This window comes from Apium graveolens, chromosome 2 (genome assembly GCF_009905375.1).
Source record: "Apium graveolens cultivar Ventura chromosome 2, ASM990537v1, whole genome shotgun sequence".
NCBI lineage: Eukaryota > Viridiplantae > Streptophyta > Magnoliopsida > Apiales > Apiaceae > Apium > Apium graveolens.
This window is the reverse complement of record NC_133648.1, coordinates 233,715,141-233,787,229: the sequence shown is the minus strand read 5'-3', so window position 1 is coordinate 233,787,229 and position 72,089 is coordinate 233,715,141. Positions and strand designations below refer to the sequence as shown.

Below are 72,089 nucleotides of genomic sequence, written 5' to 3'. Positions count from 1 at the left end.
GTCTTGTGCTTTTAATTTGATGTATGCTTATTTTAATGGTAAGCATGTTTCTAATGATAAGACTACTCCTCGTCAGCATGTGAATAATAGGAAGCATGATAGGTCTAAGACTGCTAGTCCTCCTAAAGCTAGAAAGGAGACATTTGTGCCTAATTCTAAATAGAAATTTGTCAAGGCTGTTCACAAGGTCAAATGTCCAGTCATTGAGAAAGTTGAGAATAATAAAGTTAAGAATGTTGTTTTGCCTGATAAAGGCCAATTTTACAAGTATGCCGGACCCAACCTAGCTTGGGTTCCGAAGAAGGTCTAATCCATTTGTATTGCAGGGCATTAAATAGGTAAAACCGGTAGTGTGGATTCTTGACAGCGGATCGTCAAGACATATGACCGGAGATAGAGCCCTGCTATCAAATGTGGTTGAGAAAGCTGGCCCAGTGGTTACCTTTGGAGATAACAGCAAAGGTTTAACTGAGGGATATGGCTGCTTGCTAGCTGGAAATGTTATCATTGAAAATATGTATGTTGTGCAAGGACTTGAACACAATCTGCTTAACATTAGTCAGTTCTGTGACAACAGCTACAATGTTTTATTCAACAAGCTGAAGTGTCAGATTCCGCACAAGAAAAATGAAAAACCCTCCTTGATGGGAATCCGGAAAGGAAATCTGTTCGTAGCTGACATGAACTCTGGAAGCAATCCTGAAGTCAATTATTTTTATGCAAAGGCATCGTCAGATGAGAGTTGGCTATGGCACAAGAGACTTTCTCATCTCAATTTCAAAACAATGAATTCTCTTGTCAAAAGAGAATTGGTCAGAGGTCTGCCTCAGCTGGAATTCTCCCCAGAAGGTCTGTGTGAGGCTTGCCAAAAAGGAAAGTCAAAGAAAGCAAGTCACAGAGGCACTGACACATCCTCCATAACTGGTGTTCTGCAATTATTGCACATGGATTTATTTGGACCAGTTAATGTTCTTTCGATGTCAAAGAAGTGTTATTGTCTTGTGATAGTTGATGATTATTCCAAATATACGTGGGTTTTATTCCTTCACTCTAAGGATGAAACACCACAAGTTATGATTGATCATATCAAGTTGATCGAGTTAGATTCTAATATCCCTGTTAGAGCAATAAGGTCAGATAATGGAACAGAATTCAAGAATTCACTTCTCAATGGATTCTGTACAGACAAAGGGATTACCACTCCCTAGCCCTCGACCCGGGAGCCGAGAGAGAAACATTCCAGGAGCAGCCACTATACACTCCTGTAGTGGAGAGAATTGTAAACACCAGGGATGCCAGGACCCTCATAGAGCTCAATCAGTACAAGTACACCAATGTCCCGGTAGCCGAAGAACACATGGCAAACCTTACGAGCGATGAACTAGTAGAACCTTACGAGATACCACTGCTACTGACGGAGAATCTTCAAGTCAACATGGCAACAACTCAGGGGGAGATGCTGAAGGATCAACTAGTAGGACACAACATCCCAATGAATTTCAAGGCGAATCATCAAGATCAAATCTTCCAAGACAGACTGTCTGGAATAAAGCTCATCCTTTTGAGTTGATTATTGGTGATCCAGATGTTGGAGTCAGAACTAGACGTCTACTCAAAATGAGTGTCTGTTCTCAGGATTTCTTTCTTAGATGGAACCTAAGAAGATTGAGGAAGCACTGACTGATCCAGATTGGGTGATTTCTATGCAAGATGAACTCAATCAGTTTGAACATCAACAAGTCTGGAAACTGGTACCTAGACCTACACACAAGAAAGTTGTTGGTACTCGGTGGGTATTCAGGAATAAACTAGATGAAGATGGTGTGTTTACAAGAAACAAAGCAAGACTGGTAGCTAAAGGGTATTCTCAAGCTGAAGGCATTGATTATGATGAAACCTATGCTCCAGTGGCTAGACTAGAGGCCATCAGGATATTTCTAGCATTTGCAGCATTCTCTAACTTTAAAGTTTATCAAATGGATGTCAAGAGTGCCTTTCTGAATGGAAAGCTGGATGAAGAGGTATATGTAGAGCAATCTCCTGGTTTTGAAGATCCAGATCATTTGAATTTTTTCTACTTTCTTTTCAAGGCTATCTATGGACTCAAACAGTCTCCGAGAAAATGGTATGACACTCTTTCTGAATTTCTTATTGAAAATAGCTTTATTAGAGGTGTCATAGACAAAACTCTCTTTTCTAAAAAGCATAAGAATGATACTATATTAGTCCAAGTCTATGTGGATGATATAATATTTGGGTCTACTAATGATAATCTCTGTAAGAGATTTGCTAAGTTAATGCACAACAAATTTGAAATGAGCATGATGGGAGAGCTGAAGTTCTTTATTGGATTACAAGTAAATCAAAGGTTAGATGGAACTTTTATTTGTCAATCCAAGTATCTCAAGGAACTCCTCAAAAAGTACAATATAGAGGATTCTGCATCAGCAAGGACTCCGTCAACTACAGCTGTCAAGCTTGGACCATGTGAAAACTCCATTAAGGTAGATGTCACAAGCTACAGAGGTATGATTGGCTCGTTACTCCATCTTACTGCAAGTAGACCAGATATTATATATGCTACATGCTTATGTGCAAGGTTCCAAGCGGATCCTAGAGATATTCATCTCGTTGCTCTTAAACGAATCTTGAGATATCTTAAGGGAACACCAAATCTAGGTATTTGGTACCCTAAAGAATCTGGTTTTAACCTTGTTGGATATACAGATTCAGATTATGCAGGAAGTGTTGTTGATAGGAAAAGCACCTCAGGGAGTTGTCAATTCCTAGGTAGCAGACTAGTCTCATGGTACAACAAGAAACAGCAAGTAGTTTCCAATTCAACGGCTGAGGCTGAATATATTGTTGTTGGAAGCTGCTGTGCTCAGATCTTGTGGATTAGGAATCAGCTACGGGACTATGGCTCTGTATTGAACAAAATACCTATTCTGTGTGACAATACAAGTGCAATAGCCATCACCAACAACCCTGTGCAGCATACAAGGACCAAGCACATTGACATCAGGTATCATTTTATTAGAGAGCACGTCATGAATGATACTGTTGAACTATTTTTTGTTCCAACAGAAGAACAAATAGCAGATATTTTCACTAAACCTCTTGATGAATCCACATTTACCAGATTAGTTGGTAAATTGGATATGTTGAATAGCTTTAGTGATTAAACTTTTGAATATCTGAAATCTGTTCTTGAATGAATTTACAAATGAATTTTTCATAAATGAAAAATTCATTTGCAAATTTATTTTATCATATTTTCCATAATTTCTTATTTATTTCTATGTAAGTTTTATTATCTTATCTTATTTATTTATTCAACTTGTTAATTTTAATATCTCAGAATATTTTATTTTCTCTAAAAATATTTTTCTATGAATTTTATTTGCTAAAATTCAAAATAAATCTATTTTTGGACTGAAAATATAATTATCTCTGAAATATTTTAATTGTGTAAATATTTTCTGCCATATCTATATTAGTATTTATTGTAGTTTTCTGTAATTTTTAATATGTTCTGTATTTGTTAAAAACTGTTTATATTTGTTTTATATGATATATATATATATTTCTTTTTATTTTATACTAGAATGACAATCGGCAAGACAATTGAAATTGTCTTGCTGAAAGTCATTTCAGTATATATATATATTGATAGGGTTAAATAAATCCTGGTTTTATAATTAATGGGCTGCTAGGCCCAATAAGAAGATGTATGATATTCAGACCAGAAAGGTTAAGCCTGATGGACCAAATCAGGCCTGGTGGAATAAAAAAGGCCCAAAAGCCCTGATTATTAATTAATTTCGTAATTAATTAATAAGGGAAAAATCAGTTATTGAGAAGAGTCCCGATGAGGATATAAATCCTTATAGATTAGCCTCAAGGGGACCTAAAAGGATAAGGAATCAGTTTCCTACTATCTAGGACTCCAAAGTCCATTCTAATTATGAGACTTACCCACCAAGTCTCCTATACCAAGTCCAATTCAAGGACTCCCAACATCTATATAAGGGGCCTCACCCCACAAATCAGAACTACGTTTTTTGACTTGATCCTTGGCAATCAGCAAGGTACGTAGGCATCTTGTTAAGGCAGATTGAGTCACGAAACACTAGAGCAGTCAAATCGAGCCTTGAAGCTCACGTTCCTTAGTACTAAATACAACAATTATATATATTAGTTTTTTATCCATAATATTTGGCGCCGTCTGTGGGAAAGCACAACAACAACCATGGCGAGAACACGGAGAACAATTGGAGCTCTAGAGGAAGGAACACCATCAGAGACAACCCAGGTGATTTCATCAACCGTGGAGGTTCCTCCCCATTCAACTTATGCATCTACTCAGGGGGAAGCCCAGCCAGGGGCAACTCAACCTCAGCTACAAGGGACAACTCCCTCGATTATTCAAGGTACGAATCCTCAAGTTCAACAAGTACATATACCTGTGAATTCTCGACCCGTCGGGTATGAATATTCAATTGTTGTTACTACTAACCCCCCTTATGGGATGCCCCTTCGCCCTGAGGTTGGAGGAAGCGGATATGCTGGGCGAGGCGAAGTACGAGGGCAGTCACCCCCCTATATACGAGGTTTGGGTCCTATTCCTGAGGATCGGGAATTTTCTGGTCCTTACACTGAGAGAGACTCCGAATCTTCAGATGATGAAGTGGCCCCGAGAAGGAGGCATCCTGGAAAAGAGCCAATGGCCGATGGAAGGCAACGCCCGCAAAGCACCCCAGGGGCGAATCCCCGAGAAGTGCAGGAAAGGATCAGGGCTCATGAGGCTGAAATCCAAAGGCTGAGGCGTGATTTGGAGGCTCACCAGGCCACCGGACCCCAGATACCTCCTAGGGGGAGAAATCCTCCTCCTGTCATAGACCTGGATGGTCCGGTAAGAAGAAGGGCTGCTGTCCCAAGAACTGATCCAAGCAATCTCCTTCCTCTTGGAGATCCTGATGATCCAACTCCACCCTTCACAGAAGAGATAATGAATGCCCATATCTCAAAGAAATTCAAGATGCCCACTATCAAAGCCTATGATGGCACGGGAGACCCCGCTAATCATGTTAGGACATTCTCTAATGCACTGCTGCTGCAACCCGTGAATGATGCTATAAAGTGTCAGGCCTTCCCTCAAACCCTGTCGGGTATGGCTCAAAGATGGTACAGTCGCCTGCCCCCAAATTCTATTGGATCATTCAGAGAATTAAGTCAGGCTTTTATTAAGCAATTCATCAGTGGAAGAGTCCATGAGAAAAGTTCAGCATCTCTTATGAGTCTTGTGCAGGGAGCTAAGGAATCCTTGAGAGATTACCTGAATCGTTTTACAAAGGAGGCTTTAAAAGTCCCAGACCTTGATGATAAGGTAGCCATGATAGCACTGCAACAAGGAACTAGGGATGAGTTTTTCAAGATGTCTTTGGCCAAATGACCCCCTGAGAGCATGTTGCAGCTCCAAGAGAGGGCAGGGAAGTATATCAAGGTTGAAGAAAGTATGAGGAAGACCGTAGTAAGTAATGAGCCCACTGGAGGCAAGAAGCGGAAAGCTGATTTAGAATATATTGCAAAGGAAAAATATCCTAGAACCGAACAAAACCCTGATTCAACCCCCAAGAAGGGAGGAGCTGGGCAAAAGTTCACTGAATACGCTAAGCTGAATGCTCCCAGAAGTCAGATTTTGATGGAGATTGAGAAAGACAGAGATATTCGCTGGCCTAAGCCCTTGAAGGCTGATCCCGCCAAGCTAGATAAGGGCAAGTATTGCAGGTTTCACAAAGATGTTGGCCATGACACCGATGAGTGTAGGCAATTGAAAGATGAAATTGAGTTTTTGATTCGAAAAGGAAGATTGAACAAGTATACTGGAGATAGAGGGGACAGAAATAATAATGGAAGAAAGAACTTTGAAGATCGTAGGAGGGACCAAGACGATCAGGGGCGGAATCCCCAACCTAGAGGGCCGGTTATAAATGCAATTTTTGGAGGACCGCGATGCCCTCGAGGGCCAGTGATAAACACGATCTTTGGAGGTCCAACTGCTGCTGGATTGTCCAAAAATTCCAGAAAGGCATATACTAGGGAGGTTATGCATATTGTTGGAGAAGCCCCGAAGAGGGCCAGGACAGAAGTAACATTGGCTTTTGATGATTCCGACCTAGAGGGTGTGAAGTTTCCCCATGACGACCCGCTGGTCATAACACCGATAATAGGAAATAGCCCGGTTAAGAGGGTCCTTGTGGATAATGGTGCTTCTGTGGATATCTTGCTCCATGACACCTTTCTAAGAATGGGGTATAACGACTCCCAGTTGACACCAACCGACATGCTGATATATGGATTTGCTGGAGTAGAATGTCCTGTGGAAGGGATAATCAAATTGCCAACCACCATAGGTACGGAACCAAGGCAAGCAACGCAGATGCTGGATTTCGTGGTGGTAAAGGCTAGTTCAACTTATAATGCTATCATGGGGAGAACAGGGATACATGCCTTCAAGGCAGTCCCCTCTTCCTACCATTCAGTCATAAAGTTTCCCACCCGAAACGGGATTGGAGAAGAGAGAGGAGATCAAAAAATGGCTAGAAGCTGTTATGTGGCCTCTTTGAGGGCAGATGGAGTCGGGGGGCAGGTTCTTCCTATTGAAGATATGGATGTTCGAGAAAATGATGAGAATAGAGGAAGGCCAGCAGAAGAATTGGTTTCGGTTCCTTTAGACCCCGAGAATCCTGAGAGGATGACTTTCATTGGAGCCACATTAGAGGAGCCCCTTAGAGGGAAGTTAGTGAAATTTTTGCAAGAGAATGGTGATGTGTTTGCATGGTCAGCAGCTGATATGCCAGGCATAGACCCGGAGTTAATTACTCACAAGCTAAACGTGGATCCAAGCTGGAAGACAGTGAAACAAAAGAAAAGAAATTTTGCCCCGGAAAGACAAGAGGCTATAAAACAGGAAGTAGAAAAGCTCTTAGAGGCTGGTTTTATTAAGGAGATTCAATTTCCGGAGTGGTTAGCAAACCCTGTAATGGTGAAGAAGGCTAATGGAAAGTGGAGGATGTGTATAGACTTCACCGATCTGAATGATGCATGCCCCAAAGACTGTTTTCCGCTGCCTAGAATTGATACTTTGATTGATGCCACTGCTGGACATGAGATGCTGACTTTCATGGATGGATTTAGCGGATACAACCAGATCAAAATGCATAAGGATGACATTCCAAAGGTATCATTTATCACTGACTTTGGTGTTTATTGTTATCTTGTTATGGCGTTTGGTCTCAAGAATGCAGGAGCCACCTATCAAAGGTTGGTGAATAGAATTTTTAAGGATCTTATTGGTAAGACTATGGAAGTCTATGTTGATGACATGTTAGTCAAGAGTCTAGTAAAGAGTGATCATATAACCCATTTAAGGGAAGCTTTTGAGGTCCTGAGGTACCACAAGATGATGTTGAATCCTACGAAGTGTGCTTTCGGAGTAGGATCTGGAAAATTCTTGGGACTGATGGTCTCAAAGAGGGGAATTGAGGCTAACCCGGATAAAATAAAGGCGATCCTGGACATGGAACCACCAAAAACTGTTAAGGATGTTCAGAAGCTTACAGGAAGGGTTGCTGCGCTAGGACGATTCATCTCCAAGTCGGGGGACAAGTGTTTGTCATTCTTCAAATCGCTAAAGAGCATCAAAGACTTTGTATGGAGTGAGGAAAACCAGAAGGCATTTGAAGAGTTAAAGAAGTATATGGCCCAGGCCCCGTTGTTGGCCAAGCCAGTTCTGAGTGAAATTTTATTCTTGTACTTGGCTGTTTCAGAGAGCGCCTTGAGCGCGGTGTTGGTTAAGGAGGAATTGAAAGTCCAGAAACCCGTATACTATGTCAGCAAAATTTTGCATGGTGCCGAGTTGAATTATTCAGCTATTGAGAAATTCGCTTTAGCCTTGGTAATGGCTTCAAGAAAGCTGCGTCCTTATTTTCAAGCTCACCAGATTGAAGTACTAACAAATCAGCCACTGAGAAACATCATTCACAGTCCCAAGGCAAGTGGAAGACTGATTAAGTGGGCAATAGAGTTGGGAGAGTTCGATCTCAAGTATAAGCCGCGCACGGCTATAAAAGCCCAGGCACTAGCTGACTTCGTGGTGGAATGTACCATACCCAACCAAGAAGTCAGGGGGCAGGAAGATATCATACCTCAAGACAAGGGAGTCGACAATGGGGACAAAGAGAAGGATGATAAAGAATATTGGGTTCTCTATTTTGATGGGGCATCAAAAACAAACTCCAGTGGAGCAGGATTGGTTTTGCAAAGCCCTGATGGATTCTTAATTGAGTATGCTATGAAGCTAGACTTCCCAACCACAAACAATGAGGCAGAGTATGAAGCCCTGATTGCTGGCCTTGGTCTAGCTGGGACACTTAGAGTCAAAAACTTAAAGGTCTGTGGAGACTCGAAGCTGATCATATCCCAGGTAAAGGGAGAATTTGAGGCAAGGGATGATACGATGGCTAAATATGTTCGCCTAGTAAGGGCTGTGATGACCCAATTTAATGAATGCCATGTTGAACACATTCCAAGGGAAGAAAATGCTAAAGCAGATGCGCTATCAAAGTTTGCTTCATTTGAGATTGAAGAAAGTTCAGGAAGTGTGTACTTCTGTGTTTTGAAGACACGAAGCATAGATGTTAAGCTTGTGGCTCCCATAGGCCTGGGGACGTCATGGATTGATCCCATCAAGGCTCACATTCAGACTGGTTGGTTGCCAAGTGATGCAACTGAAGCACGGAAGTTAACTATTCGAGCACTAAGGTACTCTTTGATAGATGGGATTCTGTATAAAAGATCTTTCGTGGTTCCTTACTTAAGGTGTCTCAGGCCCGATGAGGCACGCTTGGCTCTTGAGGAAGTGCATGAAGGTATTTGTGGGCAACACCTGGGGGGCAGGGCCTTGGCTCATAAGATAACCCGTTTAGGCTTCTATTGGCCAGAAATGATGGCTAATGCCAAAGAATATGTGAAGAAATGTGTTCGCTGTCAGAAGCATGCACTAGTTGTTAGACAACCCCCCGAGATGCTGACCTCTATCAACTCCCCAATTCCCTTTGCTATGTGGGGGATGGATATTCTAGGGCCTTTCCCTATGGCCACGGCGCAAAGGAAGTTTCTGATTGTAGCCATTGATTATTTCACCAAGTGGATCGAAGCCAAACCTTTGGCCAAAATCACAACTAAGCAGGTTGCACAATTCCTGTGGGAAAACATTATGTGCCGATATGGAATTCCCCGTATCCTCGTCACTGACAATGGAACACAATTCAACAACGAGGAATTCAAGAAGTATTGTGAAGAAAATGAAATTGAGTTACGGTTCACCTCTGTGGCTCACCCACAAGCTAATGGGCAAGCAGAAGTTGCAAATCGAATAATCCTGGATGGATTAAAGAAGAGGATCGAGAAGTCAAGAAATAATTGGGTGGACGAGATACTTCCCATATTATGGGCCTATAGGACTACCTGTAGAGTCACGACAGGAGCAACTCCCTTCATGTTGGCATATGGGGCAGAAGCAGTAGTTCCAGTAGAGATATCACATTCCTCTCCAAGGATTCAGGCTTTCAATACAGAAGAAAATGAAGAAGGGCAGAGGTTAGCCCTGGATCTAATCGATGAAGTGCGAGATAGGGCACATGCAAAGATAGTAGAATATCAGAAAAAGGCTTCATTCTACTATAACCTAAGGGTCAAAGAAAGGTTTTTTAAAACAAGGCGATCTAGTCTTGAGGAAGATAGAAGCATCTGGTGTAGGACAAAAAGGGAAGCTTGCCCCGAATTAGGAAGGACCGTACAGAGTCAAGAGTGTTCAAGGTAGAGGAACCTACAAGCTAGAGACTATGGATGGTTTTGAAGTCCCGAGAACTTAGCATGCACAAAACCTGAAGGTTTACCATGTATAGGGCAGCCGGATATGATTCTCACTCGTCAGGATGGCGAGTAGGTTGAAAAGCACCTTGAAGCTTTGCTTGCTTAGGATTTATATGTTTTAGTTTTATTACGAAGTTTATTAAGACTTGTGTAAGGGACGAATCCCAGATAATTTTATGAAATTCACGAATTCTTCAAAGTATGTTTGTGGCCTAACGAATAAAAACAAAATGCATGGATGCAAGCATAAAAGGTGATAAAATAAGATCAGATAAATATTACAAGAAATTTGATAAATAAAGTCTCGAAAACAAGACAAAGCCACGCAGGGCTGAAAAAACTCTAAGGAGCTGAGGTGCCCTCGGCATCCATATCATCGTCCTCTCCACTCTCGCTGGATGTCTCTGTCGTCTCGGAGGAGGAGGAAGAGCTGTCGTCCTCAGCAGGTCTGGAAGAAGACTCGGGAGGAGGAAGGACTGGATCCTGAGGAACATGGTCCGAGACAACTACTCAGGTACGAAACCTCTGTAGCAAAGCCTCGTCATCAGGGCAGATGTAGTCCGCCGGGTTAATATCAGGACAAGCCTCGTTCACGGTCCCAAGGGCCGTGTCCCAACCAGTCCTAAAAAACCCGGGAAAGACTGAATCATCCCTAATCCTCATGGATTGAGCAAACTCCTCCGAGTCCAGATAGTTGTCTATAGCTTTATCCTTCTCCGCCCGAAGTACCACCAGCTCGGCGTTAGACTCTCCGAGTTCTTCCTCCTTGCGCTTGAGCTTCTTCTCCAGGGTAGCATACTTCTTCTGTTGCCTCCTGAGGGCATTATCGGCCTTATCAGAAGCCCGCTTCCATGATTCGGCTTGCCTCACAGTGCCTTGAAAGTAGGCGTTAGACTGAAATAAAGCAATTAACAAAGTATAAGGCAAGAAAATGCTACAAGAACGAAAGATAAGTTCAAAAAAGAGAAGGCATACCGAAGCCAGAGACTGAGCTCCCATAAGCTTAATCCTCTCAAGATCAGGGGTGGCCACCACATCAGTAAAGTCCTTGGGAGTCACGCTATGGTAGGACCAATCCCAAGCATATTTCGTGGAACCAACTACGGTGTCCCCTCGGCGGAATCCCCAGAGAGGCTGAAAGGCGCCTGTGGCAGCAGCAGTAGGGGCAGTAGCAGTGATAGGAGCACCATGGCCCCCAGCTCCTTCAGTTGAAGCCTCCCCTATAGGCTCTTTGTGCTTCTTCAAAAAGATAGGCTCCGTGGCCTTTCCCCGGGTGTCTAGGCCTGCGAGCCGAGCTTTCTTCATCCTAGCTGTCTCCTCAACCAGAGGAACATTGTCCTCGTTAATCTCCTTGGCAGCTGAAACAAAGCAAAAGACAAAATAAGTGATGTTAATAATGCATGAAATGAAATAAAGTTGAGAAGGGAAGAAAAATACCCTGTTGAGAAACAGAGGATAGTCCCACATGAATCAGGGAAAACTCCTCTAAGAGAGTCCAGCTGGTGGTAGTGCCATCATCCTGAGTAAGCCCATTATAAATAATAGTTTCTTCAGGAGTTAAGTGAATGGATTTGAGGCTACCATCACTGACCTTCCCGAAGGAAGATCGAAAAAGTGTGCCCCAGTCACCATTCTCCCAATGTAACCCAACGAAACTATTCCTCCAATTTTGATTATTATCAGGAATAGAGGCGTTGTTAAAGATATGTTTGCTTTTGGGCCTCTGCTTGACATAGACCCAGCCACAGATACTGGAAGAACTATTATAACACTGAAAGATCTTCCTAAAAATAGCTACAGAAAGAGGAAAGCCCTCCCTAAGACAGCAGACCATAAAATATAGAATGTTCCTCCAGGCGTTTGGAGGAAGCTGACACGGGTTGATTTGTAAATCAGCCAAAAGATGAGGAATAAAAGGATGGAAAGGAAACCTAAGCCCAGCATTAAGGGCATCTGTGTAAATGAAGAGAGTGTCGGGTCTCCAGTGGCAAGTACGGTCACCACCAGAGACTGGAACTAATCTAAGAGGAGGAAGGACGTTATAACGAGCATTTAGTTTATTGAAATCAATGTTGTGCCAAGTGTTACAATGATTAAAAGAATCGAGATGTGCAGTAGAGGGATATTCATCCCCCCTAGTGTTAATTATATCGATTAAAGACATGTACGAAGAACGGATCTCGATATCCTTACCTCATTTTGAAGCCGAGGCAATCTTCGCCGCTCTCTCGGAATTCTTGTCAGCCATTAGTAAAGCCTAGAAAACCTGAAAGTCTTGAAGGGAGGAGTGGCCAAAAAAAAAACTAAAGGAAGAGAAGAGGGAGAAATTTGTAGGATGAGTGGAAAAGTGAAATGAGAGGTGTGAGGAATCACACTCTCATCCCACCTTTTTATAGCCAAGAAGAAGGGGATTTGGGCCTCAAAAAAGCCCATATGGGCCCAAAAATGGAAGGATCTGGAATGTTCCAGATTATTTTAGAAAAATCTTAGAAAAATATGGAAAAATCTGGAATGATATAGAAATTCCAGAATATTCTGGAAGTCAGGCTTAAGAGTTAAAGCCCAATCCAAGTTTGAATGGGCTTTGGATATTAAAGCATGATAAAGGCCCAGTCCAAGAAAGCCCAGAAAGAGGGCCCAATTAGTTGACAGACAAAAGCCCAGATTTAAGAAATGGGCCCTGGATGAAGACCCATTAAGAGGGTGGCCCAAGAAATCCAGGCCCAAATCAAGGACCCAAGAGAGTCCACCCCAGATGTATGGCCCAACTTCAAGTTAAAGGATATGAAAATAATTATTCCTGACCCATTCGACCAGAAAACGTGAGGAAATCTTGGTCGAATAACCTGAGGTCAAAGTTCTGTTGATCAAGGCTGAAAACTAAGCATAAATCGACCAGAATTTAAACTCATTCGACTAGAAATCAAATGAAAATCCTGGTCGAAACAATCCTGCTCGAAATTGCTTCGACCAAGGCAAAAAAGATGGCTAATTCGGTCAAAAAGCATGAAATCCTGACCGAAATGAAATCCTGGTCGAAACATTCTACTCGAAAAATACAAAAAAAAAAAAGAGGGAAAAAATCCTGGCCGAAATTCGACCAAGATTCCTGATCGAAACCATCCTACCCGAAATCCTGTCGACCAGGGCAATATGGAGGTTAATTCGACCAGGATCCTGGTCGAATGGTTTCCTGGTCGAAATCTGCATAAAAAAAAAGAGAAAAGGAAGAAAAAAGAAGAAAAAGGGAGGGAAAAATTCCTGGAAAATTACAGAAAAATAAGGAAATTCCTTAAATAATTTCTGAAAAATACTAATATTTTCAGGAATAAGGAATAAATCCAGAAAATTAGGGAAAAATCCAGAAATTAAGGATAAATCCCAGGAAATTAGGGAAAAATCCAGGAAATAAAGGATAAATCCCAGGAAATTAGGGAAAAATCCAGAAATTAAGGATAAATCCTAGGAAATTAGGAAAAAATCCAGGAAATAAAGGATAAATCCCAAAAAATTAGGAAAAAATCCAGGAAATAAAGGATAAATCCCAGAAAATTAGGGAAAAATCCAGAAATTAAGGATAAATCCCAGGAAATTAGGGAAAAATCCAGAAATTAAGGATAAATCCTAGGAAATTAGGGAAAAATCCAGGAAATAAAGGATAAATCCCAGAAAATTAGGGAAAAATCCGGAAATTAAGGATAAATCCCAGGAAATTAGGGAAAAATCCAGGAAATAAAGGATAAATCCCAAAAAATTAGGGAAAAATCCAGAAATTAAGGGAAATCCCAGAAAATCAGGAAAAATATTCCTGGAAATTAAGAAAGATTCATTGTAAATGTGTAGGTCGCTCCACACTTTACGCAAAAACGAAACCCTGTAAGGGAACGAATAGATTTAACTTCTGCGAAACCTAATCAATGTTTTCCAAAAGTTGGGGGGCAAATGATAGGGTTAAATAAATCCTGGTTTTATAATTAATGGGCTGCTAGGCCCAATAAGAAGATGTATGATATTCAGATCAGAAAGGTTAAGCCTGATGGACCAGATCAGGCCTGGTGGAATAAAAAAGGCCCAAAAGCCCTGATTATTAATTAATTTCGTAATTAATTAATAAGGGAAAAATCAGTTATTGAGAAGAGTCCCGATGAGGATATAAATCCTTATAGATTAGCCTCAAGGGGACCTAAAAGGATAAGGAATCAGTTTCCTACTATCTAGGACTCCAAAGTCCATTCTAATTATGAGACTTACCCACCAAGTCTCCTATACCAAGTCCAATTCAAGGACTCCCAACATCTATATAAGGGGCCTCACCCCACAAATCAGAACTACGTTTTTTGACTTGATCATTTTCTATCAGCAAGGTACGTAGGCATCTTGTTAAGGCAGATTGAGTCACGAAACACAAGAGCAGTAAAATCGAGCCTTGAAGCTCACATTCCTTAGTACTAAATACAGCAATTATATATATTAGTTTTTTATCCATAACATATATATATATATATATTTGTTTTAATTTTATACTTGAATGACAATCGGCAAGACAATTGAAATTGTCTTGCTAAAAGTCATTTCAGTATATATTTGTTATTGTTTTAATTTTATACTAGAATGACAATCGATATGACTATCGATTGTCTTTCTAGTTTATTCTGATATATTCATGTATTTAATATTGGTATGACAATCGGTATGACTATCAGATTGTCATACCAGTTTTATTTTTATTTGTTTTTGTTATTTCTATTAGCCTGGTATGACAATCGGGAAGACAATCGGTATGACTTTCCTCGATTGTCATACCATTTGTCTACTTTAGTTTTTTTTTCTGTCTTTTATTTTGTAAGCAGTTCAATTTTTTCCCCTTTCAAATTCCAGCAGTTTTTTTTTCTCTCTCTCTCTCTATTCGATCAAACACTAATCGCCATTGTTACTAATTGTCTTCTTGCTCGAGTTTTTACTCAGCTTCACAAAACTTCACTCCTGTTATATACATACACGTATATACATACAGAAGTGCTGCCAATTTTATTTTTTTTCCTTTCAAAATCATTTTGTGTTTGTTTGTTTTTGGGTGTGTTATTTAGTTAATTTTGTTTTGTGTCTTGTGCATTTTTCAGATCTTGTGTTGTGAGTTAAGAACTTTAACGAGATACATTACTTTCCAATTTTTTTGGATATAATTGATTTAATTCGAATTATTAAATTAATTTAATTAATTCGAATTTTCTTAATATTACTCTTAAAATTCTGAAAGTGTGTATTTTATTATATTTTTTAATGGCTCTCAATTTCCAAATTGTCTCGCATAATCTTGTTGGTTATTTTAATCCAGATAAATGTGATGTGGAAAAATTTAAGTCGTGGATTAGATTTTTAAATGACCATTCGATTGTTAGCTCTACTATTAAATCAAATGTGATTTTAAATGTCGATCTGCTCAGACTGATTTGCACAACCTCTACTGCGCCCGATGATTTTAAATCTTTTTTCATTCACCGTGGAAAACACACAGTATGTAGTTGATGAAACAGTCGTCAATCAAGCGTTAAATTTTCCATTGGACAATTACTGTAATTTGCCCTCTGAAAATGATATTTCAAACTTTTTCCATGCTATTCACTATCAGGGGGTGATTAACTTAACCAAGTTGTCTAAATCCAATTCGGTTTCTGAATGGGAAATTTTCTTCGATACACTTTCTAAAGTATTTGCCAACTGCACTAAATCCAACTTTCACAACATCACTTCCACTCTGCAGTATATTGGTCTTGCGGTTGTTTTCAATCAAAGGATCAATTTTGGCAAACTACTTTTACCCATTCTTCTGAGACGTCTCACTACTGGTTTACGTGATCATTCTACAAATCGTAGGGTTTCGTGCTACTACGCTCGTTTTCTCATGCTCATAGCAGAACATCTTCTCTCACCTGAGCATAAAGCTCTTTTTGCTAACTCTTCAGTAACCGAACCCCCTCCAGTAAGCAAAAAGATTTACACACGCCAAGACACAACCTTCAAATTCATGCAAGTTCCAGTACTTGTATCTGCTTTCATGGCCACTTATATTCCTTTACATATCTTCAATCTTCTTGGTCATGATCAGCAAACTCAACCTCCAGTGGTTCAAACCACCCAGGCTCAAACATCAGATGCTCTTCCTCTGTAGGTAATAATTCCTCAAACTCAAACTATTCCTACTTCAGTTGAAAGACCCCCAGTGGTTGATAGGACTGACAATGAAGTTGTAGAACCACAGCTTCAATCCCAGGTCATAGAGCCAAACACAGAGTCATAACCTATCTCAACCTCTCCCCCACTGTCTAAAATATTGCCTAGAAGGTTAATAGAAAGTAGTATGTTGGTGGATGTGAATGAACCCTCAGCTCTGCCTCCTCCCAAGAAAAGAAGAACATTTACTGAGGCATCTGAAAGCCCATCCTTGTCCTTCCAACAGGACATGGACTTTGATATGGCCAGTGAACAGTTACTAGAGACATTCTATCAACAGGATGAATCTATTGAAATTCGCCATAGGGCCATGGCATCCTGTACTGAGTCAAGCACAATTCCATTACTCACAATGGAAGCATACAGACCAATAGATGATACTCAGGACACGGAGCGAGGAGTGCACTTTGAGTCGGTTACAGTGCCTGACATAGTTACGGCAGAAGAGCAGTCACATGCTTCTGAGGGAAAATCTAACTCTCAGCCACCTTTAATAGAGTCATTTTCTCCCCTCCCAGATCCAACACCTCTGGCTCCCTTACGGGATTCTCCACTCGCAGATTTATCTGGAGAAAGTGGAGGGCAACTCAGTCAATCTATCCCTGAAGCAATTCAAACATCTATTTCACATGAAAAGATAGGTTTCACTGAGGATCGGGACTCGCGAATTCCCATTGCACCACCACTGACCTCTCTTGAAGAGGCTAGGGTGATTTTAAATGCAGGTACAGAAGATCAGCATCAGGAAGACTCCTCACGAGCAATAATATTGAGAGATACACAAGCATGTGAGTTGAGTGAATCAAACAGGAGAGATATTCAGGTGAGCGTACACACACACACAAACACTGAAAATCTGTTAGCTCAAATTGCTGAACTGAAAGAACAACTTACAAAAAGTCAGGCTGAGGCTCAATCATTCAAAGCACAAGTGGTTGAACGGTCTTCTTCTTCCACCTCTGTCAATAATCAACTGGCTCTCATCAGGACTGAATATCAGATTTGAAGACCTCTGTTGTACCAAAGCTTAACTCAATCCAGGCATCTCCAACGTTATCAGCTGAAGACATTTCAAACTTTTGCTCTCTCCATACAAGAATGACTTCTCTTGAAGACTTGGTTGAAATGAATCATTCACTGGATTCCTCCAGATTTCTGAAGATAAAGACGGGCATAGAACATCTCAATGAAGGGATGAAGCACTTGTACTTCATGATCAAAAATTCTCACTGCCCTAATGAAGAACAAAGGACTTTCTTTGAAGGGCCGTCTGGTGGAGGCTCAGGCTCTGGAGGTGATGGAGGTCATGGAGGATCTAAGAGAAAGTCTGTAGAGGATTTCTCAACTAAGGGGGAGAAGAAAGGGAGAAGTGGAAAGGGAAAAGAAAAAGATTCTTCTGCTGGAGGCACATGCAAGGCTGATGATATCTACTATAGTGGAGAACATGATGACTTTGATATTTTTGACATTCCCACTGAACCAGTCTTGGATGATAAAGATGGAGTCTTTGAAGCTGAGGAGGAAAGTGATTTTGGAGAATGGGAAGAGGAAGCTCCAGTGGATCCTGTTTTTTGAGAAAGAGTTTCAGCAGCAGCAGTCAGAGTTGAAAAGAAAAGAAGTTGAACTCAAAAAGGTATCCCAGATCATTGATATGAGGAAAAATATTGAACGAACAGAAACTCTTGAAAAGCAACGTCTTCATGACATTAAAGCTAAAGAAAGGAGAAGAGATGTCAGACTGAAGATTGGTGAAAAATGGGATGAAGCTAGGAGAGTACTTGATATGCCTCAGCTGAGCACAAACAATGATAGGCAGTTTCTACATCTTTTGGACAAGCTGGAGATCTCTAATCCAAACAATGACGTGTACATGAATGCTATAAAGACTGAAGTCTCAAGGATCACAGCTGCCTTTAACAGATCTCTAAATGAAATGAGCATATTTGTATATTGTCAGAGCGAAGGATCTTTCAAGGTATCACTTCATCTGTTTGACAATCGTTCTTTATCAGAGATTTGGGTTCTTCTCAACAAAGTCAAAAGAAGCTCAGAAGTGAATGAAGTTCTTCGAGAAAGGCTCAAAGAGTTTGCCAGCAGGGCTAGTCCTCAAGTGGTCAACAATCCTCATTAGGTAAGATTCTTTAAGTCTGACTCTCTTCAAATCTGCCAGCTCGATTCACAATCTCTTAAAGACTACACAGCTAAGCATCTTGTCTGGATGGAATATCACTTAAGAACTACTGGATATTCATCCATGTTGAAAACTCAAGCAGCTTATCTGATTCAAGCTTATTGTGAAAAGAATATTAAAAGGTACAATCAGTTCAAGAATAAGCTAAAGTCAGTTGGAGTTCAACCAGTCAGACCAGCCAGCTTCACTGCTGAAAAGGATCGTGTCTTTGACAAGGAATTGCTTCAAGATTTGGAAGAAGGTGAATTCGGAAGAGAAGACAACTGAATTCAATTAGCTCAAAACTTAATGTAATATGATTAGGGCTTTATGAATCAAGATAGACTAATGTAGTTATATGTTCAGTCTAGAGGAACATCTATCTTGTATTCACTTGTAAATTTCTTTTGGAATCTGGAAAATGTTAAATATAATCCAGAACTTTTCTGCTATTTACTTTGCATTACTGTTTATATCTTTTTCTTATTTGTTAGTTGAGTTATCCTCTAGGTATTTGTTGTTATTGTCTAACAAATAAATAGGGGGAGATTGAAAGGCATATGTCATAGCCTATTTGTTTATTCGAGGATTTAACTCAACTCAAATAAGGATGTAACAAGTAAATAGTGGTTCTATCGTTAGAAAGATCTCTCAAAGTAACATATGTCAAAGGATTAAGTAACATTGTTCGTCTACAGTCTTGAGGACTTAATTCACTGGAAGAAGCTCAAGAAATTGATCAAGCCTCAGTGATATAAATCAAGATTGTGGATTTAATCAAGTGACAGAGATCTCGTCAGGGTATCAATTAATTACAAGGATTTAGTCTGAAGAAAATCAAGAGTATCAAGGTCAAGGCATGAAGAAACATCACGGAAGTTAGTCACTCATGAACCAGACAGTACATCGAGTGTCAACATTGAAGTGGTGGAATTGATTCATAATTGACAGTGATTTTCAGAAGATTTTCTGAAGAATGGTTGCTGCTCAAGATTAATATTAATTCTCTATTAATTAATTAAGTCATATAATTTAATTAAGAGAATAAATTAATTCTTCAAAGATTAATTTATTGATTAATTGAATTAATTGATTAATTAATTCAGAATTATTATTTGATTAAAATCTGTTTTAATCCAGCAAGACTATCTTTTGTATTAGCAAGACAATTAGTATGATAATCAATAGTCATACCGAAAGTCATGCTAGTTCATTTAGATTGTCTTGCCAAAAGTTCTATCAGTTCTATGGATAGTCCTACCGAAAGTCCTACCAGTTAAAAGGATTGTCATGCTAAGCAGAAAGGATTTTCTTGCCAGTTAAATCAAGGATTGATTTAATATACAAGAATTGAAGCTGATTTTTAACAGAGCAGTGCATTGAATATCAAACAGAAGAACACAGAACAAAAGAAAACTGTAGAGAACTTATTGCAAATTCTGAGATCATTTATTTCTAGTATTTATTGTTAAATCTAATCCACTAGAAATCCTTTTCTTGTTCTTGTCTAATTATCTAGCGGATCAAAATCCCTAGAACTTAATCTCAAATTGTATTTAGCATTTGATCCTTTTTATTATAAAAATAGAAAAAGTTCATGTCGAATTTATTCTAGATTTGGAATAATTTATTTGAGATTAATCCATTGTAAACGATACCGTTGTTGTAACACCTTTCAAGTTTAATAATAATTTTATTTAACTTGAATTTTGTTTCACTTTTTTATTCCGCATTTTATTCGATTAAACGGTATTGTTTGTATTCAACCCCCTTCTACAAACATATTGAGACCTAACAAGCCACCTATCAAAGGTTGGTGAATAAGATTTTCAAGGATCTTATTGGCAAAACTATGGAAGTTTATGTTGACGACATGTTAGTCAAGAGTTTCGTAAAGACTGATCATATAAACCATTTGAGGGAAGCCTTTGAAGTGCTAAGATATCACAAAATGATGTTGAATCATGTAAAGTGTGCTTTCAGAGTGGGATCGGGAAAGTTTTTAGTTCTGATGGTCTCCAAGAGGGGAATCGAGGCTAATCCTGATAAAATAAAGGCTATCCTGGATATGGAATCGATGCGTTCCATAAAGGACGTTCAGAAACTCACTAGAAGAGTTGCAGCTCTAGGACATTTCATCTCCAAATTCAGAGACAAATGCTTGCCATTCTTTAAATCCCTGAAGAACGTTAAAGATTTCATATGGACGGAGGAAACCCAAGAGGCATTTGAAGTATTGAAAAAAATATGGTTCAAGCCCCGTTGTTGGCCAAGCCAGCCCTGAATGAAACTTTGTACTTATACTTGGCCGTTTCAGAAAATGCCTTGAGCGCTGTATTGGTTAAGGAGGAACTTAAAGTCCAGAAACCCATATACTATGTTAGTAAAATTATGCATGGAGCTGAGTTGAATTATTCAACTATTGAGAAGTTTGCTTTAGCCTTAGTGATGGCTTCAAGAAAGTTTTGTCCTTACTTCCAGGCTCATAAAATTGAAGTGCTAACAAATCAGCCCTTGAGAAACATCATTCATAGTCCCAAAGCTAGTGGGAGGCTGATTAAATGGGCAATAGAATTGGGTGAATTCGGCATCAGGTACAAGCCACGAACGACAATAAAAGCCCAGGCATTGGTTAACTTCGTGGTGTAATGTACCATACCCAACCACGAAGTATTACACCACGAAGTCGGGGGGCAGGAAGATACTATACCTCAAGACATAGGCAATAATAAAAAGACAAAGAAAAGGAAAAACAGGTTAATATTACCCCTATCACTAGCCTGAGAAAATCCCACTTTCTTCAAAGAGATTTCCTCTGAGAGAGTCCATGTATCTGTTTGGCCATCATCCGAAATGAGGGCTTAATAAACAACCTCTTCCTCGTCGGTCAGCCTAATACTAGCAGGGCTGCCATCTACTACCTTGCAAAAGGGGTTACGAAAAAGGGTAGCCCAATCACCTCCAGCCCATGTTAACCTAAAAAACTGATGTATCCATTTTGGGTTATTTTCCACTATAGAGTTGCTATAAATAATATGGGGAATTCTGGGCCGTTGGCGAATAAAAACCCAGCCCAATTGACTTAAAGAACTGTTATAGAATTGAATTTTTTTCTAAAAACAGCAACAGAAAGAGAGAAATTGTTCCTAAGACATAACACCATAAAACATAAAATATTTCTCCATGTATTTGGAGGAAGCTGACATGGGTTTACTTGCACATCTGCAAGGAGACGTGGAATGAATTCGTGGAAAGGAAACCTAAGACATGCGGTTAGGGCTCCTCGATAGATGAAAATGGTATTCCCCTCCCAGTTACAAGTCCTATCCCCAGGATTGGCCGGAGTAATTCTAAGGTTAGGGGGAAGTTTATACGTGGAATTAAGACTCTCTATCCTACCATCAAGTTCATGAAATGTATTACCTTGATTATAAGAATCTAGATCAGATAATGAGGGATATTCATCCCCTTAGAATTTATCATGTCTATGAGGGAAGTATAAGAAGATTGAATTTGGATAGCAGTACCTCTCTCGGATAAATTCATTTTTGCTAGGCGAGCAAGGTCATGATCCGCCATTAAAGTTCTTGGGATGAAGGCTTAAAATGCAGAAAAAGGAAGAAAGAGGTGGACTAACGGTGGAGCTGTGACTGAGGAACTCGTCAGAAATTATCTTTCCTAAGGAAGAACTCGAGAGATTTTTGAGAGGATTTGAGAAGTGAGAAGTGAAATGAGATTTCTCACTTCTCACCTCACTTATATAGCCGAAAATTCAGAAAGGTGAATTGACTAAGGCCCATATAGGCAAGGCCCAATCTAAGAAAGCCCACTAAAAAAGAAACTTCAGGGACATTCTAGAAAGCGGAAAGGAAACTGAAAGGTCAAAAATCGAGCAGAATTTCAATTAAAGTAATCATTCAGAGTCCTGATCGATGGTGAATGAAACTCTGATCGAATTTTCATTCGATTAAAGAGGTAAAAAATCACTTAAGTCGATCAGAGTCCTGATCGAAAAAGGGAAAACTCTGATCGAATTTTCATTCTATTAAAGGGATAAAAAATCACTTAGTTCGATCAGAGTCATGATCGGAAAAGATAAAAGTCTGGTCGAATTTTCATTCGATTAGAGAGATAGAAATTCACTTAATTTAATTAGAGTTCTGATCAATAAGAAGAATATTATGATCGAATTTCAGATAGACCACAGCGTCAAAAGTAAGTCCAAATTAATCAGGATCCTGATTAAATCGATCAGGATTCCTGGTCGATTTTTCCTTAGATCTCAGTGTCAAGAATAAGTCTAAGTCGATCAGGATCCTGGTCGATTTCGATCAGGAATCCTGGTCGATTTTCACTTAGAACACGACAATAAAATCCAAGTTAATTCGATCAGAATCCTGATCAATTTCGATCAGGAATCCTGATCAAAATCTTGTCGACTAGGATGTCAAATTAGCTGTTAATTTGATCAGAATCCTGATCAATTTTGATTAGGAATCCTGGTCGATTTTGCATGTTTTCTTGTCGATTTAATCCAGAAAATAGGGAAAATTCCAGAAAATAGGGAAAATTCCAGAAAATTAGGAAAAAATTCCAGAAAATTAGGGAAAATTTTAGAAAATTAAAGAAAAAATGCTAGAAAATTCCTAAATAATAGGAATAAGGTAAAGAAAGTAATAGGGAGGTTCCAAAACAACCCTGAAGCCACGTACAAGGCAAATCATTGTGAATGTGTAGGTCGCTCGACACTTTACGTAAAAACAATACCCTGTAAGAGAACAAATGAACTTAACTTCTGAGAAAGCTTTTACTGTTTCCTAGAAGTTGGGGGGAAAATGATAGGGAATAAAATAAACCCTGATTGCGTAGTTAATATCGCATTAATTAGTATAATTAGGCTAACACTAAAGCCCATTAGAAAAGGCCCAAAACCCTGAATATTAATTAATTATGAAATTAATTAATAAGGGATAAATCAGCTGATAAATAAAGTCCAATTAAGGATACAATTTCTTGGAGATTGACCTCCGAGAAATCTCATAGGATAATGAATCAATTTCCCGCATTATAGGACTCCAAAGTCCACTCTAATTCTGAGACTTGTCCACCAAGTCTCCTAACCCTAACCTAATTCAAAGGCACCCTATGCCTAATAAGGGGTCTCACCCCACAAATCAGAACTACATTTTTTGTCTTGATTCTCTAATTCACAGAGATTCGTAGGCATTTCGTAAAGGCAGAGTTAAGCTACTAAACACGAGAGCAGCCATTAAAGGCCTTGAGCTCCCGAACCTTAGTAATAAATATAGCAGTTAATATACCCTAAGTTTTTATCCATAACACCATGCCTACGATAGACGTAGGCCTTTTATTATGTAACGTGTTTCATGGAATCAGGGGGAGGGGGAGGTTGGAGAGCCACGAGGCCATTATGGTTCCTACGATCATGACTATAAGGAGGCCATATATCTGATGCCATCAAATGTCCCCCTCAAGTGTAGCTTTCTTTAAGAAGCTATCGATTTCGAAGAGGAACCAAGTATAGTGTCCTAAATGAATTTTAATTAATTAATAATGATAATAAAACTTTTTTTCTTTTTAAGAAGTTAATAAGAGTGGTTATGCAGTTTTATTAAAGGGGGTGAGGGGGAAGCAACGTGTTTTATAATGTCCTTTACTAAAAAGGTACGGGTTTTGAGGAGGAGTGGGCTTCACGCACCTATCCTTTTTCCTTTTGTGGGTCCCATAATCATTAGTTTGTACAGTTTCGATGGTTCATTTCCTTGGAAAGCAGGGGAAGTTATTAGCTTTTAAATATATATCTTCTTTCAGTTTCACTTTCTTTTTTATTCACTTTTAGCCAAGGCAAAACCGAGAGAGGCGCACGAAGAGAAAAACAAAGTCGTTCAATTCGGTCTGCATAGTTGCTTCGCTTCAAAATAGGTACTTGTTCCAACTCTATTTGTAATGCTATATTGTTTTCTTTTTACTTTGTGTGTAATCTGGTGTGTCTACAAGGGGTTAAGATGTAATCGGGGATCAAAGAGTGGAGAATGTTTAAGTCAATAATGCTTAGAAAGAAAGAGGGGTTTCTCAGGGGATGCATGTTGGAGGAGAGTGGAGGGTTTGACTATTTGAAGAATAATGATTTATTAGGTCCAAGGATAGGGGTTGAGTCCATGGGAGTATGCTTTTGATATGGGCAAGAAAAGGGTTTTCCTGTAATTATTTCGTATGTATTTTCCATTGTTGTTTTTATTTGTTATTTATGGCCAATTCATTGACAAGGCCTCTGTCTTTTTTTAGTAGAGAACCTAGGGATGGGGAAGCGTGGGAGGTTTATGGTGAAAGAGAGTGAGAGTGAGGGTTTGACAGATTCTGAGAGTGAAGCCTTGTCTGCGTCGCTAATTAGGGAGGAGGATACCGAAAGCGATGAAACTTCTAGGAGTGATTCTTCGGAGAAGGGGGAATCTTTAGATGAAGAAGAGCGTTCCCTTCGGGAGGTGGTGTCTAAAAGAACTGGCTCAGGGTCGTCTTCTGGGGATCGCGTAGTCGTAAAGAGATCGTTTATGCTTCTCATAGTCGGGGAAAAGAGAAAGTAGGGGAGTCAAATTTCCCTGGGATTGGTCAAGGGAAAAGAAAAGATGTTGCCGAGATAGCTAGAGCACAAAGGCAAAAAGGTGAGAAGGGGAAGGGTAGAGTACGTATAACGATGGGAAGTTTGGTTGGAGACCATGGATGGATAGATTGTGAGCAGAAGTTTATGAAAACTCCTACGGATTTTCAGAGAATTTATTACTTTAAGTCTTTATGTGAGATTAGTTATTACCAGAAAAAGAGGTATGAGAATGTTCCGGATGAGGTGTTGTGGAAGTTTTTAGGAGTTTTGGAATATATTAACAAACCTCCCAACTTTGATGACAGCTATCTTGATGAGGTAAGGTATGCATTTCAGATTCCTGAGGAATTTGAGATAAGGTTGCCTAATGAGGGGGAGCGGATGTGGCAAAGAGGAGGGGAAGGATGGGGTGGAATCCCATTGGAAGCATTCAGGACTGGGCTGTGGTTTCCCATGCATCGGTTTATACATATGCTTTTGTGCGAGATGGGGATAGGCATTGGGCAATTAGGTCCTAATTCCATGAGGAAGATAACGGCTTTCATAGATAAATGTACAGAATGGGGTTTGGAACCCACCTTAGGCCTTTTATGGTCTCTGCATAAAATGCAGGGGTCACGGGATTACCATCCTTTGCAGGAGATCCATTGGAGGGAAGCTACGTTCTTGGGGGAATATTGGTACAGGGTCCTTCGTCTAATAAAGTTTGGCATGGTGAATTTTTAAAATTTAAGGGGGGAGATTTGGCTTATCTGCCAGAATATAAGAGGCCTGATGGGATTTTGGGTGGCGATATGAAGGTATGAAACTTTAGAAGAGAATGAACATGACTACGGGGGAAAGAATGAGGGCTTATGGCCAGTCAAAAGTTTTTGGGACACTGAGTTTCTGATAACTCATAACCATAAGTGTTAGATAAAGTTTGTTTGTTACTTTTTATTACATGTAATTTTGGCTTTAAACTGTCATTACTTAGTGTAGTATGTCTTTCATTCTTCTGGTAATTAATGAAGGTATTTTGTTATTTCAATTTTATTGCAAGATTTGCATATTCCTGCTCATATGGATTGTCGAAGAATTTTAAAGTTGGCTCATGAGAGGCAATTAAAGGCTAGGATGGCTTCGGAGAAGGGTGATGGGGCATCCTCGGGTACTTCTGCTAGCCAAGCTGGGGCCGAATGGGGCATTTCAATACCTATTGGAGGAAAAAGGCCAACGGTATCTCGTCTGAGTGGAGTTGAGGCTGCTGTTAAGAAAACAAAGGTGGAAGAAAGGAAAACTAAGAAACCCTAAGATCCGATTGTTAGTGAGAAAGGAGAGGATTTAATTGATTTAGAAGTTGCTTCAGCCCCTTCCTTTGAAGGGGAAACAATCCGAAAGAGACAATCCCGGTGAAGAGTTTGGTTGCAGAAGTTGGGAAGCCTCGACCTGAAGAAAGTTCAAAAAATGTACCATCCTTCATTTTACTACAGGTAGCCTTGTATTCATCATTATTTTCTTTCTTTCTTTTTCCCTCTTCTTCTTTCATTATTATGTACTACTTCTTCCTTGTCTCCCTTCCTTTCCCCCTCCCTTTTGTTCAGGGGAGGGTTTTTGGCCGAAGGAGGTGGAAACATCAATCTGATGGGAGCGTTAGGCATATTTTCTTTGTCTCCAGATCGTAGGAAAACCGTGCTTGAGACAGATGAGGATGCCATCATGCAGACAAAGACTTTTAGGGAAAGGTACCCCAAATGTGACGGCGTCAACCCCGGAGTTAGGAGTTGATGTCATCAACAACAATAATAAAACACATAATATAACCCATTTTAATGCTAAAACATAAACACGACCCCTTTTACCAAGACCTTTTCCAGGTTTAAGTATGACTTAGGTTGCAATTATTACAAATCTAAATTATTACAAACAATCCTAACAATACTATCTTAATACAGCAAATCAACAGACCGACTTTGGTTTGACACCACTACCTCAGAGGAGCTTGGTACGGGAGGAACTGGAACTCTGCCCTGACTACAACAGAAAAGTCTCCTACGCATCTGTAATATATATATATATATATAATATTCTGCAAGGGTGAGCAATCAATTTCTCAGCAATACCACTATATGAATAGCAAGTAAAATGATTCACATTAAAACAGTTATAGAAACAGAATTCAAAACTTGTTAGAAAACAAGTAAAATATACATAAACTGGATTTCAACATTAGCATGCTCTGTAAAACAATATCATCAGTCATGTGCTGTGTATAAATACCAGAGTCAAATTTTAGCATGCTATTTTCATTTCTAACACCACTAGTCCATTACAGGAACCACAAACCATTTGTCCAGTTACGGGGACCACAAAACCATTTATTCCGTATCTAGGGACGGCTGATAAGGCCTCCACACAAGTTATCTAGGATAGTTGGTCGGGCTATCACACAAATTATCTAGGAAAGCTGATCGGGCTTTCACACAAATTAACCGGATCCGCAGAGACTAGCTAGGTCTCTGATTAACTACGCTGGACTAATTGGTGAAGATAGGGTGCACAACTGAATTAGCCATTTACGCAACGTTATCCAATATCTGATTCGTTTTATCCAGTTTTCAAAATCACTTTTACCTATCTCTTGTTAAATATAATTCTGTCATAGCACACTATTCAAAATCTCTTTTCCATTTTAAGCACATTTTAGAGATAGGTACTTTCAGAAGTTACTTTCCCCCAAAATGAATTTTAAACAACATTTTCAAATACAGGGGATACGTAACTTAAAATGTTTCTGTTCCTGTTTGAAAATAAAAATAACAGTTTATTCATATACACTGAACAATAAAGGAATGGTCAGGGGTACTTGCCTTGCAGAGCTTTACAACTATCTCTGAATGACTTTGAACAATTTTGGACATTGGCTTTATCGTCTAACTATTAGACTATCCTGGATCCGACTTCAACACTCAGGTCCTTCGATTGGAACCTTTCTGAGCCTGTCGACTGATCTCTAGACTATCTTTAGTCCGACGCCAATTCTCAAGTTCTTCGACTAGGACCTACAAAGTCGAAATACCTTATGTGAGACGTCAAATTATGCTTGACATATCCTCGCTATCACTTCTACCCGAACGATAACACATCCTGACTCGCAATTATATGTACTATTATAATACACATAACAGTTAGGGTTCACGCATTCACAACCCGGTTCGATAATCTTTTCAGAATATACCTATACTTGTTGTTCCGTCAAAATAGGGTTGTCAAATAATTTGCAAAATATTTTACCACGATCCGTAAATAGGTTTCTTAAAATACTTATTTATGATTATACAAGTATACACGTTCGACCGGTATTTCCGACAATTACAAGATACACTCCCGAATTTTTGAATTTAATTTTTCAAAAATCGGGCAGCGTCTCCTCTGTTAATCGGCCTACCCGTCAAAACATAATCGATGTCATAATCCAACCAAAACCAATTACGCAACTCAACAATGACAATTCACGACATCAATTATCTACCCGACTTCTATATAACACAATAAATTTTTCGCTCCGAAATTAATTTCATGCACTAAATATTAGTTTAATAATTGTGGGACTCGGATTATATTATCACGGTCCACCATCGGCTCACCGAGGCTCATCACCGACAGTGGCAAAACTTCACGGGTACCAGTGTAAGTCGGGGTTCCATCGGTAACTTTCACCGATAAAATGAATTTTTCGCGCACAAAATTACTTTATTTCACAAAATTAGTCAACTAATTTCTGCAGAAACTAAACCACAGAACCAATCAGAAATGAAATCAAGTAGCTGAGGCAATACAAGCAGCAGAGCAGCACCCGCGCACACGCGACTCACGCGCGCGCACACAACACACACTTGCAACTCAAACCACACACAACGTAGAGCACACACATATATACATACTTATATATATATATACGCAACAAACAGGGACAAAAATACTGTAGCAACCGGAAAGTACCAAGGTGCGGCGGGAAATTGCCAGAATAGAGGCGACTAGGCCGGAGAATAGGGGAGAGAATCGGGGAAACAGAGGGGGAGGGAATCGAGGGAGATGGAACAGAGAGAAAATAAAGGAAACAACATAGATAGAAGAGGATAGACATTGAGAGATCTGCGTGTGTGTTTTGTGTTTTGTTTCTTTTTATTCTGCAAACCAACAGCTGCCACGTATCTGTGGAATAAGGAGAGTGCAACACTTGTCCATTTTTATGACTGGAAGCTAAATTTTGCGTCGTCTTTAATCTTTTAATGGTACCACTTGTGAATCAATATTAATCGAACTGATCCCAAAATAGTCTTAAAATTTTATAAATATCCTGAAACTAATAAAATAAAAATTTTATAATTTATTAAACCATTATTGAAACGCAACTGATACCCGCATTTGACAATTAAACGAATCAACGCGCGGGTCAATTTTATTAAAAACATTTCCAAAATAATTTAAAATTCTCGAAATATTCCAAACTTAATAAAATATGAGTTTCGTAATTTTTTAAGCATTCTGGAATATAATATTGAATTTACACTTTAATATAATCAGAAAATCATTCAGGGATAAATAATCAATAAATATCGATTTCTAAATTTTATAAATTTCTAAAAATAATTTTTTTAATTATAAAACCATAAAAATAATTTTAGAGGCAATTCGAGTATTTATGCAAATAAATCTTCAATAAAATCACTTTTAAAAGTGAAAACAAAACATACAGTTCAACAATTAACCATTTAAATAATTCTCAAACATAAATAAGTCACACACGATTAATAATAAGGCATGACACAGCTGACAGAACAAATACACTTATTTAATTTATTTAATTATTCAACAATTACACTCTTAAATAATACAAAATACAAGTCGTTATATTTTTTCCCCTTAAAAAGATTATGTTGTTAGAATCTGAACTAACTAAATAAGTGAGGATATTTGTCAAGCATATCTGACTATAATCTCAAGTAGACCCTTTGACTCAAGGATTCTTCCAAAGCATACTCACTATAGGAATAAACATATGCCTAAGGTCTCGCTTTACGATCCAGTATCTAGATTGATTCATACACATTGTCTTGGTTCAAATCAAGAATATATTTTTTTTGACATAAAGACGTAAAACACACCATGAGTATACGACACATATGGAACCAACACTAACTCATAGGCGACTTAACCTATTTTCTCAATACTTTAAACGGTCTGATATATCCAGGACTCAGTTTACTTTCATGTTCGAACCTGCCCAGTCCTTTTCAAGGTGACATTTCCAACTATACCAACAATCTTATTTCTCTATTCATATATTCTCAATACAAGTCCGTGCTCTTTCTTTATTTATCATGAGCCGCTATTAACCTTATCCAGTTCAATATCGCTGCGATCTAGATATGCTGAACTAATTCAGGAGTGTATAATTTCTTTTCTCGCACTTCATTTTAATAAAGCGGGAGCCTAAACTTACGTCCATACAAGGCTTCGTAAGGTGGCATTCTTATATTGGCATGATAACTATTATTATAGGAAAACTCAATCAATGATAGGGGATCATCCCAGTTTTCTTAAATAATCCAAAGCACATGCTCTCAACATAACTACTATCGTCTAAATTGTTCATCCACTTGACCATCCGTTTGAGGATAATAGGTGGAATTAATCTTCAACTTAGTTCCCAAACATTCTTAGTCACCAAAAGTTTTGCTTCAAATTCTGGCACCTCTTAGTGCTTCCCGGGTAGACAACAAACTTGGAATTATGGGCTTCTCGCAAAATTTCATTCTTCAGCTTAATCATATTGAGGATCCATATTCTCGAGGAAAACTTAATCATACCTTTGTTTTCCTTTTGAGTAAAAAAAAATTCTTTTTTCAGTTAAACTCTTTAATCCATGATTCATGGCCTCTACTTGACACTTCTTGATTCCTTCCATCAATTCTGACTGAAAAGTGATCTCATACAATTTGCTCCCTATTACCTCCTGGCACTCGAACTTCAATCTATAACTTCTCCAACTCCCTTGTTCCTTTCTGCCCAAGGCCTCTGCCATTATATTAACCTTGCATGGGTGGTAATTAACAGAGCAATCGTAATCCTTAATCAGTTCTGACCATAATTCATACGTTGAAAATCGAGAATACAGTTGTTTCTTTCCAACCATTCACAGAGAAATCTTCAGGTGTTCGACTTGGTCTTCCTTAGTCCTTGAATGGACGAGGAATTTATCAATAAATACAATTATAACTTATCCAAGTACTCCTTATACACTATGTTCCTCGAATCCTTATAGGCGACTGGTGCATTTGCTAATCCACATAACATTACTAAAATCTCATAATGTCCAAATCTTATTCTAAACATAGTCTTTGGTACGAGCTTAAGCTTGATCTTAAGTCAACCTTCGAAGAACAACACGCTGCTTTCATTGGGTCACATACGTAATAAATTCTAGGTAGGGGTTGCTGATTCTTAATCGTCAACTTATTAAACTTCCGTTAATCGGTACATAATCTCATACTTTCATTCTTCCTTTCCATATACAACACTGCCCCATGGGGATACATTTGGTATAATCACTCTCATAACCAAGAACTCCTGCAGTTGCCTAACAAATTCTTTCATTCTCGATGTTCATCCAATATGGAGCTTTTGACACTGATTTGGCTCCGGGTACTAAGTCAATAAAAACTCAATCTCACGATCTGCTGACAGTTCCAATAGCTCATCTGAAAAGACGTTCGGGAATTCCCTGGCTATTGGAATCTTGTCCAGATTAGGTGCTTTATTCTCAATGTCTACTATGTGGGCTAAATAAGCCTCACATCCTTGTCTATACAGTCTCTTTACCTTCAATATCGAGAGGAATTGTTTCTCCTGCCTTTGTCCTTGATAATTTACCCTGATATTATCCTTTGTAAACATCACAATCTTCTTTTTCTTACATTCAATATTTACCTTATGTTGGGAACAAAAATCCATTCCTAAAATCACATTGAACTCTCCTAGCTCGAAGGGTATCAGATGACTTAAGACAGAGTTGACTCACTGAAACTCTGTCTTGATTGGCCACTTCTATGATCAAGGGCTCGGCTAAGTCGCCCAACATCGAATTTATTTTGTTCACACACTTCTTTGATATAAAAGACTTAGACGCTCCTGAATCAAATAAAAATTTAACATGTACGGAGTTGAGAGAAAATGTACTTGCGACTATGTCCGAGTCCTAGACGTTAGATCTCTTGGTCATTTTAAAGGTTCTGGCTCTAGCTGTGCTGTATATTGGTCCTTGAGATACAGTACCATGAGTTGCCATTTCACAGCTCCTTGCAATATGTCCAACCTTCCCACAATTGTAACAAGTAACTCCTGGATTTTCTGGCTTGTATTCCGACGCATAATGACCTTTATAACCACATTTGAAACATTGTACATCCTTTTTGCACCACCCACTATGTCTCCTACCATATAACTTACAATCCATTGCCGACTTCACTGACTGGGCTGGAGTAGAAGTAACTGAAGTAGCACTAGGCCTAGCCTGCGAAGAACTCTGTCTCCTGAATCTTTTATTCCTATTTAGGCCAAACTATTTTTGAAACTTCTGGATGGATTCTCCTTGATCCGTCTCGTCGATAACACCTTCAGGCTTCCTCTTCTCATCACCCTTTTCCTTATCGACCAATTTCTGATCACTCTCAATTACTAGGGCGGCCTAAACTACGGAAGGATATGTCTTGAGTTGCAACGCCACAACTCCACTGCGAATTTCAGACTTCAACCCTTGTTGAAACCTCCTTGCCTTCTGGGTCTTCGTACTTACATACTCAGGAACTAATCGAGCCAATTCTGTAAACTTGGCCTCATATTCCAACACACTCCTTCCACATTGTTTCAACTCTAGAAACTCGACTTCCAATTAATTCTGTAGAAAATCTGGGAAATACTTTTCCAAGAACAATTCTGTAAATCTGGCCCAAGAAACAGGACCTTCTCTTTCCAACACATGAGTGGATTCCCACCAATAATTTGCTTCACCCTTAAAAAAAATAACTTGCATAATCCGTCTTAAGATCATCACTTACTTGAGTGAGGGTAAATGCCTTTTCCATCTCCTTAAGTCAATTTCTGGCAGCAACAGGGTCCACTTCGCCCTTAAACTCTGGGGGCTTAACAGACTGAAAGGACTTAAAACTAGTAGTTTGGTTTGGCTCCCTTTGCTGATGTTGCTGCTGCTGAATCTGTTGGATTAACTGCAGCTATTGTTGTTGCTGCTGGCGCAAAAAATCTAGAATTTCATTTATAGCTGGACCCTCAGCAAAGTTACCACTATTTTCTTTAAACTGGGTATCTTTCTTGGGTGGCATTTTCCTGAAATATAGCAGGGAATTTAGTCAAAAACATAACTAGGATGTATAACAGAAAATATCACCGTTCAAACGGTGCACCTGTATAAGGAAAATGCTGCCCAATCAAAGTACCCATGTCTTTATTATCAGGATCCATATGAAGATACTAGACGTCATGGTATAGCTTCCCAATATAACAGCAACTGATTAACGTCTCACCACTACTTAAGTGGAACACTAACTAATCCGATATTCCGCACAACTGGACTGGCAATATCAGCCACCAACTACCAAGAGCATCTAGTAGGCTGATTTAAATTTAGGGAACTCTAAATTCTGCTGAGCCCACCCGTCCGAGTTTCAACCAACTCTTCCTCTGCTGAGTTAACTTTTCTAAAACTACAACCTTCGATATTGAATCCTGAATCCTCTCTACTATCTCCATTTCTGAAGTAACAACCTGATACAAAACTTCTATTCCTCATGACAGTCAACTTTTATTTACTTTTAATATCAGGACTGTCTAACTATAGAGGTTACTAACTAATTCATTTCCATTAAATATCTAATGGAATCTCAAAATCAAGGAATCAATTATAAATGGAGGAAAAGTGAAGAAGATGTAGATATGACTGAGAGCAACCATATAAGTACATAAGATGGCTAGTCTTAGTACCATATTATTTACAACACAAAATTCGGTGGCCTCCCACCAGACCCTTTGTCACACAGACAAAAAGTCAAATCATATGCATTGTCTTCCCCAATCAACTGATAGAATCACCGAGGAAAGAGATGATGTTTAGATAGAAAATTCATAAATAGGAAGGGAAAATCTGATTTATGATGAAATTAACAGAATCCTAAGTTACTTAATTTGAGCCTTGACTTTCTTATAGGAAAAACAAGTAACTTATTAAATAGTAAACAATTACTCTGGAAATGTAATACATTTCAAGAAAGGCGTGTAAGGGTTCAAAATATAAACAACTGTACTTATCCCCATACACTGTGAGACTTGGCTGTCATAGCAACCACCGACTACTGTCATCACATATTACCTAAACTCACCGAGATCACACACTCGGTCCAGCAACATTACTTAACATAGAAGATGCGATATTTAAGAATAACATTGGTGTCTCTACAGTTGATACATCGGGGGTCCATTCAGAAGCTAAATTCTCGCAATTAGACATGTTTTCTCGAGAGAGAAACTATAAATCTCTATCAGACAATACCAATAATACATATACGAAGGAGACATACTATAAGCTAGGGCAGTTCCAGCTAGTCCTCAATAGATGTGAGGGTTACGCCTTTGAAACCCTCGACTGAACTCATAGACTCGCTCCTCTGATTGAGTTGCTGACTCACATCGTTATATAAACTTTTCTATACTCTTTTGACTCTATTCCTAACCTAAATTAGGAACTCAAACCTGTAGCTCTGATACCAACTATGACGGCCTCAACCCCGGGGTCAGGAGTTGATGTCATCAACAACAATAGTAACAAATATAATTCATTTTAAGTTAAAACAAAAACACGACCCCCTTTACCAAGACCTTTTTACAGGTGTAAGTATGACTTAGGTTGCAATTATTACAAAACCAAATTATTATAAATAATCCCGACAATACTATCTTAATACAGCAACTCAACATACCGACTTTGGTCTGACACCACTACCTCAGAGGAGCTTGGTACGGGAGGAACTGGAACTCTGTCCTGACTACAACGGAAAAGTCTCCTAGATATCTAATTATATATATACAAAATATTTTGTAAGGGTGAGCAATCAATTGCTCAGTAGTACCACTACATGAATAGCAAGTAAAATGATTCACATTAAAATAGTTATAGGAACAGAATTCATAACTTCTTAGAAAATAAGTAAAACATGCATGAACTGGATTTCAACATTAGCATGCTCTATAAAACAATATCATCAGTCGTGTGTTGTGTATAAATACAATAGTTAAATTTTAGCAATTTATTTTCATTTCTAACACCACTATTCCATTACAGGAATCACAAACCATTTGTCCCGTTACGGGGACCACAAAACCATTTATCTTGCTACTCGAACCACAACCATAATCAGATATATATATTGGATGTTATCTAGGGACGGCTGATCAGGCCTCCATACAAGTTATCTAGGATAGTTGGTCGGGCTATCACATAAATTATCTAGGAAATCTGATCGGGATTTTACACAAATTAACCGGATCCGCAGAGACTAGCTAGGTCTCTAATTAACTATGCTGTACTAATCGGTGAAGATAGGGTGTGCAGTTGAATTAGCCACTTACACAACGTTATCCAATATCTGATTTGTTTTATCCAGTTTTCAAAATCACTTTTACCTATCTCTTATTAAATACAATTTTGTCACCACACACTATTCAAGATCTCTATTCCATTTTAATCACATTTTAGAGATAGGTACTTTCAGAAGTTACTTCCCCCCAAAACGTATTTTAAGCAACATTTTCATATACAGGGGATGAATAACTTAAAATGTTTTTGTTCCTGTTCAAAAATAAAATAAAAGTTTATTCATATACACTGAACCATAAATGAATGGCCAGGGGTAATTGCCTTGGAGAGCTTTACAACTATCTCTGATTGACCTTGAACCGATTTGGACGCTCGGCTTTATTGTCTAACTATTAGACTATCCTGGATCCGACTTCAACACTCAGGTCCTTCGATTGGAACCTTATTGAGCCTGTCGACTGATCCCTAGACTATCATTAGTCCGACGCCAATTCTCAAGTTCTTCGACTAGAACCTACAGTGTCGAAATACCTTTTGTTAGACGTCCAGTTATGCTTGACATATCCTCGTTATCACTTCTACCCGAACGATAACACATCCCGACTCATAATTACATGTACTATTATAATACACATAACAGTTAGGGTTCATGCATTCACAACCCGGTTCGATAATCTTTTCGGAAAATACCTATACTTGTCGTTCCATCAAAATAGGGTTGTCAAATAATTTGTAAAATGTTTTACCACGATCCGTAAATAGGTTTTGTAAAATACTTATTACGATTATACAAGTATACACGTTCGACCGGTATTTCCGACAATTACAAGATACACTCCCGAATTTTCGAATTTAATTTTTCAAAAATCGGGCAGCGTCTCCTCTGTTAATCGGCCTACCTGTCGAAACATAATCGATGTCATAATCCAACCAAAACCAGTTACGTAACTCAACAATCACAATTCACAACATCAATTATCTACCCGACTTCTATGTAACACAACAAATTTTTCGCTCTGAAATTAATTTCACGCACTAAATATTATTTTAATAATTATAGGACTCAGATTATATCATCACGGTCCACCATCGGCTCGCCGAGGCTCATCGCCGACGGTGACAAAACTTCGCGGGTACCCTTGTAAGTCAGGTTTCCATCGCGAACTTTCACCGATAAAATGAATTCCCCGCGCACAAATATACTTTATTTCACAAAATTAGTCAACTAATTTCTGCAGAAACTAAACCACAGAATCAAAGCACCAATCAAAAATAAAATCATGCAGTAGAGGCAATACAAGCAGCAAAGCAGCACCCGCGCATACGAACCTCACGCGCGCGCACACAGCACACACTTGCAACTCACACCACACATAACATAGAGCACACACATATATACACACTTGTATATATATATATATATGCAACAAACATGGACAAAAATACTGTAGCAATCGGAAAGTACCAAGGTGCGACGGGAAATTGCCAGAATAGAGGCGACTAGGCCGGAGAATAGGGGAGAGAATCGGGGAAACAGAGGGGGGGGATCGAGGGAGATGGAACAGAGAGAAAACAAATGAAACAACAGAGATAGAAGAGGAGAGACATTGAGAGATCTACGTGTGTGTGTTGTGTTTTTTTTTATTCTGCAAAACAACAGCTGCCACGTATCAGTGGAATAAGGAGAGTGCAACACGTGTCCATTTTTATGACTGGAAGCTAAATTTTGCGTCGTCTTTAATCTTTTAACGGTATAACTTGTGAATGAATATTAATCGAACTGATCCCAAAATAGTCTTAAAATTTTCTAAATATTCTGAAACTAATAAAATAAAATTTTCATAATTTTTAAACCATTATTGAAATGCAACTCATACCTGCATTTGACAATTAAACAAATCAACGCGGGTTGAATTTAATCAGAAAAATTTCCAAAATAATTTTAAAATTCTCGGAATATTCCAAACTTAATAAAATATAAGTTTCATAATTTTTGAAGCATTCTGGAATTTAATATTGAATTTACACTTTAATATAATCAGTAAATCATTCAGGGATAAATAATCAATGAAATATCGATTTCTAAATTTTATAAATTTTTAAAAATAATTATTGTAATTATAAAACCATAAAAATAATTTTAGAGGAAATTCGAGTATTTATACAAATAAATCTTCAATAAAATCACTTTTAAAAGTGAAAACAAAATATATAGTTCAACAATTAACCATTTAAATAATTCTCGAACACAAATAAGTCACACACGATTAATAATAAGGCATCACACAGCTGAAAAAACAAATACACATATTTAATTTATTTAATTATTCGACAATTATACTCTTAAATAATACAAAATACGAGTTGTTATACTTAAGAACTTGTAGGAATATCGTACGTAAAGAATAATACTTATGTATCCCTTTCATTAACTTTTCGGCTATTTTATTCGATGTGTGTGTCTTCTTCTGCCTTCAGTTGGGGACTCGAGTGGTGGATTTAGCTGATAGAGTAGAGAAAAGCAAGGGGAAAATAAAGGCAGAACATAAGAAAGTGAAGACTGAGTGAAAAGCTAAGGATAAGGTCCTTGAACAGCTGAAAGAAATGAAGAAAAACATGATGAGTTGCAAGAAGTTCTTAAGTCTGATAGCAAGGAAATAAATCGTTTGAAAAAGGACAACAGAGAAAATCTCGAGAAGTTGCAATCAGAGCTAGGGATGTCGGCGAGTCTTCGTTCGGAGATGGACAGGCTATAGAAAGAATTGGATGCTAAGACAGAAGAAGTTTGAAAACTGACTGAAACTTTGGAGAAGGTGGAGCAGGAGGCTCTTATCGCTTATAAAGACAATGTGGATCGGTTCCTGGATTCGGAAGAGTATGAGACTTCGTTGTATAAAAAAGCGGGATCGATGCATGAAGAGGGTTTTAATGATTGCTTATCTTTTGTGGGGGAGAGGAACGTTGTGGATCTTACTCGACACAGCGTGGATCATTTTCGGGCCTAGGAGCTGAAAAGGATGGAGGAGCAAAAAGAGACAGGGGGCTACCAAACAGAAGCCGGTAGAAGAGGGAGGAAAATTAGAAGCTGAAAGCGAAGTAACCATTACTGGTGCCGAAGACGTGGCTGTGGACCCGGTGGTCGTAGGGGAAGCATCAGGTCCCAGTATCATGGCTGCGGTAATGGCAGAAGAGAAGGACGTGTCTCAGGCTCATGGCCTTCCGGTTATGTCGGTAGAACTCCCTAATAATTAGTTTTTTCATATCTAATCTTGGGAGTCTTAGCTTTTAATTCCTAGTTATTTTATTTGCTACGGTTTATGGTTTCATATATATTTTCCTAAGTGATTTGGATGATGGCAGTATTTTAGTATTATGTCTTGTATGACTTGTGACAATTATTCGTACATTTTGTCCGCTGGAGTTTGATATTTATTTTAAGACTTTTCAGATTTTGAATATTTATCGTTGTTCTTCTTGAGGACATTTGTGATAATTTATCTGTCTGGTTTTAATTCAAGAAAACAGATTTTAAAATATGGATCAATCTTGAATTTTAGAATCTTCTTGGGGGGTTGCCCCATCGAAAAGGAAACATTTTATTTAGGAAATGATCTTTAATGAAAATAAAGTTTTATGGAAAATGTGAAGTCTTTGGGAAGGTGAACAATCGTGGATTCATTTATGAGGGGTAGTGAATAGTTGTGTGAAAATGAGGAGTCATCTGTTGACTGGAGCGGTTGGTTATGATGGAGGGGATATAAAAGGGGTGTGGTAGTGAGGATGTGATTTATCCTTGACTCTTTCATCCATTACTTTTCTATGTCCATAGGTAAAAAAGATATGTCTTCAAGTGGGGTAAAATCCGCAAGGGAGCTTCAGTTGGACGAATATTTGAAGGAGTCAAGGGATAGCATCAGGTCTTTATGGGAGACGATTGTGGTGAAGGAGGAACAAGTGCAAGTGCTCAGTGAGGCTCTCCGTAGGCTTCATAACGAGAATAATGATTTGAGGATACCGTTGGGCCGTAGGCCTCGTTATTCATGATGTATTTTTAATTTTAATTATATAAATAGTTTGGTTTATGTGGAATGCAAAAATAAGTTTCTGTGTTGAACTTTAGATTTGATTTTGTATTTCTCATTTTCGTGTTATTTGAATTAATTTAAATAAGTGGTTAAAAGAAAGTTGGGAAAACGAAAAGTTTAGTAAGTTGTGCTTAATTAATAAAACGTATTAGTTCTAGGAGAAGGAATTTCAAAGGGTTAGGAAGAGTTATTTAATATAATTAATACCCTTATTTTAAATACAAAGAGGTAAAGAGTAACTTTTATCTTATATAAAGAGTAGGTTTTTTGAGGTAACCTTATTCATAAACGAGCCTTTTCTCCTTTTTCTCGAAAGCAAGACTCAAACCACTCAAATCTTTTCATGGAGTCCCAAGGTAGCTGTTCAAGTGATAAAGGAAAGAAGGATATGAAGAAGGAGGAAGAACTTTTAGCATCTATGGCTAAGATGCAGGAGAGGATTCGGCGTCAAGATGGCAAAATCCTTAAGTTGGAGTTGAAGAGTTAGAGGAGATTCTTTCTTCGGTGAAGGAGGAAAACTATCGTCTAAGTTTTTTAGTTGGAGATGCCTTTTAATTTGTTATTATTTTGTAAAAAAGTGATTTGAGTGCGATTTCTATGTGTTGCTAGTGTTGCTCTAATTATAAGGTTTTATTTGATGATGTATACCCCGTGGGGGATTAAACTTTAAATTTGTTTCAAATTAGGAATTGGCAAGCCATGTTTCGTTATCTATACGAATGTTGTGGTAAAAAACATTTGAGCTATGTACAAGCCGTAAGCAAGTAATAGTTCATACTGGGTAAAAAAATGAATAATCTATTCTAAACAAGCATGTTCATGCCGTCATTATTTTAGTAACATAAAATTTATACAATGAATATTTTAAGGGTGAACCATTCGTGCCACAGGCGTTAAGCTGTACATATTGTCTGGGTAACGAATAGTTATGTAGACGAACTATTTGTATCGCAGGTAGTAAGCTGCTTGTGTTGGCTCCGTAATCAATAGTTATTTAGGCGAACTATAGGGGCTGCTTATAATGGCATTGTAACAAATAGTTATCCAGGAGAACCATTTGAGCCGCCGAATAGTGAGCTGCTTATATTGGCGTTGTAATGAATAGTTATAGGGTGCTTTTATTGGCTTTTTAATAGGTAAGCTTTTGTAGGGGGTTAAGCCCGGGTTGTAAGTAGCTCTTGCAACATATGTAAAAGATAACACCAGTCTAATGTTCAAAATAAACGTATTTAAAAATGTAGGCTTCTAATTACAACATTCATAAGACCATGATGACAAATGAGTTAAAACACTTACCGATAAAAACGCTTGAGATGGGTGGTGTTCCAAGTATTGAGAAGGGGATCTCCGGATAATTGGGCAAGGTGATAAGTCCATGTGCGTGTAGCTTGTGTTATGACATATGGGCCTTCCCAAGTAGGATCTAGTTTCTTATTTTTTAAGGGGCGGAAACTGAAGCGACCCTGAGTACCTGATCATCAACTTGAAACTGTCGAGGGAGAACTTTACCAAAGTATAGAGCAGTGTTCTGTTTGTAGTTTGTCATACGTATAAGGGCATTTTCCCTTCTTTCTTCGAGAAAATCTAGATTAATCAGTAAGCCTTGTTGATTCAGTTGGGAGTTGTAATTTTGGACTCGAAAGGAAGGTTCTCCTATTTCCACTAATACAAGAGCTTTAGTGCCATATGTATGCCAAAAGGGGCCTTCTTCGGTTGGCTTACGAGTATCAGTGTGATAGGCCCATAATATGTTTGGCAATTCTTCCTTAATGATTTTATAAGCAAGAGCCTCTCCAGATGAGTGGCTTCCACATATTCCCTCTTGGACTTCGAGCATAAAATAGTCAGCTTCTGCACAATCAACGCATTTAAGAAGAGGAGCTAAGAAAGATCTTCGATAAAGGGTGTCATTTATCACAGTATAATGGGCTGCTTTAGAGCGTAGCAATTGTGCTTCCCTTTTGTTCTGAGGAAGGATTCCCTCTTGTAGATAGAGGTAGATTGGAGTCATCCAGTTTGGGCTGTAGGAGAGAATTAATATCTCTGAGGCAGGTTCGATTAGAGGAGTTACCGAGGGGGATGTCAACAGGATTTTGTAAAGACAAGTAGACGGGGAGTGGTCTTCATTTTTGGCTAACTTTGCTAGGACATCGGCCCTTTGATTTTTTTCTCGCACAATCCCTTCAAGGAAGGCAATGCGAAATTCCGGGAGTTTGGCTCGAGTTTCTTCAAGGTATTCTATCATCAGAGGGGATTTGGCGGTGAACCCACCAAGAACATGGTTGACTATAAGTTGAGAGTCACTGTAAGCCTTAAAGTGTTGCACTTGGTGAGCTTTGGCTAATCGTAAGCTGGCTAGGAGGGCTTCATATTCGGAGCAGTTATTAGTAGCAGGGAAGCCGAATCTTATGGATTGTTGGATTTCGAATCCTTCAGGGCTTATTAACAGGATTCCTACCCCACTGCTGTCTGAAGTGGAGGTCCCATCAACAAATAATAGCCAAGAAAGAGGTAGAGAGGTTAACTGGGAAGAGTTCTCTGGAAGTACTTTGTCCTCTGAAGGTGTAGAGCATTCGATTAAGAAATCGGATAAAGCCTGACCTTTGATGGATGGCCGAGGTAGATAGGTGATGTTAAACTGGCTGAGTTCTACAACCCAATTCACTAATCTTCCGGAGAGATCAGGTTTGTGAAGGATCTTCCGTAGGGGCTGATTGGTGTACACCTTGATGTCATGTCCTTGGAAATATGGACGAAGTTTTCTTCTAGCGAGTAGGAGAGGTTATACCATTTTCTCAATAGTGGGATATCTGCTTTCTGCATCTCGCAAGACATGACTGACATAATACATGGGAAATTATCTATCTCCTTCTTCGCGAATCAAACATGAGCTTAATGCCCCAGGGGCTACGACCAGATATAGGTACAAGGGTTCTCCGGAAAGAGGTTGGGAGAGAACTGACGGAGACGTTAAGTAATTCTTCAGGGAGTCGAAAGTTTCTTGACATGAAGGTGTCTATTGTACTTCTCTAGATTTATTTACGCCTTTCAGTGCATCGAAGAAAGGGATGCTTTTTTCAGCCAATTTAGAGAAAAATCTATAACGACTCGTATATTTTAAACGTGCAATTATTGAATAAGTAAATATTTAAAATATGTGTATGGGAGCTGTCAGTTGGATATTATTTTATTGATAATTATGTGTGATTATTGGTGTTCGAGGATGATTTGTGTAATTAGTTGTGAAGCTGGGTTGTTTTGCTTTTGTATTTTAAGGTGATTCTATTCAAGGTTTATTTTCATAAATATGGGGATTATCTCTAAAATCATTTTTATGGCTTCATAATTTTACTAATTATTTTTAGGATTTTTTAAAATTGAGAAATCAATATTTCATTAATTATTTAGCCATATACGATTTTCTGATTGCAATTATTTATTAAATCCGTATTTAATTCCAAAATTCTTCAAAAATTACGATACTCATATTTATTTAAGTTTGGAATATTCCGAGAATTTTAAAATTATTTTGGTAATTTTTGAGATTAATTTCACTCGCTCGTTGATTCGTTTAAATGATAAAAGCGGGTATAAACTACGTTTCGGAAATTATTTTAAAATTTTAAAATTTATGTTTTTGTAAACTTCGGGATATTTGTGACATTTTAAGACTATTTTTGTAATTTTCTGAATTTGTTTTAAGTGGAGCTCGGATCGTTAATTGTTAAACGCGGGTGTGTTGTGCAATTCAAAAATGGTTTGAAAATTTTGAAAATTTTATTTTATTAACTCCTATTTATTCCGAGAATTTTTATGCTGTTCTGGTAAATTTTCGGGTTATTTCCACCCATAGCAGAATGACTTTTACGACCCCTGGAGATTCCCGAATGGAAATGGGAACGTAGCAGAATGGGTAAGCAAATGTATGACTTCCCAAAGAGTAAAGGCGGAACACCAGAGACCCAGTGGACTTTTACGACCCCTGGAGATTCCCGAATAGAAATGGGAACAGATAGCCATGGATTTTGTCGTAGGCTTACCAAAGACGAAAGCCAATCATGATGTCATATGGGTAATTATACACCGACTGACAAAGTCAGCTCACTTCATTCCTATCAATGAGAGATACACAGTCGATAGACAGGTGGATATTTACCTTAAGGAAATAGTGACGCGACATGGAGTCCCAGCGTCCATTGTCTCAAACCGAGACCCCAGATTCAACTCCAGATTTTGGAGGAGCTTTCAAGAATGTGCGGGAACCAAATTAAACATGAGTACCGCTTACCATCCCCAAACGGACGGACAAAGTGAAAGGACCATCCAGACACTAGAGGATATGTTGAGAGTCTGTGTAATAGACTTTAAAGGAAGTTGGGATGATCACTTGCCGCTGATCGAGTTTTCTTATAACAATAGCTTTAATGCCAGCATCGGAATGCCGCCTTACGAGGCCCTGTACGGAAGAAGGTGTCGATCTCCCTTATACTGGGATGAAGTAGGAGTGCGGAAGATGCTCGGACCCAAAGTGGTCCAAAGGACCAAAGACATAGTGGATCTTATCAGAGGACGGCTGGTAGCAGCCCAAGACAGACAGAAGAAATATGCAAACCTAGCCCGAAATGACAAGGAGTATGAAGTAGGGGACTTAGTACTGCTAAAAGTATCCCCTTGGAAGGGATTAATGAGGTTCGGAAAGAAAGGGAAACTAAGCCCAAGATACATTGGACCTTTTGAGATACTAAGACAGATTGGGAAATTAGCTTACGAGCTAGCATTACCCCCGAACCTACAACAAGTTCATAATGTGTTCCATGTGTCAATGCTAAGGAAGTATCATCGGTATGCCAGACACATAGTGGAGTACGAGCAGGTGGATATGCAACCAGATCTGACTTACGTGGAGAAACCAGTAAAAATTATGGATAAAAAGGAGCAGGTGCTTCGAAACAAAGTGATCAAGCTAGTCAGAGTGCTATGGAAGAATCATAATGTGGAAGAAACAACTTGGGAACTAGAGAGCGCAATGCTAGAAAAGTACCTCCATTTGTTTTCTATCTGATTCCGGGACGGAATCCTTTTATGGAGGGGAGACTATAATAAACCCAAAATTTTGGACTTTTTTGTAACCCTATGAATAGTGATTTTGCTGATTATGCTGAATAAGAAAACCTTTCATGCCACACTATGTAGGGGTTCTTTTATTGTTATTCTGAGATCTTATTAGTACTCTATATGGTATATAAGTGTATGTAAAGATCATCAGAATTCAAATTCAAACACTTTGATTTTTCTCGAAAATCCACCAGATATAGAAAGAATTGGGTATAAGGTAACAGGATAAAAAGGATTTAAATTCAAGGATTTTAAGAGGGGATCATAAAAAGGAATATAAAATATTGAGAAGGGTTTAGGGGAACCCAAGTAATAAGATCCCGGATATGATCCCTCAAACGATAAACGAGAACGAAAGTTAAGTGAACCGTATAACAGATCAGCGATCATTAGCCAAGTAATTAGGAGTTAATCAAAGAGGTTAGTGGATGATGATGTCATCACACCAACAAGAGGAAGACAAGTGTAACAAGATGACATAAGCAGATGACATAAGCATGACAAAGTGGGAAGGATTGGTTGGTTGATTGTGAGTCACACAATTTTTACCATGGTAACAATCTAATTAACAACAAAAGGAAGTAACCAAGCCAAAACAAATCATAACACAAAAACACAAGTTGACTTTTCATTATTCAAGCAAGAAGCTCTCGGCTTCTCCATTTCTTCAAAGAAAAGAAAATCCAAATTCAAGTTCCAAGCATTGTTAAATTGTGAGGTAATTATCCGAGGTTCCTTGTACATAGATATAGCTATCCTATGAATCTAAGCTTCCATTTCCTTCACAATCTCTTCCAATAATTCATGGAAGAAGAGGGTGAATAGTGTTTTCAAGATCTTGAAAATTTTGATCTTGTATTTTCTTTAGATAAAGCTTTAGTAAGGATTTTCAAGGGTTGTTTCAAGCTCCTTAGTTACTTCTACTCACCAAGAAAGGTATAATCTCATACCCTAGCCCTACTTTTGAATATTTAGAGTTTTTATGTTTGGTATGGTTCATGAGAAGCATGATTCTTGTATACTTAGAGTGTGGTTGGATTTGTAATGAGTTTGAAGTTATAAATCTTGATTATTGGTTAATGAACTTAAGTATAGCTTTTAGTTCATGTTTGAGGGTAGTATAAATTGGAAATCTTGAGATTTTGGGGCTGTTGTATTAAATTATGGATGGAGTTTGGTTGTAGTAATGATTGTGGGTTGATTGTGGATTGATTTGGAGTGGTACAAATTTGGTAATCGCGTAAACATATTCGTCGTAATGCCCGATTTACCTTAGACTGTTTTTGTTCTTAACTTCAGGACCCGTGAACTCCCTGCTAGGTTTAGACCATTGCCATGATTAGATAGTTCATGTTACGAGCTTCGTTTTGATATGTGGTTCGCTTGAATCCGATGTACGGTTTAGGAGAAACGACCGTTTTAAGTAACGGCGTTTCGCGAACGAACCATTACTCCTCGCCTTACTTTGAAACCTTGGTTAAGGCCCTTAAATGACTAATTGGGGTATGAAAGAATTATGTAAAGTGGATTAGGCAGTTGTCGCGAAAGAATCACCTTAAAATTCTTAATGGTTAATTTATTAAAAATGGTGGAGCCGAGGGTACTCGAGCGACTTAAGTGAATCGTTAAGCGCAAAAGCGAACGTTAGGGTCTAATTGGTTAAAGTATAGATTCTTAAGCGACTTTGGTTTAATTCCAACTTATATGTTGTTTATAGGTTACTAGACTCGTCCCAAGCCTTTTACCACCCCCAGTCGCTCAGGCAAGTTTTCTACCCGTTATACTGTTGTTGTGATGTATATATGTATGTGCATTATCTTGTGATAAGTGCATGATTATTATTAGCAAAGTCTTGCGATATATTGGAGCATGTGATATGATATTTATATGCATTCCTGTTTCGTAATCTTGATATCTAATTGTTGATTCAAATGCTTATAAGTTGCATAATACCTATGCTAGAGATAAGCAGTAGTTGCGTATACCCTTAGTATAGGGGACCCAAAGGTGAACATTTTCTAAACCGGGAGTCGATGTTCCCGAGTATAATATATATATATATATATATATATATATATATTATATACTATATATGGATATAGTATATAGTTTTCAAAACTATTAATTGAATAAGGTTTATTCGATAACTTTATTTTATTTAATGAATATTATTTTGAATATTCATTCGAGGACTTATGACTCCGCTTATTTTATTAAAACATATTCTTTATTTTATTAAAGAATAATGTTTCGATTATTCAAATAAAGATCGTACTTTCGTATAAGTATATCTTTGGTTAATTATTATTCATTTCAAGAATGAGTTTTAAAACTTCTACTTCAATTATTTTTATAAAGATTATCCTTTATGGGAATATTATTTAAATAATAATATTCAGATATTTTCCAACATATCGGGACTGATTTATTTTATTAAATCAGCATTATTCCAAATATTCTTAAAAATGTTTTCGAGTCTTCAAAATGATTTTGAAAGTTAAAGCGGATCTCAAAACTCATTTTTATATTTAAGATCTTCTTTCAAAGGGGATTTAAATTCTCGCTCAAAACCCGAGGGATCCGGCTCTGTGGTGTATTTTATATTCGCAACAAGGTTGTTGTTTTGAGAAAACATTTTGATTACTTGCCCAATATTCGGGAAGTAAGTCCATCTATTGGAGTCGGCATAAGCAACATGGGCTCAGTGGGCATCCATGAAAGTGTAAGTGGCTCAGTGGGCATCCATGAAAGTGTAAGTGGCTGAGTGGCAGTCCAGCATAGGTCCTAATGCGGCCTGGGTGATGACCAGTGGGGAATTCGTCCATCTACTAGTAGAAAAGGTTACTTATTGGTATCTTTTCCTGATCAGCAAGATATCGGGTTTATGCCAAAATTCTTTCTTCCCAAATTCATTGGGTATTGCAACTCTATTCATACTTTACATGACAGAGGTTTTCGGGAAATGTATGAGAGATATATATGGATATATATATATATCGGGACTTAGTGAAGTATCTCGTAACTTTATTTTATTCAATACTATTTCAAAGGTCGAATCTATTCAAGTCTTATGTTGTAGTCCCACCTATGTGATGAACTTCGAAAACTTAGTATACTTGAACAGTGGTAGTTCAAGTAGATTTCCAAAATGGTATAAGTATAGTGAAGTAATTGGTAACTTCATCTTCCTTTAAGCTTATATCCAGTAAGTAATTACCTTACACTTGATAAAGGTTTCCAGTAAGTTATCCATCTAGATACTTGCATTATTTTTTACACTATATATTATCTTGCGAGCTGTAATGCTCACTCTTGCTTCATTTCTTCATCACACAACAACAGTTAGGAAAGATGGCCAGACTCAAGCAGACCTAGCGCAAGCGCGTGGGAAGCGTCCTGCGTCTTCCCGTTGATATCGTAGCTGCTATAGCTGAAGAGGTAGATCTATTTGTAGATCAGGCATTCTACTTTTGGGAATCAATTATGTATAATTATAACTTGTGGCAAATAATAGAAATTAACTGTAAACTTATCAAGTAATCATTTTGGGTTGTAATAACTTTTAAATTGTGGATTCAAGGACTTGTACTTATTTCAATTTCATCTCTGAGACTATAACGTGTTGTGGTGTGTGTTAGTGTGGGGTTACAGCATGAGGTTATTTATTATTATTAATTAAGTTAAGTGATATTGTGGAAAGAAAGACCGTGACGACCCGGATCCCCGACCCCGGATCTGGGGGTGTTACAGAAATGGTATTAGAGCTAAGCGTTATAAACCTCAGTGATGATGCGATGATATAATAATAAACTCACAAAGATAATAAGAACTCTTGCCAAGTTCATGGTCGGACTACTTAAAGTAGCGCTGACAGTTAAAACCCTTACGGGAACCCTTATAAGTATAATGATAGTAACTTAGCTCGTTTAATGTGCAGGCGCCTGAGATAGAGGACCCAGAGATGTTCGAGCGTGAGCATGATGAGGCACTGCTAGATGTCGAGGATTAGGAGGAGCCTGATATGGAGGAGGACCCCTCAGAAGAGTCAGAGACAGAGGTTATTGCGATTTCAGATGAGGAGGACCCGGATGAGGTCCCAGTAGCTGAGGAGCATGTCGGAGCTATGGTAGAGTACACTGGTACCCCTTTACCCTCACTCCCGGTGGTCAGAGCTCCTACCCCTCCACCACTATCTTGGAGACCCTATGATGACAGCTCTGAGACCCATACTCCTGAGCCTAGGCAGACCGAGGAGGCACCCCCAGCGGCTCTGGATTCACCACCTCTCGACCCTGCCCATAGGCAGTCTTTGTTAGCTCACGGCTATGTTCAGGATGTTCTGAGGACTCGAGTGGCTGTTGCTGAGGCCCGGCTGGATGAGGTCAGGAGGGAGTTGGATGCGGAGAGGGCTGGTAGGCGTGCCCGAGCTCATGAGGCTAGAGCTACCTTACCCTGATCCCTGAGGAGGGAGTTGACTGGGATAGAGCTCACGGCCCGTGCGAGACTCCGATCACTTCAGGGAGATAGACATGGCAGAATCTCCAAGAGGCAGGCTGACTATATTTTCCGTCGTGCGATGGAAAGAGTATGGGAGCTGACCCGCTCCAGAGTTTGATTTAGGACCAGTGATGTGGTAGTCTAGTCGTCTAGTTAGTCGGGGCCATAGTAAGAGCCAATTTTTCGGGATAGTTGACTTGTACATAGTATCCCTTTCTCTGACTAGACAGATAGACTCATGTATTTCACTTTTGGGTAGATGACTGTAGCATGTTGTAATTTTAACCAGATCAAACTATGTATTTCTCGCATTATGTATATATTTGTTTCCTTTCAGTCCAGTTCCTTAGTGACGAGATCACTGTTTTTGTCGTTATTATTACTGCACTTCTTATTAGAACTGTCATAATATAATAGAATTGCGAGATACATTCTCCCCATTATAGAAATTGTGCAAGGCACAATTTTATGTATGATTGTGACCTAACGTTGAATTTTCCCAAAATTTATCAGTATCATGCCGCCAAGAAAGATTGGAACTAGGGTGAACCCTGAACTTGAGGACCAGGGAAGCCATAACCAGGACGGTAGGAACCCAGAACACGGTGAAGAGGAAGATGAGGATTATATTGAACAGGATGACTCCCTGTATGAAGAGGAGGAGGAAACATTTGATGTTGAAGGATTTGAGGTAGAGACTGAAGAAGGAGAAACTGAGGTTGAGCAACAAGTACCAAACCCAGACATGGATCCCGTGGGACAGTTCATGCAACTACTAAGGCAGAACTTGGAACGTCAACCCAACCCACCCCCTCAAGGAAATAACAATGTTGTGGCAAACTCTTTCAGGGCTTTCAAGTCCCTTAAGCCCCCTGAGTTCCACGGATCAGCCGACCAAGTTGAGGCAAGGGCATGGCTAAAGGTAATGGAGAAATCCTTTGAGATTCTGAGTACCGATGAGGCACAGAAGACTGTATTTGCTACCTACCTTCTAAAAGGAGAGGCCAACTACTGGTGGGAGGCCAAGAAAAACATGGAGACAGATGATATCATAACCTGGGAGAGGTTCAGTCAGTTGTTTTTGGGAAAATATTTCCCAAGGTTTATGGAGAACCAGATGGAGCTCAAGTGCTTGGAGCTAAAGCAGAATAATTTATCTGTGGCAGAGTACGAAGCAAAATTTACTGAGTTATCAAGGTTTGTGCCGGAGTTTGTAATCACCGAGGAAAAGAAAGCTAGGAGGTTTCAGCAGGGACTGAAACCATGGATTCAGAATAGGGTGGCAATCCTTGAGCTTACAGATTATGCCACTCTGGTGCAAAAGGCAACAATTGCAGAAGCCGGAAGTGAACAAATACAGAAGGAAAGAGAGAAGAAGGGAATAAAGAGGAAAAGTATGAGCATGGGTGGAGGTTCCGCAGGAGGGAGCTTCCCAACTAGATTTAATCAAGGAGCAGTGTCCCTACCAGGAAGGAGCACTGGGTTTAAGCGGCCCGTGAGTGTGAATATGAGCCAGAGCGGCCAGAAGTCAAGAATTTCCTATTCTAACCAGTCTCGACCCCCATTGCCAGCCTGTAACATTTGTGGAAAGATGCATTCTGGGGAGTGTAAGGGAAAGCCAGTAACCTGTTTAAGTGCGGTCGAGAGGGTCACTATTTAACTAAGTGCCCTTCATCAACCCCTGCCGTCATTCCAACCACCACTTGTCATCAGTGTGGACGCCCGGGTCATTGGAAGAGGGAATGCCCAATGAACAAACCAGCAGCTTCGGGAGCCAGCAGGGCTGCCTCCAATAAGCCACCTACCGTGAGGACTTTCAACATGACAGTGCAAGATGCTATGAAAGACTCAGATGTGATAGCAGGTACCCTTTCTCTAAATTCAGTTAGTGCAAATGTTTTATTTGGTTCGGGAGCAACTAAATTATTTATATCAAAGGACTTTGCGCATAAATTAAGACTTAAGGCTGAACCCTTGATAGAACCCTTACAAGTGGAAATAGCCAACCATGAAATTATTCCTGTTAACTAGATTCACCCCGCCTGTGAGTTAGATATAGGGGAATAATCTTTTAGTGTTGATCTGATTCCTTTTAAATTAGGGGAATTTGACGTAATTTTGGGAATGGACTGGCTATCTAGCAATGATGCTCAGATAGACTATAAGGGGAAGAAAGTTAAGTTGAATATCCCAGGGAAGAAAGAAGTCATATTTAGAGGGAAGAGGCAGACGCATAAATTTTTAACCATGGTCCGGGCTAATAAGATGCTACGAAAAGGAAACGAGGCTTACCTAGCCTATATGGTGGACAAGCAGAAGGAGGTGCCCAACTTGCAAGATATTCCGGTAGTCAACAAATTTGAAGATGTATTCCCACAAGACCTTCCGGGACTACCACCCGATAGAGTGATAGAATTTGCTATTGAATTGGCCCCAAGGACGGCGCCAGTTTCAAAGGCACCTTACCGGTTAGCCCCATTAGAAATGAAGGAACTGGCTACCCAATTACAAGAACTTTTGGATAAGGGAATAATAAGACCCAGTGTGTCTCCGTGGGGAGCACCAGTATTATTTGTTAAGAAAAAAGATGGGAGCATGAGGTTGTGCATCGACTACCGAGAGTTGAACAAGCTAACCATAAAGAACCGGTACTCGTTACCCAGAATAGATGATCTGTTCGACCAGCTAAAGGATGTTATTTACTTTTCCAAGATTGACCTGAGAACTGGATATCACCAACTAAAGATTAAACCCGAAGATATTCCCAAGATTGCGTTCCGTACCAGGTATGGGCACTATGAGTTCTTGGTAATGTCCTTTGGATTAACCAACGCCCCAGCGGCTTTCATGGATTTAATGAACAGAGTATTCAAGAAGTACTTGGACAAGTGTGTGATAGTTTTTATCGATGATATTTTAATCTACTCAAGGACTGAGGCAGAACATGCAGAGCATCTGAGGATAGCTCTAGGAATACTCAGAGAAGAACAGTTGTTTGCCAAATTCTCGAAGTGTGAATTCTGGCGGAAGGAAGTACATTTTTTAGGACATGTGATCAATAAGTGTTAGTCCCTTAACAATGTAGCAGGAATTACAGAAGGGGGTTGAATGGAATTCTTGAACCTTTTTCTTGAAATAAAAATGTTCAAACTCGAATACAAATATAAGTGTTTTGATTAGCACAATGCGGAATAAAAACTTAAGTGAATCAAAATATAAGTAATTAAAAACAAGAGTCTTTAAAAATTTTCTGGTGGATTAAAACAATTCCACCAGAGATATATATTATATCGAGAGAACTCTGTGTGCAAGAATGCTCACAGCTGCTTACAAATTTGAACTACTGAGAATACAGAGAAATGCTAATAATTCTGCTTACAAATGTTTCTCACTTTTTGTATCTCAGATTCTTGTTTCTATTTGCTACTTCTTAGTTTATATATATTACCAAGATTACAAAGTCAAAAGATAGAATCATTATAAAAACTATCGGATCTAATGCTTTGTTACTTTATTCTCTATTACATGGTTAATAGGCTTCCTCATTCCATTTGCATACATCCCGACGCATGTGACCAGTTGTCACTGTCAACTGATGTTTGAATTCTTTATCCGTTGAATACATGATTATCCGTCGACTTTATGATCATCCGTTGATGGCTTCATTGATCATCCATCGACTGCTATATAAAACATTCGTTGATAGCCATTTGATCATCCGTCGATGGCTTTGTTAATCATCCGTCGGTAGCTATTTTGGCACTTGACTTCATTTTATTTATGCAGAATTACAAGACATCATCTATGTACAATTAATCAACCTATTCTGCATATCTAGTTAAAGTCAACATGACTTATATGCTACTACATAATTTATACAAAGGTGTATGCAGAAATGTGCTACAAACTCATTATTACATAAGCTACTCACTCGATGGATAATAAGTCATCATCCATCGGGACTATAATAAGTTATCCATCGGGACTATAATCAGTTATCCGTCGGGACTATAATTCTTATCCATCGAGTGCTACATTATTTCACTAAGTAAAATCTACTTAGGTGTTTTGTTTATGAAATCATCAAGTACACAATATATGTACAACAATCTCCCCCAATTTATGTCTACTGGAATTATAGCCATAAATTAAGAGATACTTGATGATAACAAAACATCCTAAACATACAGCTTTAAAGAAAAGTAGATAATACTGAAAGTGCTTCACTTAATCAAAATGTGCAAAGTTTAGCTCACAGTCGTTTCAAGATGCTCCTCTAGCCTGAGTAGATTTTTCTAGTTTCTTGAATGTCTGGATCTTCTTCCAAGCTTTCTGTTATTTTCATTAATCTGATTTTGGAGCTGCCTGTGGAATTCCAGTTCATCAGATTCTGAGAGATTTAGCTTTTCTTGCATTTCCAAGAGAGTCTCATTGCTGGAAATGCTCAGTTGGTCTTCTAATCTGAAGAATCTTCTCACACCTTTGTCATCTATGAACTCCATCAGCCAGTAGGGCCTTAGATGCACTCTTCTCCCTGTGTATGGGACGATTAGAGTCTTCGGGAGTGTATCTTTAGCTCTAACACTCCTTAGTTCTTCAATCTTCTTCAATACTAGTCTTTTTGCAGTGACATTGAACCCAAAGTTCTTCTTGAAGGATGAATGAACTTTAATCAGTACAGCTTGGCTCTCTTGAAGAAACCTGTGAAGTGGCCACTGAATCTCCTTTCCTCCTTTGTACTTGAACACTAACCTTTCAGGTAGGTTTCTGTATGCATCAATTCCCCTCACTTCATCTAGTTCATCCAGATAGAGGTTTAGATCATAAAATTCTTTGATGTCACACAAGTACAAGTAGTCTCCCTTATTGACTTTGGGCTGAGGTTTGACTACAAATTTGGATTTGAGGGGTGACAGTTTCACTTTCTTGACTGCCCTTGACTTTGTCCTTTTTGGCTTGCTAAGGATTGGTAGACTGAAGTCAGGAATTGGTATGTTGTCCCACTCTATTGGCTCATCCTTGGGCACAATAGGTTCACCATGAATGTTCCTGTAGGGATCCACTACCCTTATATCTTCAAATACCACAGAGGGCTTTGATGCTTGAGTTGTAGCTGGTGTGGGTTCCTTAGGAAATTGATCTCCCAATTCCTTGTCAGCAATATCCAATTTCCTTTTTATTCTTTTAGACAATTCTTTCTTCCTTGGAGATTTCTTCTGTTCTTTAACTTGCTCACTTGATTCAGTAGCTTCAGATGGTTGAGAGGGAATTTGTTGGGATGAGCTCACAGCCTGTAGCTTGGCCAAGATAGCAATCTGCTCTTTCTTTTGTTTAGCCTTCTTTGCATCTAGAATAGCTTGCTTCTTTTCCTGCTTCAATCTGGCTTTTTCTTCTCTCTTTACTTGAGCAAATTGAGGATGTCCAGCTATCACACAAATTTCCTTTCCATTTCTGAATATCTTAGCAATTCTCCTTTTTGAAGCTGAATCAGTTGGATCTTTGTAGAAAACAATTGATCTTGACAGAAGCTTCTTCTCATCAGGCTTGGGTGTCTCATACACAGTATCCAAGGGGTTCTTAAGGGATGATTTTGAATAGTTTGCCCTTGGTTTCAGAATCATTTCAGCCTTTGGAGACTTGAAGTAGGAAGATTGTCCTATTTCCAGATAGTTCATGCTCATCTCATTCACACTGATTTTCTTGACTTGAGAGTGATGGATGGCTGACTTAACTGGCTCCTTGACAAGTTGGAACTTATTCTGTATCTCCTCATCAATCTTCTCCCAGTTGATCAAACTCAACTTTTCTTTCTCAGCAACTTTCAAGTTTGCTGCTGCCTGAATCAAATCTATACCATCTGCAACTAGTGGCTTAGAGAGAGTAATTGATGGCACAATTACCTTAGTAATTTGTATCTGAAGCTTATCCCCCTCACTTGTTCCTTTCTCCCCCTTTTTGTTATCATCAAGTTGAGGAGTCATGCCTTGTGCTTTAGCCAGTTGCATTAGAAGATTGGTCTGAGACTGTTGATTTTGAAGAATAGTGGCCACAGAATTTTCAATAACTTAAACTCTGTCTTTCAACTTGGCCAGCTTCTTTTCAGCATCTGATTCTCTTCTCAGTCTCAGTAATAGATCCTGCATGGTATCATATGGCATGACTGAATCAGCTTCTCAGAATTGTAGGTCTTCAAGTCAGTTATATCCATTTTGAGTTCATCTACACTTAGATTCTGTCTTAATTGCTGTAGCTTCATTAGATGTAGAGAATCTAGGTGAGCTTGAAGAATAGCCTTGGTACCAGCATTTGAGCTCCTCTGAATGGCCTTTTGGATAGACATGATTTGTTTAACCAAGGATACATTAAATTGTCCTGGTATGGACTCCTTTGTCAAGGCCCATTCAGGTAAATCTGGAATAGAACTTGGGCCTTCATCTCCCCCTAAGTTCATGCTTCCATCAAATGAAATATAGTCATCATCATTAGAATTTACTCCAAATTCCTCAGATGGCTCACCAGCTGGAGGAGGCATTAAATTGACAGCAGCTTTATCCCTTTGTAGAGATTTTGAAGTATGCACCAGATTCAAAGTCTTTTCTGCCTCCTCATTGCCCTGAGCAGCCAACAATTGATAGGCTAACACAGGATGAGTAAAAGTGTCAGCATCCAAGGAAATGTTATCAATGACAGCTTTGTAATGTTGCTGAAATTGTGTTTCCTTTTCAGCATCATCCACAATCATTAACTCATGAGCAATGGCTGGATCCACCCTTATACCCTCTGTACCTGCTTTTTTCTCATGTTCTTTCTTTTGTTACATCAGGGTCTCACCCTGGCTCCCCACCCTCACACCCTCACCTTCACCTACTAAGGTGGGACTCCTCTCACTCCCTTTTGCCAATCTTGAATAAATGGATTGTAGATTTTCACTCATTTCCTCTCCTTTTGCCTGGGAGCAACCCGGTCTCTCACTCAAGATACTCTTCTCTCTCAATCCTAAGAGTGACTGTACAACCACTAAATCTTCTGCACTTGAAATAATTGAAGTTTGAAGTTATGTAGAGATACTCGACGGATGAGTGATATCCATCGAGTGAGTGGTAATGCTATCCGATGGATAATTGCTGTTAGGCTTATCCGTTGGGATACAATCACTACTCGACGGATGAGAAATATCCGTCGAGAGAGTAGAAATGAATGAGTTGGGAAGAGAAATTATTGTTGACTCTGTGCTGATTGAAGATATTTGGGGCACAGATGTCACAATAGTTTCTGAAAGAATTGGCAAGTGATCCAACAAATCATTTAAAAGATGATCCTCACTTGTACTAGATTTTGGCTTCCCCAACAGAGTTAAAGAAGGGGAATCGGGAATTGATGTGTGTATCATATCCACATCCAGAGAGTTTGTTGGTGAGTATGGTGTATGAGGTGCTTCTATGACTAGAGATTTTGGCTGTTACTCCACATTTATTGGAGCCACATCAAACTGAATTTGAGAGAGTGCAGGGACTATGTCTTTAACACCAGTTTGCACTGTGTGAGTGCCCTGTGCATCCCCAGAGGTTTTAGATTTCTTCTTTCTTGTATAAGTTTGGGGTGAGCTTGTGTCCCTAACCCTTTGGGCATGTGCTCTTGGCTGAGAGCTTTGTTCAATAACCACATCCTTTTAGGAGGATGCAGCTAGAAGTGAGCTTTTGTCCTTTTTAAGCACTGCAGTTTGTTGGGAAACTACAGTGTGGCTAGGCTGGGATTCACTCAACTCTCCAACCTTATTCTTGGGGTTTCTTTGATGTTCACCCCTTCCCTCACCTGACTTTCCCTCCTTCACACTCCCCTCTTTTGCATTTGTGGATTTTTCAACTGGCATCTTTTGAGAGATACCAGAGGGGGTTTTCTTAGATTTAGATTTGGAAATAGTAGTAGGTTTGGAGGCTTTGGTAGGCAACTATTTGGTCATTGGCACAGTTGCCATAGCTACTCCTGAATTCAAAGAAATAGTGGGGGTTGGAATAGTTGTAGGGATGGATGAACTTACCTTACTTACCTGGGGTGCCTGCATTACAGGAAAGTAGAACATTGGCACATCCTTGTAATGATTGGCCCTGTTCAAATCTGCAATGATCCTCCTCTCTTGAACCCAACAATCCAGTTTGATGTTAGGGTTCTCAAGAACTATTTCTTCACAGAGGTGGTTAGCCAATAACATAAAAAATCTGGCATAATAAACATTCTTCCCTCTTTTATTTAACTCTCCTAATTTATAACCTAACTCAAACAAGATAAGGTCACTGAAGTTATAAAATTTATCTGTAACTAGCATGTATAGCATGTTAAGCATGGAAATGTTCACTGAGTCAAAATTACTGATTTTTCCAGAGAGAACTTTTGTAATTACATCACACATGAAACTCCATTCCTTCCTAAGACTCATTCTCCTAATATCACTCATTTTAGAAGTGGAAAGTGCATAGTGAATGGAATTAAGCATATTGATTATATCAGTGTCAGTGTGTGGTGAAGTCACACTGTTATCAGGTATTTTGAAACATGCTCTTATCACATCACTATTGATACAGAATTCTTTACCTTTAATGGTTAGAGTGATGGTCTTATTTGTAGATTTGTAGGTAGCAGTGGTCCACATCTCTTCAACAACTTCACAGAAGATTGTGGGTGATTCTAGCATGGCGTAATTGAGCTTGCAATTCTTCACAAAGTCCATCATCTTGTGGTAGTCCTCTGATTGCTGAATACCCTTATTGACCAATGCAGTGAAATTGTTCTTCTCATAAATGAACCCAGTTTGAGACATAATCTTTATTACAGGTGCCATTGTTAGAGAATGAAAGCTTGAAGAGAAGGAGAGTATTTTCTTGAGAGAGAATGAAATTAGAGCAGTTGAATTTGAGAATGATAAAATAAAACAATTGTAATGAAATAAGCTTTTATACTCTCTCAAAAATAAATGATAAAAATAATAAAGTAACGTAAATTAACCAATAGAAAATTGCCTAAAATAGCCGTTTAAAAATAAACTGTAAAAATTCCACCCATTATCCGTCGTGTAATGCTTACAAACTGTAAGTATACTCGATGGATAATGTACAGGGAATTAACGGCTGAGATTAAGACACTTCGACGGATGAGGATAAACTGTTATTCGTCGAGTTTTAAAAGATTCCAGAAAAGTAATTGATTTACATTAGCAAATAGTATATCGACGGATGACTAAACTCGATGGATAAGGGTCATTCGTCGAGATGTAAATTTTGACTTAGCCAAAATTTTATCCAAGACTGAAAAATCAATTAAATTCCTGGCTGCATAACAACTTGCAAAATACCTCAGATAGATCTAAGAGAAATTAAGCATACCTAACTCACTTACCAACCTTGAAAAGGTGGATTCATCCAGTGGCTTGGTAAAGATATCTGCAAGTTGCTTCTCACTTGGAACAAAATGTAGTTCCACAGTACCATTCATCACATGTTCCCTTATGAAATGGTACTTGATATCTATGTGCTTTGTCCTTGAATGTTGCACTGGATTTTCAGTGATGGCAATTGCACTTGTGTTATCACAGAAAATAGGAATTCTCTCAACTTGCAAACCATAGTCTAGTAATTGATTTTTCATCCATAAAATCTGTGCACAGCAACTGCCAGTAGCAATATATTCAGCTTCAGCTGTAGAAGTAGAAACTGAATTTTGCTTTTTACTGAACCAGGACACAAGCTTGTTTCCAAGAAATTGACAGGTTCCTGTTGTGCTCTTTTTATCAATTCTACAACCTGCATAATCTGCATCTGAATAACCAGTTAGATCAAAACCGATCTGAATAACCAGTTAGATCAAAACCAGAATCTCTAGGGTACCAAATGCCAAGTTTTGGTGTTCCCTTGAGATATCTGAAAATTCTCTTAATAGCTATCAAGTGAGATTCTCTAGGATCAGCCTGAAATCTAGCACATAAACAAGTAGCAAACATTATATCTGGCCTACTAGCTGTTAAGTACAGAAGTGAGCCAACCATGCCTCTATAACTTGAAATATCCACAGACTTTTCAGTAGTGTTTAATTCAAGCTTAGTTGCAGTGGGCATGGGAGTTTTTGCATATGTGCAATCCATTAGATCAAACTTCTTTAAAAGATCAAAAATATATTTAGTCTGACTAATGAATATTCCATCACTAACTTGCTTAACTTGTAAACCAAGAAAGTAAGTTCGTTCTCCCATCATACTCATTTCATACTTACTTTGCATCAATTTGGCAAACTTTTTGCAAAGTTTTTCATCTGTAGAGCCAAAAATAATATCATCTACATAAATTTGAACAAGTATACTAGAGCCATTAACATTTCTGAAAAATAAAGTTTTATCTACAGTACCTCTTGTGAAGTGATTTTCCCAAAGGAACTTTGATAAAGTGTCATACCAGGCTCTAGGTGCTTGCTTCAGTCCATAAAGTGCTTTCAGAAGATAATAGACATATTCTGAAAAATTTGGATCTTCAAAACCAGGAGGTTGACTGACATATACTTCTTCCTCCAAATCTCCATTCAGAAAGGCACTTTTGACATCCATTTGATAGACCTTGAAATTGGCATGGGCTGCATAGGCTAAGAAGATTCTGATGGCTTCAAGTCTTGCAACAGGAGCAAATGTTTCATCAAAATCTATTCTTTCTTGCTGACAATAGCCCTTAGCAACCAATCTAGCTTTATTCCTGACTACTATGCCATTTTCATCCATCTTGTTTCTGAATACCCACTTGGTGTCTATTGGATTCTTTCCTTTAGGCTTGGGTACCAGCTTCCATACATTATTCCTTTCAAATTGGTTTAGCTCCTCCTGTATAGCTAAAATCCAATCAGGATCCAATAAAGCTTCTTCAACCTTCTTTGGTTCTTCCTTTGACAGAAAGCTGCTGTATAGACATTCTTCCTGAGTTGCTCTTCTTGTTTGAACTCTAGAAAAAACATCACCAATGATAAGCTCAAAGGGGTAATCTTTTGTCCATTTCCTTTGTTGAGGTAGATTAGCTCTAGATGAAGAGACTTCAATGTTATCTTGATGTGTGATTGAGTTTTGATTGCTAGAAACTCCCCCTGAGTTTGTGGATCTTTGATTTGAGAGAGGAGAATTTTCTATAAGTGATCTGTCTTGACCTCCTGCTCCTTTTGATAACCCGACGGATGGTGAATTTTGAGTACCGACGGATGAGGCAGGTTGTCTCCCGACGGATAACGCAGGTTGCCTTCCGACGGATGAAGCATTATGCAACTCGACAGATGTTGAGTTTTGTGCTTCATTGGTAGTAGATTTGTCTGCATTATCCTTAGAAACTGTTTCTTGATCACTTTCATCATCACTGTCATCACTAACCATCTCCACATTGTCAAATTTGAGGCTCTCATGGTAATCTCCATCTTTCAGTCCTTCAATCTTTTTATCATCAAACACAACATGTATAGATTCCACAACAATGTTGGTTCTTAGATTGTAGACTCTATATGCTTTACCAATAGCATATCCAACAAAAATTCCTTCATCTGCTTTAGCATCAAACTTCCCATTTTGATCAGTTTGATTTCTCAGGATATAGCATTTGCAGCCAAAGACATGAAGAAAGTTTAGAGTTGGCTTCTTGTTCTTGAACAATTGATAGGGAGTCATGCATCTTGCTTGATTAACCAGAGAAATGTTCTGAGTGTAGCATGCAGTATTTATAGCTTCAGCCAAGAAATATGTTGGTAGTTTATATTCTTCAAGCATTGTCCTTGCAGCTTCAATAAGTGATATATTCTTCCTTTCCACTACTCCATTCTGTTGTGGAGTCCTTGCTGCTGAAAATTCATGCAGAATCCCATTTTCCTCACAAAATGCTCTCATGACAGAATTCTTGAACTCAGTTCCATTGTCACTCCTGATTCTTCTAACTTTGAAATCAGGATGATTGTTGACTTGCCTTATGTGATTGATGATGATTTCACTAGCCTCATCTTTAGACTTTAGGAAATATGTCCAAGAGAACTTTGAGAAATCATCTACAATTACTAGGCAAAATCTTTTCCTTAAGATGGACAATACATTAACTGGTCCAAACAAATCCATGTGAAGCAGTTGCAAAGGCTCTTCAATTGTTGAATAAAGTTTCTTCCTGAATGATGCTTTGATCTGCTTCCCTTTTTGGCAGGCATCACACAGTCCATCCTTTGAAAACTCCACTAGAGGAATGCCTCTTACCAGTTCTTTCTTTACCAGCTCATTCATGGTCTTGAAGTTTAAATGAGATAGCTTCTTGTGTCATAGCCAACTTTATCTTGACTTGCTTTACTGAGAAGACAAGTTAAAGATTCTGCATTAGATGAGTTGAAATCAGCTAGGTACACATTTCCTTTTCTCACACCAGTGAGAACCACTTTGTTGCTTCTTTTATTAGTCACAACACAGGATTCTGAGTTGAAGGTTACTGAATTGCCTTTGTCACAAAGCTGGCTTATACTCAACAGATTGTGTTTGAGACCATCCACTAAGGCAACCTCCTCAATGATGACATTGTCCTTTGAAATCAAGCCATATCCCACAGTATAACCCTTGTTGTCATCTCCAAAAGTAATACTTGGGCCAGCTCTCTCCTTAAACTTTGTGAGCAGGGTAGAATCACCAGTCATATGTCTTGAACAACCACTATCCAAGTACCAAAGATTCCTTCTGTTTCCCTGCACACATCAAAATCAAATCAAGTTGATTTTGGTACCCAAGTTTCCTTGGGTCCTGCCTTGTTAGCCTTCTTTTTCTGTTTCTTAGGTTTTATCTCATTTGACTCAGAAATTTCAGATTCATTCTTAGTCATTTGAGTTGAGCATTTGAAACCATTCATTGCAACAGAATTATCATGCATATTATGACTAACAGGAAATGGCATGATATGAGTAAACATGTTATTCCAGTAAAGCATACTAAATGGCATTTGTGGCATACTATATGCAGCATAATAAGGATTAGGTGCAAATGGCATATTAGCAAACTGTGCATTCATGTTCTGTGTAGGCATAACATTAACAGGCATGGGAGGCATGGCATTCATGTTAGGAAATTGAGACTGAACAGACATGGGAGTAGGCCTAGCAGATTTGCAATTAATAGATAAATGATTTACCCTACCACACTTGACACAGATTTTTCTAGGAGCATATTTATCAGGTGTGTAGTTATTGTGTTTGTTAATCCCTAATTTACCATTCCTATTGTTTTTCCTTTTAGTCTCTGTTTTTCCCTCAAATTTCTCAAGTCTGTCACTTAACTGTTTGACAGTCATGTGACCAACATTAGCCTTTTTCATTTTCTTAACTTGACTTGACTCTCCTGAAACAAAGTTCTTGGAAACAGACCAATACTTCTCATTCAGCTTAACTAGTTTGGCTTTGCTAATGGGCTTGCTCACAGCCGACGGATGAGGATTTTCATCATTCGACGGATAACACTTTTTGTTATCCGACGGATAGTCCTCATCATCCGTCGAGTCTACATCTGTTAGCAGTCCATCTATTAAATTAGGTTTTAGTTTCTTTTTGTTCCTTTTCCAGGCTTCATCACAGAAAGACTCGATTCCTTGAACTTTGGTGATTTGAGCATGGACATCCCTGGATGTTTTCCAAGCTTTAATCACCTCTTGTTCACGCTCGAGCTGCTTCTTTAAAATTTCTTCCTTTTTCAAGGACTCAGTTAATTCCTCCTTAGCAATCTTACACTCAATTCTTAATTTCTCAAAATCAATAAACTGAGACTCAAGCATGTTATTCCTCTCACTTAAAAACAGATTGTTTTCTTTGATTTTAGCATTTTCTTTAGTAAGAGACTTAAGTATAACACGCAAGTGATATAACTCTGTAGACATGTCATTTATGGCATCATTACACTCAGCTTTAGATAAATGTATAAGGTTTGTGGTAATTACCTGATTGCTTGAGGAACTTGTCTCTATCTCATCAGACTTAGCCATTAGGGCTAGATTGACATAGCTGACATCTTCATCTTCATCCAGACCATCTGCTGCCCAGTCATTTTCTTGTGTAATAAAAGCCCTTTCCTTTTGTTTGAGTAGATCAAAGTATTTTTGCTTATAATCCACAGACTCAAACTTTTTCTTACTGGAATCTGACTTTCTACACGCATTGGCAAAATGCCCTGCCAAGCCACATTTGAAACATTTGAATTTTGACTTATCCACCATGTTTCTATTTGGCTTGGCTGCTCCAAAGTTCTTCTTGAACTTGAGCTTGGCAAATCTCCTGGAAAGAAATGCTAGGTGCTCATCAATGTCCTCCATATCATCTTGGCTCAATGAATCTTCACTTTCTACTGCAAGCCCCTTGCCCTTGTTCTCACAGACCTTTGAAGTTGATTCAACAGCTTCCATCTTCACTTCCTTCTCCTTTTCCAACTCAGCAACTAGTGCAATGGATCCTCTTTTCTTCTTTCCTCTCTCCATCCTTTCATCCTGCTCTATTTCAAGCTCATAGGTTTTCAGGATGCCATACAGTCTCTCCAAAGTAAACTCCTTATAATCTTGTGAGTTTCTTAAGGAGACTGTCATTGGTTTCCATTCCTTTGGAAGAGATCTAAGGAATTTCATATTAGAGTCTTTAGTCTGATAGACTCTCCCATGCAACTTAAGAGCATTTAGTAGTTTTTGAAATCTACTAAAAATATCAGTGAGAGACTCACTTTCCTCATTGTGAAAATAATCATATTGCTGAATCAAGAGCTCTAACTTGCTCAGTGCCATCACAGATTATCTGTATAGTATCCCAGACTTCCTTGGCAGTTTTGCAGTTGATAATGTTGTCAAACATGTATGCATCAACTCCATTAAACAGAATATTCATGGCCTTTTTATCCTTCCTGACTTGTTCAATGTCAGGATCAGACCATTCATGCCTTGGCTTGGGAACTGATGGCTCGTTTCCTGTTGCAGCTCTCATTGAAACATGAGGGCCTTTTTCTATGCAGTCCATGTAGGCCTCATCTTGGGAAAGCATATGAAGATGCATCTTTACCTTCCAATGATGGTAATTATCTTTATCTAGAAAAGGAATCTTGACTCCAACATCCTTCTTGTTCATCTTGCTGAATTGTTTTGATCTTTAAACTCTTTGTTGATTAAGAGCTTGCTCTGATACCAATTGTTAGTCCCTTAACAATGTAGAAAGAATTACAGAAGGGGGGTTGAATGGAATTCTTGAACCTTTTTCTTGAAATAAAAATGTTCAAACTCGAATACAAATATAAGTGTTTTGATTAGCACAATGCGGAATAAAAACTTAAGTGAATCAAAACATAAGTAATTAAAAACAAGAGTCTTTAAAAACTTTCTGGTGGATTAAAACAATTCCACCAGAGATATATATTATATCGAGAGAACTCTGTGTGCAAGAATGCTCACAGCTGCTTACAAATTTGAACTACTGAGAATACAGAGAAATGCTAATAATTTTGCTTACAAATGTTTCTCACTTTTTGTATCTCAGATTCTTGTTTCTATTTGCTACTTCTTGGTTTATATATATCACCAATATTACATAGTCAAAAGATAGAATCATTATAAAAACTATCGGGTCTAATGCTTTGCTACTTTGTTCTCTATTACCCGGTTAATAGGCTTCCTCATTCCATTTGCATACATCCCGACGCATGTGACCAGTTGTCACTGTCAACTGATGTTTGAATTCTTTATCCATTGAATACATGATTATCCGTCGACTTTATGATCATCCGTTGGTGGCTTCATTGATCATCCGTCGACTGTTATATAAAACATCCGTTGATAGCCATTTGATCATTCGTCGATGGCTTTGTTAATCATCCGTCGGTAGCTATTTTGGCACTTGACTTCAATTCATTTATGCAGAATTACAAGACATCATCTATGTACAATTAATCAACCTATTCTGAATATCTAGTTAAAGTCAACATGACTTATATGCTACTACAGAATTTATACAAAGGTGTATGCAGAAATGTGCTACAGACTCATTATTACATAAGCTACACACTCGATGGATAATAAGTCATCATCCGTCGGGACTATAATTCTTATCCGTCGAGTGCTAATTTATTTCACTAAGTAAAATCTACTTAGGTGTTTTGTTTATGAAATCATCAAGTACACAACATATGCACAATAATAAGGAAGGAGTATTGGTCGACCCCTCCAAGATAGAGGCGGTCTCAAATTGGGAAAGGCCAACTACACCCACAGAGGTAAGGAGTTTCATAGGATTTGTTGGCTACTATCGTAGATTTGTTCAGGATTTTGCGAAGATCGCGGCTCCTTTGACGCGACTTACTCGTAAGACAGAGAAGTTTGAATGGACAGAAAAATGCGAGAAAAGTTTTCAAGAATTAAAGAAAAGGTTGGTAACGGCCCCGGTGTTGGCATTTCCAGACGGAAAAGGAGATTTTGTGATATATAGTGATGCGTCGCACAAAGGATTAGGGTGTGTGCTTATGCAGCACGGTAAGGTGATTGCGTATGTGTCGAGACAACTGAAGGAATACGAAATTAGATATCCTACTCATGACCTTGAGCTCGCGGCAATAGTTTTTGCCTTAAAAATTTGGAGGCACTACTTGTATGGAGAGAAGTGCGAGATTTTCACAGACCATAAGAGCCTCATGGACATATTCACGCAGAAAGAGCTCAACATGCGCCAGAGGAGATGGTTAGAGCTAATCAAGGACTATGATTGTGAGATTCTCTATCATCCAGGGAAAGGCAATGTGGTGGCTGACGCCCTTCGTAGGAAGGAAAGACTCAGAATGATAATGACTTCGGAAGAATTAATTAAGGATTTCGAGAGAATAGAAATAGAAGTAAAGGTAATCGGAGCCGGAACTGAAAAGCTGTTTGAGATCTCGATGCAGCCAGAGTTATTGGAAAAGATTAGATTGCGCCAAGAGAAAGTAATGAATGAAGGTAGAGAGTCAATGACTGCAGAAGAGATCCATACTGAGAGAGATGATAAGGGGATAATGAGGTATTCCTACAGGATTTGGGTTCCGAATGTTCAAGAGCTTAAAGACGAGATTTTGGATGAAAGCTATAGTTCAAGGTATTCCATTCACCCGGGGAGCACCAAGATGTATAGGGATTTAAAGGAATATTACTGGTGGCCCAACATGAAGAGGGACGTAGCAGAATAGGTAAGCAAATGTTTGAATTGCCAAAGAGTAAAGGCGGAACACCAGAGACCCAGTGGACTTTTACGACCCCTGGAGATTCCCGAATGGAAATGGGAACAGATAGCCATGGATTTTGTTGTAGGCTTACCAAAGACGAAAGCCAATCATGATGCCATATGGGTAATTATAGACCGACTGACAAAGTCAGCTCACTTCATTCCTATCAATGAGAGATACACAGTCGATAGACTGGTGGACATTTACCTTAAGGAAATAGTGACGCGACATGGAGTCCCAGCGTTCATTATCTCAGACCGAGACCCCAGATTCAACTCCAGATTTTGGAGGAGCTTTCAAGAATGTGCGGGAAACATGAGTACCGCTTACCATCCCCAAACGGACGGGCAAAGTGAAAGGACCATCCAGACACTAGAGGATATGTTGAGAGTCTGTGCAATAGACTTTAAAGGAAGTTGGGATGATCACTTGCCGCTGATCGAGTTTTCTTATAACAATAGCTTTCATGCCAGCATCGGAATGCCGCCTTACGAGGCCCTGTACGGAAGAAGGTGTCAATCTCCCTTATACTGGGATGAAGTAGGAGAGCGGAAGATGCTCAGACCCGAAGTGGTCCAAAGGACCAAAGACATAGTGGATCTTATCAGAGGACGGCTGGTAGCAGCCCAAGACAGACAGAAGAAATATGCAGACCTAGCCCGAAAGGACAAGGAGTATGAAGTAGGGGACTTAGTACTTCTAAAAGTATCCCCTTGGAAGGGATTAATGAGGTTCGGAAAGAAAGGGAAACTAAGCCCAAGATACATTGGACCTTTTGAGATACTAAGACGGATTGGGAAATTAGCTTACGAGCTAGCCTTACCCCCGAACCTACAACAAGTTCATAATGTGCTCCATGTGTCAATGCTAAGGAAGTATCATCGGGATGCCAGACACATAGTGGAGTACGAGCAGGTGGATATGCAACCAGATCTGACTTACGTGGAGAAACCAGTAAAAATTATGGATAAGAAGGAGAAGGTGCTTCGAAATAAAGTGATCAAGCTAGTTAGAGTGATATGGCAGAATCATAATGTGGAAGAATCAACTTGGGAACTAGAGAGCGCAATGCTAGAAAAGTACCCCCATTTGTTTTCTATCAGATTCCGGGACGGAATCCTTTTAAGGAGGGGAGACTGTAATAACCCCAAAATTTTGGACTTTTTTGTAACCCTTATGAATAGTGATTTTGTTGATTATGCTGAATAAGAAAACCTTTCATGCCACACTATGTAGGGGTTCTTTTATTATTATTCTGAGATCTTATTAGTACTCTATATGGTATATAAGTGTATGTAAAGATCGTCAGAATCCAAATTCGAACACTTTGATTTTTCTCGAAAATCCACCAGATACAGAAAGAATTGAGTATAAGGTAACATGATAAAAAGGATTTAAATTCAAGGATTTTAAGAGAGAATCAAAAAAAGGAATATAAAATATTGAGAAGGGTTTAGGGGAACCCAAGTAATAAGATCCCGGGTATGATCCTTCAAACGATAAACGAGAACGAAAGTTAAGCGAACCATATAACAGATCAGCGATCATTAACCAAGTAATTAGGAGTTAATCAAAGAGGTTAGTGGATGATGATGTCATCACACCAACAAGAGGAAGACAAGTGTAACAAGATGACATAAGCAGATGACATAAGTATGACAAAGTAGGAAGGATTGGTTGGTTGATTGTGAGCCACACATTTTTTACCATGGTAACAATCTAATTAACAACAAAAGGAAGCAAACAAGCCAAAACAAATCATAACACAAAAACACAAGTTGACTTTTCATTATTCAAGCAAGAAGCTCTCGGCTTCTCCATTTCTTCAAAGAAAAGAAAATCCAAATTCAAGTTCCAAGCATTGTTAAATTGTGAGGTAATTATCCCAGGTTCCTTGTACATAGATATAGCTATCCTATGAATCTAAGCTTCCATTTCCTTCACAATCTCTTCCAATAATGCATGGAAGAAGAGGGTGAATAGTGTTTTCAAGATCTTGAAAATTTTGATCTTGTGTTTTCTTTAGATAAAGCTTTAGTAAGGATTTTCAAGGGTTGTTTCAAGCTCCTTAGTTACTTCTACTCACCAAGGAAGGTATAATCTCATACCCTAGCCCTACTTTTGAATATTTAGAGTTTTTATGTTTGGTATGGTTCATGAGAAGCATGATTCTTGTATACTTAGAGTGTGGTTGGATTTGTAATGAGTTTGAAGTTGTAAATCTTGATTATTGGTTAATGAACTTAAGTATAGCTTTTAGTTCATTTTTGAGGGTAGTATAAATTGGAAATCTTTAGATTTTTGGGCTGTTTTAGTAAATTATGGATGGAGTTTGGTTGTAGTAATGATTGTGGGTTGATTGTGGATTGATTTGGAGTGGTATAAATTTGGTAATCGCTTAAGCATAGCCATCGTAATGCCCGATTTACCTTAGACTGTTTTTGTTCTTAACTTCAGGACCCGTGAACTCACTGCTAGGTTTTTACCATTGCCATGATTAGATATTTCATGTTACGAGCTTCGTTTTGATATGTAGTTCGCTTGAATCCGATGTACGGTTTAGGAGAAACGACCATTTTAAGTAACGGCATTTCACGAACGAACCATTACCCCTCGCCTTACTTTGAAAGCTTGGTTAAGGCCCTTAAATGACTAATTGGGGTATGAAACAATTATGTAAAGTGTATTAGGCAGTTGATAGGGTACTCGCGAAAGAATCACCTTAAAATTCTTAATGTTTAATTTATTAAAAATGGTGGAGCCGAGGGTACTCGAGCGACTTAAGTGAATCATTAAGCGCAAAAGCGAACGTTAGGGTCTAATTGGTTAAAGTATAGATTCTTAAGCTACTTTGGTTTAATTCCAACTTATATGTTGTTTATAGGTTACCAGACTCGCCCTAAGCCTTTTACCACCCCCAGTCGCTCAGACAAGTTTTCTACCCGTTATACTGTTGTTGTGATGTATATATGTATGTGCATTATCTTGTGATAAGTGTATGATTATTATTAGCAAAGTCTTGCGATATATTGGAGCATGTGATATGATATTTATATGCATGCCTGTTTCGTAATCTTGATATCTAATTGTTGATTCAAATGCTTATAAGTTGCATAATACCTATGCTAGAGATAAGCAGTAGTTGCGTATACCCTTAGTATAGGGGACCCAAAGGTGAACATTTTCTAAACCGGGAGTCGATGTTCCCGAGTATTATATATATATATTTATATACTTATATATGGATATAGTTTTCAAAACTATTAATCGAATAAGGTTTATTCGATAACTTTATTTTATTTAATGAATATTATTTTGAATATTCATTCGAGGACTTATGACCCCGCTTATTTTATTAAATAATATTCTTTATTTTATTAAAGAATAATGTTTTGATTATTCAAATAAAGATCGTACTTTCGTATAAGTATATCTTTGGTTAATTATTATTCATTTCAAGTATTAGTTTTAAAACTTCTACTTCAATTATTTTTATAAAGATTATCCTTTATGGGAATATTATTAAAATAATAATATTCAGATATTCTCCAACATATCGGGACTAATTTATTTTATTAAATCAGCATTACTCCAAACATTCTTAAAAATGTTTTCGAGTCTTCAAAATGATTTTGAAAGTTAGAGCGGATCCCAAAACTCATTTTTATATTTAAGATCTTCCTTTCAAAGGGGATTTAAATACTCGCTCAAAACCCGAGGAATCCGGCTTAGTGGTGTATTTTATATTCACAACAAGGTTGTTGTTTTGAGAAAACATTTTGATTACTTGCCCAACGTTCGGGAAGTAAGTCCATCTATTTGAGTCGGCATAAGCAACAAGGGCTCAGTGGGCGTCCATGAAAGTGTAAGTGGCTCAGTGGGAGTCCATCAATGCATAAGTGGCTGAGTGGCAGTCCGGCATAGGTCCTAATGCGGCCAGGGTGATGACCAGTGGGGAATTCGTCCATCTACTAGTAGAAAAGGTTACTTATTGGTATCTTTTCCTGATCAGCAAGATATCGGGTTTATGCCAAAATTCTTTATTCCCAAATTTATTGGGTATTGCAACTCTGTTCATACTTTACATGACAGAGGTTTTCGGGAAATGTATGAGAGATATATATATGGATATATATATATCGGGACTTAGTGAAGTATCTCGTAACTTCATTTCATTCAATACTATTTCAAAGGTCGAATTTATTCAAGTCTTATGTTGTAGTCCCACCTATGTGATGAACTTCGAAAACTTAGTATACTTGAACAATGGTAGTTCAAGTAGATTTCTAAAATGGTATAAGTATAGTGAAGTAATTGGTAACTTCATCTTCCTTTAAGCTTATATCCAGTAAGTAATTACCTTACACTTGATAAAGGTTTCCAGTAAGTTATCCATCTAGATACTTGCATTATTGTTTACACTATATATTATCTTGTGAGCTGTAATGCTCACTCTTACTTCAATTCTTCATCACACAACAACCATTAGGAAAGATGGCCAAACTCAAGCAGACCCAGCGTAAGCGCGTGGGAAGCGTCTCGCGTCTTCCCGTTGATATCGTAGCTGCTATAGCTGCAGAGGTAGATCTATTTGTAGATCAGGCATTCTACTTTTGGGAATCAATTATGTATAATTATAACTTGTGGCAGATAATGGCAATTAACTGTAAACTTATCAAGTAATCATTTTGGGTTGTAATAACTTTTAAATTGTGGATTTAAGGACTTGTACTTTTTTTAATTTCATCTCTGAGACTATAATATGTTGTGGAATGTGTTAGTGTAGGGTCACGAGATGAGGTTATTTATTATTATTAATTAAGTTAAGTGATATTGTGGAAAGAAAGACCGTGACGACCCGGATCCCCGACCCCAGATTTGGGGGTATTACATAATGTTTTAATCTCGTAGTGGAATAGAAGGTTTTAAGTTACGTATCCCCTGTGTTCAAATGGTTTTGTTAACTTGTGTTTTGGGGGAAAAGTAACTTCTGAAAATGCATATCTCTAAATTTTGAATAAAATGAAAATGTTTTAGAAAGTGTGTTGGGATATAATTATTTTGACAAGAGATAGGTAAGTGAATTTGAAAACTGGATAAAAATGATCAGATAATTGGATGAGTGTGCGCAGGAGGCCTGTAACGGATTGGAAGATAGCGTAAGAGGCGAAGTGGTTGCGCACTCTATTATAACCACCAGCCCAGCGTGACAGAGACCTAGCTAGTCTCTGAGTTTCGGAACAAGTTTTTATAGATAGCCAAGATAGAGTTATCCTATGGAGATAGCCTGATCAGCTGTCTCACCAGGGATCATCCAATACTTTTATATCTGAGCAAGTGATTTTGAGGTTCCCAGAGAGGAACAAGTTTTATAGGTCATGTGATGGGATAAGTTTTATAGGTCCTGTGATGGGACAAGTTTTATGGTTCCCGTAACTGAACAAATGATTTTGGGTCCCCGTAACGGGATAAATGGTTTTATGGGTCCTGTGATGGGACGGAAGATTTGAAAATAAAAGAAGCATGCTAAGATTGAA

General features: G+C 38.5%; 1 protein-coding gene across 1 annotated transcript; it reads right to left on the bottom strand.

The window, feature by feature from the left end:
- Window positions 1–41,130: 41,130 nt before the first annotated feature.
- On the bottom strand, window positions 41,131–42,700 carry LOC141697776 (uncharacterized). Its single transcript, XM_074502324.1, has 2 exons — window positions 42,579–42,700; window positions 41,131–42,457 (listed from the first exon to the last, which is right to left on the bottom strand). Exons 1-2 carry the CDS (start codon window positions 42,698–42,700, stop codon window positions 41,131–41,133), a joined length of 1,449 nt encoding a protein of 482 aa, XP_074358425.1.
- Window positions 42,701–72,089: the final 29,389 nt, after the last annotated feature.

Excerpts from the sequence above, each read along its gene's own strand:
- LOC141697776 (XM_074502324.1), bottom strand. The coding sequence starts at position 42,700 with ATGTCAAGAAACTTTCGACTCCCTGAAGAATTACTTAACGTCTCCGTC. Across the intron at positions 42,458-42,578 it reads CCCTGGGGCATTAAGCTCAT|AAGAAAACTTCGTCCATATT; the intron begins GTTTGATTCGCG and ends CCTACTCGCTAG.